Below are 72,089 nucleotides of genomic sequence, written 5' to 3' on the forward strand. Positions count from 1 at the left end.
ATTGTTTGCACCAGCCATTTCTTGTGTGCAAACAGGAGGAACTTGTTCAGGCAGCAGCCACTCTGAATGGTATGCAAGGATTTAGCGAAATACATGCCTGGGACGGCTTGCTTAATCCTTGCAAGTCTGCCTGACAGAGGGAATTCCAGGGTGACAAGGAAGGAAGACCCCAAGTCGTTCTTGGCATACGCTTAAGTCCAGGAAAGAAAGTTTGTGGAGCTTTGTTATACATTCAGTTTCTGTTCACGCAACAAGCACCACACTGTTAGGAGCAAAAGTTAACTGAGCGGTGGTAGTAAGCAGGCCAGTCCTACCCACTGATTAAGGTGTCTCGATGCCTCCTTGGAAATTAAAGGAGTTATTCTGCTAATTGAACTAAATTAGACTGAACTGGCATTCGTGCTAATAACCCTTAGAGAGCGAGCTGTGTGAGGTGTGATGACGATGATGTGAAAGCTGAATATAATCATATTTCTCAGGTGCCTATCTTTGAGTTGAAAGCAGATTCGACAAGTACCCATGAGGCCCGATTTTGCAGACTGGAGGGAATTTTTTAGGGTATGGATGGTAGATTAGGTCCTAGGTGAGCAATGAAAAGAGGGCTGAAAAACAAAATTCCTTATTAAACCCAGAAGTGTTAACCTGACAAACACACTCATTCAAACTCTTTAATACTGTATATGAAATACATATGGTACTCATTTTCCCTTAAAATGAGCCATGATAAAAAACGATTTTATATTCTCAAGGCTAGAGCCAGAGAAGATATGCATTGGTGATAATATTGATTTTTTTTTCTTTAATTCTACTGAAAGGCCATTACTAGACATAGGTTATAGTTACAGTGAAAACCGAGAGCTGCTTTTAATCCGCTGGGGGGAAAAGTTATGTTGGCTCCTTTTTGTCACTGTCAAGGTGTAGAAAGAATGAAAAATACTTTGGTGGATTTCATTATTAGTACACATGAACAGTTTGAACTCTCCATTATTGGGTTGTCTTTTTTCATAGTCAGTGCCTTTTGCAGGCTCCTTTTAAAAAACTATTTGACAAGGAAAAAATGGCTTTCTGGGTTTGATATGTGAGTACGTACAAGTTTTCACAAGTTTTCACAAGAAAGTAAACGAAGAGCATGCCCTGCAAGCTTAATCATATTAACTCAGAACACAATCAAAGCTTCGCATCTCAACCATATCTTAGTGCTTACTACGAGTGGTAAACAAAGACTGTATGCAGATATTTCCTGGTATTGGGCAAAATAAATAAATAAATAAATAAATAAATAAATAAATAAATAAAATAGATCCCCATCCTTCAAAGTAAACATTCTATTAAATCTAAAATAACAAAAAAAAATAAAAATAAATCTAAAATAACATGAAATGTCTCAGGTAGCTGCAGCCAGATACAACTGTCACTCGGCCAGGTTCACTGTGGAATAGAATCTTTCCAAAATAAACCATCATTGGCAATCAAAATGCTACCGGTACCTTGAGAGATGTCACCTACTAAGGGCACAACGAAAGAAGTCCACAGATTTGTCAATACACAGACGACTGAGGGGCACGTGGGTGGCTCAGTTGGTTAAGCATCTGCCTTCAGCTCAGGTCATGGTCCTGGGGTTTTGGGATTGAGCCCCCTGCTCAGGGGGGAGTCTGCTTCTCCCTTTGCCTCTGCCCCTCGCTCCTGTTCATGCTCTTGTTGTCTCTCTCTCTCTCTCTCTTTCTCTCAAATGACTATTTTTAAAAAATAACCAATGACTAGGCACTTAATCTTTCAGTCTTCTAAAAGCATTGCTGTTAATAAGTATAGGCAACCTGCCCCTTTGCTTTGCTTTGTGTAGCAGAAAGAGATTTTTTTTTTAAATTAGTAATCTCGCTTTTTTCATCAAAGTTTAATTGTTCAGTATGATTATACTTTCTGCGTGTTTCTTCTGTGCTGTTTTAAGACGGGCAAGGTGAGGTAAAAAAGAAAAACCTATTCCATGTGACACCTTAACTCTGACACTATTTGGGCCAAATTATAGAGAAAACAATGTTCTGGAAATGATTACTTTTTGTTAAACTTACAAAGTGTCAGGATAGGCCTTAGTGAATCAAGCCAGCACATTTTTCAAATTATTTTCAATAAAGGATGGAGAGTTGTAAAAATAACTTTTTAAATCTCAACATTTTGGAATAGCTTCTTCCAGTCTTTTCGTAGAGGAATGCTCTCTCTTTAACATGTAGATGTTTGTCCATGACGTACGTCTGTCTGAACTTAGTATGGATTTTACCTCCTCGTGCTAAATGAGCAGACCGAGTGATTTTAAACACGGGAGCCTCCTACGTTTTAATATGTGAGTCTCCAGCCTGCTGTGGGTAGTCTCCAACAGTTTGTAGTGTGATGTTTCACATCAATTTAAAAAAGATGAGAGAATGGGTTACTTGAAGAGTTTGTTTCCTTGTAATCAACTGTAAAGAGACCAAGGTCATGTAACAGATTTCTTCTTCTTTCTGTCTTAGCCAGGAAGACTATGTGAATGCAAATTGCTTTATTGGTGAAGGGAATTAAGATTATAAAAAGCCACGCGTAAAGAAGTGCAAAATCAGGGCTGTGTCGGAGCAGGGACAACATAATTGTGGTATGGATTCCCATATGGGACTAAATTATCTAGATTTTAGTAATGTCAGCAGTTCTGTGTAGTTGCTGGAATGCGGCCAATGTGCCATATTTGCTTCATTTTTTTAGGATGGTTCTGATTCTACACAATTTTAAATATGCACAAAGCTAAAATTGTTTGGGTATTTTGGTGGCACTTCTCAGATACATGTCTATGCATGTCAGGAATTTTCTTTGACTATCGAACAGAAAGTGACGCTGACGTGGCTTTATTTTTCTAAGCAAAATGCCATTTATGATCATTTCTATCTCGCCTATAAAATCTTCCCAATAGGGGAAAAAAAATACCCACTTCTGTGAGTACACATCAAGGTTGTCTGCCTTTACAATGTACCATTCAGTGATACTGTTTTGTAGCGACTCAATAAAGCTGATAGTTTTTCTGGGTAATTACCCACAGCCCCCTGCAGGACAAACTAGCATTCATGACCTGAATAATGCTTACTAGAAAGAGTTCAATGGAATTTACTTAATCAGAATCATTGCTTTCTCTTGGCTAATTTTTTTTTTACCTAGTCCCCAATGCCTGGTAACAGCAAATATCTCTCAAGCCAGTGTTTGATACCTGATAGGAGAGGAAAAAAACAACTCATGAATCTTAAAATTTGAAATGTAATTATGGTCTTGGAAAAAAAAATGCATATTTTTAAGTGAAAAATTAAAATATCTCCCATCCTTAAGATTTTTCTATTGTTTTCTCTTTTTAATGCTTTCTGGTTTTAAAGAGAGAGAGGAGAGAGAGGTATTTCATTTTCTAATTATTCCTCAACAGTTTTTCAATTTGTTAAGGGCAAACATATACAACTGGTCATGATCCTGGAGTGTGGATGCTTGTAAGATCTCTGTGTTCCTGGGAAGCAAAAACCAGACAACTTTGTAACAGACAATAGGTGTTGTTTTTGATAATTTATTTGATGATTTGAACCAAAATACTGGGCAATATGGTTACCAGAATATTCAAAGAAATGAGAAGAAAGAAGTAATGCTATTTGAGCTTCTACTATGTGCAAAACACTGCCAGGTAAACTATGTGTTCTATTTCTTATTCTTGAAACAGTGCCATGAGGGAGGCACTGGTATGCCCATATTTACAAAGGAGGAAAATGAGCTTCAGAATTTAAGGTACTTCTTCCAGTTTCTACAGATAGTTACCAAAACGTGATCCAAAAACTTCCTGAATCAAAAGCTTAGATGTTTTTGTTTTTGTGTTTGTGTTTATGTAACGATTTTACGTTTTTAGCAAGGCAAGCCAAAGGAAGTCTTAAACCAATTCCATTTACTGAATCTCTAATTTGGAGATGATTTCTAACCTGAAAAGGGAGATTTCTTTTTTGTTTGTTTTTGTTTTTTTGTTTGTTTGTTTTTATTCATGAGGGACACAGAGAGAGAGGGGAAGAGACATAGGCAGAGGGAGAGGCAGGCTCCCCATGGGGAGCTCCACGTGGGACTCGATCCCAGGACTCTGGGATCACGGCCTGAGTCAAAGGCAGACGCTCAACCACTGAGCCACCCGAGGGCCCCCAAAAAAGGAGATTTCTAAAATGCAACTGCAAATCAGTGTATTTGAAGGACAACCACAGTCTGATAAGGGTGGAGTGGTCCATAGCAGTACTACCATCCTGTAAAGCTCATGTCAGCCCACTTCTCGTTGTGATCTTTTGTGCGCCGACCCAGTAGAATGGTGTGAACTACTGCGACATAGGTTCCTCGATGGAACTTTACTGAGGGTTGGAAAGCAACGCAGTTAAATCAAGTGAAAGGCTTCAGGTCTGAGATAAGATCCAAAATAACAAAGCAAAATCAGGGTGGTCGTCAGTGTTTCTCTGTACTTGGTGGAGACACAAGAATTTCTGTAGGATAGGGAAACTTGTCTGGCAGTTTAGTTTGTGTAACAACCTTGAAGTTTTTACTTACGTGGTAGGGTTGTTTGGGTTTGCATATTTTGCTTGTTTATTGTTTATTTATTGTATGTTTATTGGAGGTGACTTGAAGGGAAGCTGATGGAGATTGTATGAGGTAGTTAGAGCCCCAGAAAGAAACCGCTTGGCTCCTCCACTGATTAGATTCCGTACTTCAAATGTACTAAAACCATTTGCTATAACTGCAAAAGGGGGTTCACTCATTCAGGCCCCTGTGCCATGCAGTGCTAAACTGAATTTGGTACCTAATTAAGTTTCCTGGGGTGCAAAATGCTTATCCCATTTCTAAGTCTAAATAAATCAAAATGTTTTTTCAACTTTGGGGGTTTCAGAAAACCCACAACACATTTTTGCACAGATTTTCCTTCCAAACACTAGAATATTGCAAGGAAAATTCAATCCATATGTTTCAGATTTACTTAGAGTTGTATCAAAATCTTGTGTTGCAATTGACATTTGATGTTCATGAAGTTTTCTGAAAGCTTTTTATTTGCCTTTAACTCAAGAACAGAAAGTTGATTTGTCAAGCTTGTATGTACCAAAACCTCAAAATATTAAATTTGGGTGGAAGACAGCAAACTTTTAAAACTCTGCATTGGGCATAAAATTTAATATAGCTTTTGTCTTGCCATGGCTACAGCACTGGGTACTTGCAGATATGCCAATCCCTGGCCTTATGCAGTTTATAGATATACTTTCGATATTGACCCGGTGAAAGGAAAGTGGGACAAGGAAAAGAAACAAGGTCAAATATATTTTTTTTTATTCTGGTGTTCCTTTCTGATTTAAATATTAACAGTATATTATCCGTAATGGAAGGCAAACGATATGTGCAGTCACAGCCTCTACCTAATTTTCTTCCATCCTTCAAACAATCCCCCCTCAGTCTCTGATTGGCACTCGAGCTCTTCATCTCCTGCCAGTATGCAGGAGATGCTAGATTTTCTGGTCAATGGTGTCCCTCCCATCACCAGACAGAGAACAATGGGAGGAGGACAGGCAAGAGTGAAAATAAATAATTTAAACTGCAGCATTAGTGTCTTAGGGAAGGTCGAATAAAAGAATCTGCATTGGTGGATGTTGGTGCTATTTTAAGGGCTCCTAAAATGATTGCTTCCCTTGATTCATGGCTAATAATGTGGTTCTGCCTCTGCTTCCAACATGACGATGGTGCCTTCCACCCAGAATATCTTTGGAAAGAGGCATCATGTTTCTAAGGAGCGAAGCACCTCAGGAAAAAAAAAAAATGTTTTCTGTTAGCAGAAAATAAATCACCTCTCCTGGCATTTGTTTATGGCAGCGTCTACAGAGAGTGGGCCATGCGCTTTGTTCGTTGTGTGATCTGCATGGACACCATCTTTCATAGTTTTTTCATTATTTTTACTTCCAGTGTGTCCTCTCCTAGAACAAAACTGATATGGAGAAAAATAATTTTTCAGCGTAGAAAGATAAAATGTGTGCAACCAGAAGAAAATAAAAAATTCCAGAGACCTCTCTTCATTTACACTTGCCATATACATGTCCTTCTATCATATTTTCTGTACATAAACATGCATGCATCGTATTTTTTACGGAAATAATTATTGTATAGCTCGTACTACATAATTCACTGGCAGGACAGAGTAATAGAAGATTGTGCTCTATTTTAAATGTCTCTGTGATATTCCACTGTTGGTATGAATCATTTAATTGTCCAACTATTCAAACATAATCATCCAAATTTCATGATTCAAAATATTAGTTTTCAGGCTGTTCCAATATATTAGTTACTGGTCACATAAATAGCACGACAAATACCATCTTTGCTTGAAATCTTTGCCCATGTCAATAATTATTTCCTTAGGATAAATGTCCAGAACTGAAATGATTATTCAAAATGTTAAGGCTCATGAAGCATGTTTACAAAAGTAGCATGCGCTTTACATATTTTTTTTCTTTCAAAATGACAGTGGATGTAGGGATCCATCTCCATGACTTCATCTGATCCTTGTCAGGACCAATCACCCACCTTTGCAAGATGGCCAGAGGTTGGGAAGGTAGCATGTGGTGGGTGGCCATGAACGTCTAAAGTGGCTAACATGGTGTTATCCCAACACTCATTTCTTCCTTCATCTTCCTGTATTATTACTTTCCTTTATCTTTCTCAAGACCATTATCATTCCTTCAAAGTATCGCCTGACCTTTAGGGTCTATTTTAAGCCTACACATGAGCCCCATGTTTTTTCCATGATTACAGACCATTTTGTAGTGAACCCTGATAGTATAAAATAATAGTTAATTGTAAGGAATGTTTTTAGTGTTCATAAAAATTCTTAAAAAAAAAATTTAAGATGTTATTTATTTGAGAGAGAGAGACAGAGCACCAGGTGGGAAGGGGCAGACGGAGAGGCAGAGGGAGAAGCAGACACCCCGCTCAGTGGGAAACCCAATGAGGGGCTCAATCCCTGGGCCCTGAATCATGACCTGAGTGTGACCTGAGCCAAAGTCAGACGCTTAACCGATTGAGCCACCCAGGCGCCCCCATAAAAATTCCTGTAAGTCCAGCATTGACCAGCTTCCATGCGGGGCCATAATCCTCTGTGACATGACTGTGGAGTGAATAGGAAGGAAGTGATCAAGGAATGCAATCGCTCTATCCCTGCCTAGGAGAGAGGACAGGAGAGCTAAGTGGAAATATATATATACCTTTCAGAAAAAGACCCAGTGTTTACACAGTGTGACTTTAAGCAAATGGTTCAAGCTGTCTGAGCTTCAGCAGCCTCTGTCAGAAGCTAATAATACCATCGTCGTGCCATCACGCGAGGAGTCAGTGGTGCTAGCGAAACACCTTGTGTGCAGTGAGTGCTTAATCAATAGTAGATCCTTTAGATATATTTAGACAGGGAAGGTGCAAGGTAGTCATCGAAGGCCATTTTAAATGCCTTTAGCCCATTTCAGCCAGAGGTCATATTGATTAAGAATTGTGTTCTGCTACAAGTAATAGAAAAAGAGTAACTTAAATAAATAAGGGACTTATTCTTTCCCACATAATCCCACACTCGGAGGTAGGCCTTGTTGGTGTTGATTAGTGGCTTAAGGATGTCAGAACCAAGCTGTTTGGGATTAATTTAGCCTTTTCCCTCAGCCATCAACATATGGCTGCTGCTGCTTTAATCCCATGTCCTCGTTTCTGAAAAGAAGAAGAAAGAAGTGACCAGGAGGGAGGTGAAGCACCCACATGAGAAATCCAGAGCAGACTGTGAATATTTCATCGGCCATTGCCGCTCCTCACTGCCAGGGAGGCTGGGAGAGCTGGCATTTGCTTTCCTAAAGAAAACCGAAGTAATCCTCGGACTGCCAGAAATGTCTCTTCCCCTCCCACGGCCCTCTCCTTTTTTTCTTTTATTTCTTTTTCTTTTTCTTTTTCTTTTTTTTTTTTTTACCATCTCTCTCTCTTTTACTTGCTTCCTGTCTGAGCTAGAGTAGGCTCAGTTGCATGAGTTGAAGGGTATTGCAAATCCCACCCAATATTCCTCCCTCACCCACCAGTTTCTGTTAGTGCTCTAAATTTTAACATCTGCAAATTAAACCATCACTCCTCTATGTTCAAATGCATTTACCCCTGGAAAGACACAATTAGCACAATGCTTCATTTCTGTTATTAATACCTGAGGTAGTCCATAAGTTCATTGATTAGACCCCTTTATTTTTTTAATAAATTAATTTTTATTGGTGTTCAATTTACCAACATACAGAATAACACCCAGTGCTCATCCCGTCAAGTGTACCCCTCAGTGCCCGTCACCCATTCACCCCCACCCCCCGCCCTCCTCCCCCTCCACCACCCCTAGTTCATTTCCCAGAGTTAGGAGTCTTTATGTTCTGTCTCCCTTTCTGATATCTCCCACACATTTCTTCTCCCTTCCGTTATACCCCTTTAAAGAGGAAACTAGTTGAAACTGGCTTTTTAGCTAGAAGGATAGAAAGCTTAATTCTAAGCAACAGGCACAAGCCAGGCAGACGTGGAACAGGTAAGAGAAAATGAAGAGCAGGAGGGAGATGTGAAGACCCAGAGGGAGAAGGCAAATGCCACCTTCTCCACAACTGGTCCTAGGGATAGATGGATGGCTCTTTTTTCGTCAGTCCTCAGCACTTGTGAATATGTGTGATCACACACACACACACACACACACACACACACACACAGAAAAGGAAAGGAAAGGAGCCCAACCTGCAGTCAGGTGCCCTCTCAGCTCCTGCTTCACGTTCATGTGGCTGCACTCAGACCCCTCTAGCCAGGGGGAGGGGAAGTGTGGGCTACTCAGGCTGCTACTTGGGTCAAAGTCCCCCGATTTGATGTGCAGGCATTAGGAAAGAGGCATTCATCTTAGCATTTTTTTAAAAACACCAGAAACAGTGTAGCATTGTGACTCAGCCTCGGCTTTCTGTAATCAAGCTGCTTGGGTTCAAATCTATAGCAACTGTGGGAAAAGGGTATTTAACATCTTTGCACCTCAATTTCTTCATTGAAATGATCATAATAATGGTATATTTATCTTCTCAAGGTACTGTGAGGATTAAATGAGGTAATAGAATTGAAGTCCTGAGAACTATGTCTGGAATGCAGAAGTATTTGCTTTATTGAGTTGAAGGCATTCTTTTTTTTTTTTAAATCTCTGCCCTTTCCCATAGATACTAATAATCATCTCCATATCTAGATTCCTTTACAATTTCCAAAGTGTTGCCTTATGTGTTTATTCACTGCAGTGGAGCTAGGCTATTTCTATTATCCCCATTTTACAAGGAATGAATGGAATCACAGAGATCTTGCTCATGCCCAAGCTCACAGAGAGTGACAAGGCAAAAATTTTAACTCAGAAATTTGAAGACAAGTTTAATGAACTTTCCGTTATGCCACACTGATTTCTCTTTGGAAAAAAAGGGGGGGCTGCAGTTGGAACCATGATAAAATGAGCATGTCTCAAGTTTACTTTTGTTTAAATGTATTAATGGTTCCCCAAAGCTGAGTCTCCCTTTATGTGTAGCCCAGTGTACTTGCCAAGGAAGGTATAAGGAGTGTTTCGACTTCCTGATTTCTATATTACTTTTGTGGTATCCCAGAAGTGCCAAAATTTATTCCACTAATATTTAATGACCTAGTAATTATACTTCTAGGAGTATACTGAAGAAAAGAATCCTAAACAGGGAGAAGAGGGGAAAAAAGCTGTATAAAGGATGCCAATTTTAGAGTTATATAGAATAGATGGACACTGAGGAGGGCACTTGATGGGATGAGCACTGGGTGTTATATGCGGCAAATCGAACTTCAATTTAAAAAACAAGAAAAAAGAATCCTAAGAAAAAAAAATAGCCAAAAAGGCAAAAGCTAACCCTAAATATCCTTGGCATCGGATCAGATAGATCAACTCAAGGAAATAATAATAATCCTGATAACTACCATATATTAAGCATCCAGTATGAGCAATGTACTCTACTAGCTCCTTTCAAGTAGCATCTTTTTTGATTTTCCTAAGAGTTGGGCATCATCGTCACCCCATTGCACAGATAATACCACAAAGTTACGGTCATATGACAAGTGTGACAGCTGAAGCTAATGACTTAGCCTTCAGTTATTCTGCTTCTTTATTGCTAATGGAGCTCTGACTTCGTTTGAGAAGAAAGGCAAACAGCCCCAAGAGATGAATCTAGACTAGTCTAAACTCATTAGAGTAGTTCCACCCTCCTTTGCAAGTAGTAAGCCTGGGGATGGGCATATGATATAATTCTGGTAATGAGATTTAAGAACAATCTTGCTGGGGATTTCTTGAAAATAGCTTCCTAGTTCTTGCTTTATACATTTTTTATGTACGTAGATGATGCTAGAGCCTGAAACAGTCATTTGGGGATCATGAAGGGATTAGAGAAAAAAGAAGAGAATGACAAAGTAAACAAGAAAAATAATCTAGGTTCCTGCCAATCTCAGTGAGCTGCCAAACCATGCTGGTATTTCCTGCCTTTGAGAACTTTTTTGTTGGTTTAATTTTCTTTTGTTTTTATGGAAACAATACCCATCCTTTTGGTATAAACTACTGTTCTCCTATGATTTGGCACTGAAAGAATTGTATAAGTTAAAATCAATAAACCTGTGAGTGACTTAGAACTTGTCCAACTTAACTGTGACTTAAACATGTATAAAAATCTTTATTAGAAAAGCTCAGGATGGCAGGCAGTCTGGGGTAAATATGACATTTCACAAAATCCTCAGAGACCCAAACTTTTAGCTTTGCTCCATCCCAGGAGTGTGCTTTTGCCACTGGGATCAGGATGGTTGCTTGAGCTCCGGCCTTCATACATGTGTTCCAGGCAGCAGAAAGGAGGAAGGGGCAAGGAAGAGCATGTTCCCTCATTTTTAAAATAAAGCTACGAAGTTTCATAAACCATTTCACTCATGTAATATTGGATAGAACTGCTCCCTGTAAGAAGGCAAGAGCGTGTCATCTTCATCCAGGGAGGTCATATACTCAGCTAAAAATCAGCAATTCAATCAGTAGGGATAAAGCAAAGAACATATAGAGGAAGACGCATATGGCTGATGAACCCACATCTGTCTGACTCCCAAACCATGCACATACTGCTATATCCTACTGTCTCTTGTAGCTAATTAGACTATATAATGATGGGAGAAGTCTGTTATTTTATATACTTTATTTTTAAACGATTTTACCATTCAAATGTACTATAAAAAGGAAAATGCCTTTAATATGCTATGCAGGATAAAGTTTTATATAGACTATATATGGGTAAAATTATGCTTTCAAAATATTGGAGAGATTGTGTTTGAATTTAGGAACATGAATGAATCAGGGATTTGTTCCTATACTTCTCTATTTTTAAGGCTTCTTTCATAAGCAAGTAATAATTTTATAATAAAAAGATCTTACACTTACGTATATACACCATATTAAAATCCTATGAACCACCCAGAGAACATTTTTATATATAGCCACTAAGCAGAGTGTATAAGTGGTGAATTTTATGAAGAAGAAAAATGATAAATAGCATGTCATTTGATGCTTCATAATTTTTGGTTTGTAACTTTCTGGGTCACCGATTTCTCAAAGAGTTTTCATTCTTTCCGCACATTAGTTAGGTGATTGAGGAAGGTGTCAGGCTACCGAGACACAGGAAAAGATGATGTGAGGAATTAAATTCTTCTTTTCTTTTGGCTGAGTATACAAAATACACAGTGTGATTTAGTAGTCCTTCCCCTGTGTGTGTTCACCTCTGTCTGCGGTGTTGAGAAGACATTGTCATCGGCATCTAAATGAGATACATCCTTTTTTTATATAGACTATGTGCTGATTTACTAAAATCAACGCTAAGAATTGGTGGAATGGTAAGGACTAAGAAACTTGGGAAAAGGTTAGAAAAAAATTGCTGGTTCATTGTGACTAAGAAGTATGCCGGAATAGGAGAAGAAAGGAATTTAATTGGAGGAGCACAATGAATATAACAGGCCAGCTCAAGAGATCGTCCTCTCCATTCAGTTAGTGCACACGCAAGGTTACATAAGTGGAAGGAAGGCACAAAAACTTAACATTGAAAATGATTAAACCAAGGAGGTAACATGTAATTATGATAAGATAGAATTTTACCTTGTAAATTGTAAGAATGATACAGCTAATTCGGGTGTGCTTTGCATCCATTTTCCAATCTGATAAACTGAGTATAGAAATCTCTTCTCCAACGAGAAGTCGATGGCTCATTTCTAGTCATTTATTTACATTTGAAAGCTCAAGAGAGATTTCATCTCTGAACATGTTCTGGGGAAGATGTCCTACTTTTCGATTTACTAACTATGTTATTCAAAAACTAAAAATTGTAATACAGTAAAAGTTTGGCTTCTCAATAGCAATAGAAAAAAACCCCTAAAATATCTGGGAAAAAAATTAACCCAAAACATGAGCAAACATTGTATAATGATACTTTAAAAGCTACAGAAGAACATAAATGACTTGAATAGATAGAGAAGCATACAATGCAATGTTCTTTGATAATAAGACACACATCATGAAGATGTCCATTATCTTAGGTTTACCTATAAATATGGATCCTATATAAAATATCAATCTACGAATCTTTGAAACAAGATAAGTAGATGCCAGAGTTTATATGGAAAAAATGCACAATCAAATAGAGCCATGAAAAGTCTCTTTTTTTTTATATTTACGTATGTATGTAAGCAAGCTTTACCTCCAACATGGAGCTTGAACTCACAAACTCATGACTCTACCAACTGAGACATCCAAGCACCCCACATGTAAAGCCTTATAAAGAAAAATCATGAGGGAGGACTACATCTTCCAGTTATTAAAATGTCTTCTAATGCTTTAAAAACTGAAACAGTGTAATATTGGCATGCACATGTATACATACACAAATACATGAACATGGTTTAAAAAGTCCAGAAAGATAGAAAAGCATAGAAGAATTTAATATGTAAAAAATGGCATATCAGACCAGTGGAGAAAAGAGTGATTAGTTAACAAAGGCTATTGAAAAAGTGGCATTGTCATATAAAAAATATAATTTGGGTACATAACTCATCCCCACCATATATCAAGGTTTAAGGGGCGCACGGGTCACTCAGTTGGTTAGGTGTCCAACTCTTGACTTCAGCTCAGGTCATGACCTCAGGGTCGTGAGATCCAGCCCCGTGTCAGGCTCCACACCCAGTTTAGGATTCTCTCTCTTCCTCTCTCTCTGCCGCTTCCCCCTACCTCTCAGTGTTCTCTCTATATACATAAAAAAAAAAAAAATGGGGGAGAGGGGAAAGATTTAAAAATAGTCCTGTAATGCAAGATAAAGGAAATGTACAGAAACTTCACAGAAAAGTGAGCACTTTTAAATAAAAAGAAAGATGGTCAATATTACTCATAATCTGGGAAATAAAAATCACAGTCATCTTGAGATTTTTTTTCTATTATAACATCAACAAAGATCCAAAATTTGGTAATACTGAAACTGAAATCACAGTTCTAGGAATTAATTTGAGAACATATTTAAGACTATATATATATATATATATATATATATATATATATATATGTGCAAAACCACACATATAAAATGCCATAATAGGAATTTCATGCCTTTGTAAAAGCAAAAAATAGGAAATAACCTAAATAGATCCACGTCAACAGGAGACAGTTCAGAAATATAATGGGACAACCATGCAATTTAATATTTATGCTGTGTTAAAAAGAATAAGGAAGCTCTTCGTATATAAATGTAAAACATTTGTCAATATGTATTAACAATAACAACAAAAGGTGAAAAAACGGTATGTATAGCGTGTTACCATTTATGTTTTTAAAAAATGAGGGGAGGGGCTATATACGTTTGCATAAAATATTTTTGTGTAGATACACAACACAGATTTAAAACTGACAACATTGTTCATCTCCAGGGGAAAAAACTTCGTGGCTAGGATACAGGGGTGATAGACTCCTTACAACTTTTGTATCTCTTGAATTGGAATCTTTTGAGGGTATTAATATTCAAAAAATAAATGGAAATAGGATAAACCTTAAACATCTTAGCTTGTGACTAACAGTTGTACCCCGTATCCCAGTGTGACTGGTTTCAAGCACATATTTTCTAATTAGCGGGAGATGGCTCAGTGGTGTGTGGGAGCCAGCTCCCTTCAAATAGGTAGGCTTGAAATCTACATACCAATTAGAAAGCAGGGTTTAAAAAGCACCCAGAAAGAACCTAATATTCCACTCATGGCAAAATGTCCAAATGGACATCCTAAGTATGCTTTCTGACATAATTTATGAAAGGTCTTCTCAACTCTGTGTCAATGGCATTGTGTTGGTAGCTTGCAATTGGTGCTGAGGGAAGCATTTACCCCAAGGAAGTCAGCAAACACTAAAAATCAAGGTATTAATAACACCAGGGATGGGCAGAGCCAGGGGTTAGACACTTCCCAGCACAGCTTGGATTCAAATGTTCTAACTCTCGCCATGATTTTATTTGAGGCTTTCAAATTACTTGACATTCTTTCCTAATAATGAGGTTGATAGTTACTTGATAATGAAGCTGATAAGGAAAGACAAGCATGGAGTGCTAATAATTAAAGACATATCCTCACCTCGATGCACAACCAGTGGCAGTCATTGAGAAGAAGGAGAGAGTGGACATACCATTCGTTGTACTTTCCCAGTTAAAATGTACAGAGAATTTTCTATGGTTCATTTTTAAACAAGTCTATAAAAGCTAAAGAGAGAAAATTAAGCAGATTTGCAAGCTTATTTTGTTTCCTTGTATCATATAGTGCATCTCATTTAATATTTGCTTGTTTTATTAATAATTGAAAGCAACTTTGCAACACATAGGCATGCAGAATAACTTTTGACCCTGTGGGAATTAATGTCTAGTGACAGTGGTCCAGAAATGATACAAGTTATGATAATAAAAGCCCTGGTCAGCTATTTTGCACTTTATGTTCTGTAGATATTTTCCTTACAAGAGTGCCCCTCTTCACATGGAATTTGTACAACAAATTTATCTAGATGTAACAGCTTGATTAGTAGCAAACTACTGGTAGATAGATATATGGCCCTAAAATAAAATTAACCTTTTTAAAATAAATGTGATGAAAGAGAAAGCAAAATGTCATATACATCTTCAAAGGAAAATCACTTTAAATGTGTAAAAAAAAAAAAGAAATGTAATGTTTAACATCATTCTGTGTTAAACTTTTATAAGCCCCAATTAGAACTCCCTTCTACTGAGGTTTTTCTCTGAAGTGAATATATGTTCAAGAGGGAGAAGATTTTGTTTTGGGGGGTGTTTATGTTTTTCCTGCTTCAAAAAGAGCTCCTGCTGATGGAAATATGCCTGCCTTGCCATTACCTGCATCAACACTGCCCAAAGGGAAGTCTATTTCAAATGTACGAACTCCCCATATTTGGGAAATAAAAACTAAATCACACTTTCTTTCCTATATGTTTGTTATTAAAATTCTGGAATAAGTTTGCCTGAAGGCAAAGCTAATACAAATCCACCTATTTTTGCGGCTTAATGCGCAATTTTACCTTTATTTGAAAGAGTTGTATTGACTGTTTTTGAGACACCTTTGACTGCGACATTTCTCTGGCTATCGGGTTAAAGGATATGTTTTGAGGGTATGAAAAATCAAAAGCCAATGATCTCTCAATCACTTCTAGCTGCAAACGTTGCCAAAGCAAAACCAAAAATCCATATATAAAAATCAAAATGTTTTTATTCAAGAAATTCAAATTGAGCATTTAACCTGTCAGCTACTGTTAGCATCACCAAAAACTATGCTAACGGGGATCTGCCCTTTAGGAACATTCAAAGACAAAGGAGATCATTTATCAGTAGGACCCTGAGTCATAAGGCCTCCCTAAACCTCACTTTCCTCATCTCAAAGTGGTGCTAGTGGGATACGATAGGCAATGTGCGTTTTGTATCAAGACTAGTGACGCAGTGAGCACCACAGCCTTAGAAAGGGGACAACTGAGATTCACTAGCGTAGAAACAGAACCTTGTTGTATTGGCCGCCCAAGCCCTGGGCACAGTGCCTGGCATGTAGTGAGCACTCAAACCACTGTCTCAGGATCCGAGCCATCAGCCCTCATTGTTGGTTGATGTAGAAAGAAAATCTATGGATGAAATAGAATTTTTACCCCATCTTGAAGGATGGGCAAGATCTGTATTGATGAAGAGACTAGGACTGGATGTTATAAATGGAAGCAGCTTTGGAGAAAAGTGAGGAGAGCATGTTATGAGGACAATGAGTAAGATTTCCAGACTAGGGGCACCTGGGTGGCTCAGCGCTTGAGCATCTGCCTTTCGCTCAAGTCATGATCCCAGGGTCCTGGGATTGGGCTCCCCGCAGGGAGCGCTTCTCCCTCTGCCTGTGTCTCTGCATCTCTGTGTGTGTGTCTCTCAAGAATAAATAAAATCTTAAAAAAAAAAGTCTCTGGACTAAGAGTACATAGAGCTAAATGTAAACGTTGCTAGGAAAGGTGAAAAGAGATTTATGAAGAACGTTAAAAACCAAGTGGAGGAGTGTGGGCTTTACGGGGTAAGTTAATGAGCAGTGGGGGAAAGACAGGATGAAAAATGCTGTTTTAGGGAGTTAACCTGGCAGCTGTGGGGGCCCGGGCTGGGGGGGGGTATGGAATCCAGGAAGGAAGTTGGAGCCGCCGGCCCACAAGGGGAGGTGGGAGCTGCAAAACAGCTGGTGTGGAGGTGAAGGGCAGTGGGAAAGACAAGGGAGGAAGAGATTTGGGAGAGATGCTAAAGTAAGAATCCAGAACATTTAGTGACTTGTAACATGAAGCATGAGGATGAGGGGCCAGGAAGACAGATGAAGTTGGTGCTAATAATGGACCATAGCAAGAATAGTCAGCACGTTCCAGACGGGCCCGGTGGTGCTCTTCTGAGGAGGGAGAACTGCATTATTTGTTACGATGAACCATCCAACATACATTGGGCACAATGGAATATTTATTGGAAGCTTACTCGGTGTCCAGCCTGCAGGAGGTGCTATGGGAAATATAAAGGAAGTAAAAGGCCATGACATGGATGTCCTCAAGGTACTGATAAAGATGAATATTAAAAGCAGTGTGCATTGAGCACGTAGTATGGACTTGCTACATTAGACTGTCTTAGTTAATCCTCACGACAACTTTATGTCCTACGTTTTATCCTTAAAATGCTTAAACAGGGGACACCTGGGGGGCTCAGTTGGTAGAGCGTAAGACTCTTGATCTCAGGGTTGTGAGTTTGAGCCCCATGTTGGGTATAGAGATTACCTAAGGAGAAAAAAAAAAAAAATATATATATATATATATATATATATATATATATATATATATATAACTTAGAGTGGTCTTAGAGTGGTAGGTTAACTTGCCCAATATAACAAAGCCAGAAGATAATAAGAATCAGGAATAAAATCCCATCAGTGTGATCCCAAAGCTCTCAATCCTACCATGTATAGATGTGGCTAATAGATGACAAAAGACTGGCTGTGATTGAGGAACACCTGAATCACGAATTTTGTTCCAGGGCAGGAAGGAGAGAGACAGGGTTTGCAAGAGAAGTTGCATATGCAACTAAACTACACAGAAGAGTAAGAATGGGAAGACTGGCCTGACTATTGCGCGAGGGTGAGTAATGAAGGGGAGACAGCGGAAGGTGTGAATTGGGGCCACCCGATGGCTGCAGAGTTGTTCTCAACAGAGCTGTGGCTCAGTACACACTGGAATCAGTCAACTAATAAATGCTCAGTGATCACCAGTCATCTTTCCAGCAGAGGCAGGCCTAGGAGTTCAGGGTGAACGCCCTTCCTCTCCCATTTCCTGGGCTTCAGCTTTTCCTTCACATGAATGTGGCCCGGGACGCAGTCCATCCAGGCACGCACCTTATTTCAGATCAGTTCAAGCTGCTCCTTTCTCTGGATGGCACCAACTCAAGAACACCCCTGTGATCTTCTTCATCACACAGCCTCATTGCGTCTAGTCTGGTTACACTGGGACAAAACCTCTAGAGGCTCTGCATGACCAGGGGAGAGTGTATTTTCAGTCTCCGGAATGGATCGGAGAGGAAAAGGAACAGAGTGTAGAAGCCTAAGTACCTCCCGCTCTATCTGATGCTTACCTGGTATGTAGTAAATATTTGCTGAAATAAGAAGGACACTGAAAGAAGTCTGATCATCAGAGCTTGGAGAGATATGGACTTGTGCTGCAGAAAAGGAGAATTAGTATTAAATCGGAAGACATTTCACAGGGAAAAATCAACACAATGGGCGAGATACGTGGAGAAGGAGAGAAAAACTCATGGGTGGCACTAAGGTTTTAAGCCTGTGTATTTGAGAGGAGGTGATGTAACCAACAGAAATCTCAAGAATTAGAAGTTTCTTTAGGGTAAGTTTATCTCTGGGGTTCTGTGTTGTAATCTAGAACCAACAGCATGCTTAATACGTAGTGGACAGGCAATAAATCATTCGGGTGTTGAATACATAATACATGGTACTAGTTTTAAGAAAAAAAAAACATAAAAAAAAAGAAAGAAAAAGAAAAAAAACATTCTCATACCCTGATGCTGTGAGTCTCACTTCAGAGCAACGACATTTACTGCCAGGAATCCGTGTCTCGGTGGACCAGTGTTATGGAAGAGACTTTGTTATACATATCTTCTTATAAGTTAAAGCAGAAAAAAGCAAAATAATAATGATGATGATTAATGATCATTAATGATATTAATGATTATTATCATTATTATTATTTGAGGACCACCGCCCTAAGGCCCAGCACAAATGCTTAATGGTATTGTTGATTTAAGGTTAGAATGAGAATCCTAACTAGAATGAAGGGCCTGGGTTAGGTGTTGGGTGAATTCCTGAAACCAACTAATTCCATGATGGATTTATCAGGAAAGTCAAGGCCCCTTCACTTGCATGAGCCCCTATATCTAATTTTTTGTTGTTGCTTAAAATTTTATAGGCTTCAGATCCCACAATACCTGGACCCATTTTTAAACCACAGCCACATATTGGGTTCAGCTGTCGTAAGAAACTATTTGAACATCTCTGTAGCCATTTCATCATCCCAGATAACGGAAGGTAACGCTCTCGAGTTGAGTTAGAACTGAGTTTGAATTCCAGTTATGCCGTTTATGAGCTTCATGACTTCTGTCCACTATTTCTGATTTCCTCATCTGCAAATAGGAATACTGACAACTACCCTTCAGGATTATTACAAAGCTTAAATGTGCATAAGAGCGCAATAAATTGCAGGTCTATTATTATTACTAATTAGTCCAGTGATTCTTATCCTCATTTTTCCCATTTCCCATTTAAAATTTTATACATAATTGACATTTTGTTATAAATCCTTCGAAGCCCATTAAATAAGATTACCATAACTTTTCCTTTACATTTCAAGTGCTGCTAGGAGAATTTCTGGATATGTTGATTTGCACGAGTTGTGTACCAAATTCAGAATGCGCATTTCCTTCTCTTAAATTTTTGCAATCTCAACATCCATTGAGTTTAAGACTAAGCTTAAGCACTAGACTTTTATGAATCATACTTTGGCCTGCAGGTTTTCCCCTCTCACCAAGTTATTCCAAGGAATTTTTCAGACTGAACAAAAACTAAAATTCACAAAATAACTTAGTGGTCATTCTTACCTCCTGGAAACCCCCCCCCAAAAAGGCAAGTGAAATCAATGAATAAAAGAGTATAATTTGTACCACAATAATGACCAACTGAAGAGTGGTCAGAATTATTTGCATAATTATGTTTTAAAGAAATGTGGGCGACTCATACGCTTTTTTAATAGATTTATTTATTTGAAAGAGAGAGAGAAAGAAGGAGCATGAGCACGCATGAGGGGGAGAGGTGCAGAGAGAGAGAGAATCTTCAAACAGACACCCCACCTAGCACAGAGCCTGGCGTGGGGCTCCATCTCAGGACCCATGACATCGTGACCTGAGCTTAAACCCAGAGTTGGATGCTTAACCGACTGAGCCACCCAGGTGCCCCATCACATGCATTTTTTTTTGTTGTTTTTTTTTTGATGAAAGGTACTCCCACATACTTTTGCCCTTAAATATGTTCCCCTGAATTTGTTTCCCAACAAATATCTAGTCATTATATCATTCCAACATAGGAAGAAATGGATTGGACCAAAATTTCCCAATTTTTTAGAAGTCTGAGTTGTCCTTTTTTCCAGTAGTTGCATGTACTTTAATCTAAATTTTTTTTTAAATACAAAATACCAAAAGCCACTCTGAATTCCACAATGCCTTCAGATGAATTTTATCTGAGTAATCTTAATAGCAGCTACACACATCGGAAGCATAGCAATACTAATGTGTGTAAGCCATATAACATGTTCTATTACCAAAATTGGTGTACTTTCTTACAGAAATAACTCCAAATCTGATCCCTCCTCCCACCTGACTTCCTCCTCGACATCTAAAGAAGATCAATTGGGAATCATTGTTTTAGGCACTTCAGAGTCAGGAAGCAGAATGTCTTTATTCAGTCTGTAGGGCTTGACTCCTTCCTAGTGTAAGAGGTCGACTCATGAATTTCAAAAAGAAGAGGAACACATGGGACACGTTCATATCGTGGGCTTTTCAGGCAAAGCCTCACCATGAAAATTTGAGAAATATCTCCTTTTACAGACTTTGGTAAACCCAAAGTTCTAATTCCGGTCCCATCATGCATTAAACTGTGGGGGTCACGTAAGCACAGAGGACTTCGTTTACCTTATCTGCTGATGAGAACTGTGTTAGGAGCTATTAGGTTTTATCTGCAGATCTTCAGCAGCACCATAGCATGTTCACGTATATGACCTCATTTGATCCACATGACAACTTTGAGCTCAAACGAGACAAATAATACAATTCCCATTTTTCAGAGAAGAGAAATGAGGTTTGGGGGCACCTGGGTGGCTCAGTTGGTCAAGCCTCTGCCTTCGGCTCAGGTCATGATCCCAGGGTCCTGGGATGGAGCCCCGTGTCAGGCTCCCTGCTCAGTGGGGAGTCTCCTTCTCCCTTTCCCTCTGCCCTTCTTCCCTCTCCTTTTTTTTTTTTAAATTTTTATTTATTTATGATAGTCACAGAGAGAGAGAGAGAGAGAGAGGCAGAGACACAGACAGAGGGAGAAGCAGGCTCCATGCACCGGGAGCCCGACGTGGGATTCGATCCCGGGTTTCCAGGATCGCGCCCTGGGCCAAAGGCAGACACCAAACCGCTGCGCCACCCAGGGATCCCCTTCTTCCCTCTCCTGCTTGTGCTCGATCTTTTGATAAAAAATAAATTTAAATAAATAAATAAATAAATAAATAAATAAATAAATAAATACTCTTTAAACACTTTGAGCTTAAATAGCTTGTTCAAGTTAGACTGAATTAGTGTTTGAGGCAGATACCTAGCAAGGTTTCCTGATTCTCTAACTCATGAGTTTCTGGCTACACCCCACTGACCCTACTTCTATAAATCTAGGATTCTAACAGTCATGTCCTATCTTAGGGGTACTTTACATAGTTTATGCCTGAGAATATTCAATGTCTGGTAAGGACAGAAAAAGGCTGCCAGTCTTAAAAGCTTTTTCAAAGGTTAGAGGATCAAATGAGAGTTATTCTTAAAGATTCTTCATTATTTCAGATATTGGGTGAAAGCTGTGATTTTTTTCTTAAAATTTTAATAACAAGAGCATACATTTGAGAAGCTTTCTCTCTCTTTCTCCTTTTTCTCTCTTAACCCACAATCAGGGCTTGCTGGTTCTAAGCTTTTGGGCATCTCTGGATGAATTTTAGTGATTCGAAATCGCCGTTACCAACCTGCTGCTTAGTACTTGCATTCAGGTCTGCTCTAAGTGTATCCAGTGTAGAAAGAGTTTTTCTTTTTCTTTTTTTTTTTTTTTTTTTTTCTGAGGACTGGGACTCTCAGCTTCGACAATTGTTGAAGGGTTTTGTTTTCCCAGAGCTGTCAAGTTTCTTTGAAAGAAGTGAAAAGAAGCAACAAAGGAAGATGTGAGAGTGATTTTAAAACATTTAAAAAATCGCTTTGGTTTTCCAATCTTTTTCAAATTAAAGATCTGTTATTAACCATTCCTTGGCTAAATGCCTCTACCTTTGGCATGTTGCTCTGTAATGATACACCCTTCTTCAGTGCACATGTGTGTGAGTGTAAGAGTGTGCGGGTCCCATCCTGTCCTGTCCTTTCATTTCCTTTTTTTTTTTTCCTTTCAGCCTTGTCTCCGAATGCTAAAGTTTTATCAGAGACCAAAAACTTATCTTTTCAAAGAACTGAACTTGTCGTAAAAAAATGGCCTGATCTAGACATAAAGTTGGAGATGCTGTGCAAATATACGTAACATTGGGAGAAGGAAAAGTAGAAACAGACCGCAGACCGAAAATGGGACAGCAGGCCATGTTTAAGTGATTTACTCCGGGTTATGTGTTTTTAAAAGCAACATATAAATGCATAGCAGGGTTTTGGCAGCTGAAATTGTGCTGTGTTTACTTTAAGGCACTCCACGATGATAAACAGTTATTTAGTGCAAGTAGTATGCCGCTGGTGCAAAGCACACTGAATTAGATACAGTTCCTGCAACGTAGGTTGGAAATCTAAGGACAAATTGGAGAGGCAGGGTGTAAAATACCCAGAAAAAGCCTAACATTCTACACATATAACAACATCATCAGCCGCATTCTAAGTGTACTTTCAGAGATAATTTGTTAAATTCCTTAACTGTACATACAGACATTGTAAGTAGAGTCATAACTTGCACAGATTTGACGTGTGCGCAGATGCAAGCCCAGGGGTCTCAGATGTGCAATCTAAGGGTGGTACGTTCGGCTGCTAACTACAGGCTTCCTCCTGATAGTTGCTGTCGTCACTGCTCATGTACCTTACGTCACTGCTCATCTACCTTACGTTTTTCATTCCTTCCAAACTCTTTCTTTTGCAGTACGAGTCTGCGTGAACATGCAAACACTTGTCGTTTCCGCATAATATACGTCAAGCAGATATTTGAGTGAAATTTCCCCTAAGTAATGTTTCAGTTGTGTAGTTCATCTCTGGGGCTGCTGTTTGCTCACTTTATGAAAATGTTTTACTTTGGTTTTAATTGGGGAAGTGGGAAATTGAAAGGGCTGTTGAGAAAAACAAGCCAAATCCTTCATGTGAACAATTGTTTCACATTGATGTCTTGAAACAAGAAAGATTTCTGCTATTTATTTACTAGAGATGAGTACAGATAATTTCATTGTGCATCGATTTTCTCCACGGAGGGAGGAAGTGTGGTCAGCTAAAACAAAGCACTGAAATGGGGAATCAGCAACCACGACTTCTCTTCTCATCTCTATCTTCGGAATTTGCTTTCTTCGAAACTCACTTGATGATCAAGATTCCAGTTGTTGTTTTTTTTTTTTTCCTTTCTTTCTTGGTTTCCTTTGGCTGTTGTGTGTGTGCATTTTTGGGGGGTTGCTTTTTAATTTTTTTAAAAAATTTTATTTATTTTATTCATGAGAGACACAGAGAGAGAGGCAGAGACACAGGCAGAGGGAGAAGCAGGCTCCATGCAGGGGGCCGGAGGTGGGACTTGATCCTGGGACTCAGGGATCATGCCCTGAGCCAAAGACTGAAGCCCAACAATCGAGCCACCCAAGTGTCCTTTTTTTTTTTTTTTTTTAATGGGCAAGATCAGACTTAAAAATAGAATTATTTGGGTTCTTTTGTTGGGATATTTTAATTGGTCTCTTCTATATTCAGTATAATGATAAAAGGGGAGCCAGTACAACTATACATCATTCAGGAATATAATCATTAAACATTCTTGGGGCCAAACATTTAGTGAGTGCCCACTGAATGCAAGTCACTGAGCTAGGCACTGCAAAAATATATTTGGTCCTTAAATCACAACATAATTATGAAACTGGCATTATGTGAAAAGATAAAGCTTCCCAGTAGGCCCAATACTATGAGAATTAAGGATGATTATCTAAAAAAAAGTCACCGTTCACTTTAAATACAAAATATTTGTAAAAAAAATACTTGGTAAATACATAAAAAAATTTCCAAGTCCCTTAACCTCCTTTTAGTCTGTTTTCAAATTACTGTGTTTAAATTTGTAATAAATAAAAAATAAAAAAAATTGTGAGATTTATCTATTGTATACATTTGGAAACTCAGCATGGTATTGTATATATCTGGGGATTCTGGATGCTTATTTACATATTTACATATGTACAAAATAGAATAAAAGCATCATGCTTATGCCGAAACACACATGTCTGCACCTTTCCAAATTATGAATTATAACTCATAGGAACACTGTCCCTAATTAAAATTATTTTATCCTTATAAGAATGAACCTGTTATTTTACCTATTCTCAAAATTTGTATGCCAGTTCTGTGTTCTTGGTTACACTGAAAGAAAAAGATGAATTCATTAATTAAACATCTTTTTCAAGTTGTTGGTATTATACTTACGCTGGCTTTTAAATTTACCATCGAAAATGTTTCTGGGATTGGATACTTAACAGGAAATTCTGTGACCTGTGCTACATTTCACTTCTATTTTGCTCTTCCTGTCTATATTAGATAAAAATCTACTTAAGCTGTTACAACAACCAAAAGACCAAAACATAGAAGCTCAAACAATATAAAAGTTTGTTCTCTCTCACAGAACGGTTTAGATGGGCAGCAGATAGCAGCTGTGCGGCCTCAGTGACACAGACTCTCTCTAAATGCTCTGTCATCCCCAACTGTGACTTCTGTCTCCTGACCCAATGGTTGCTCCAGCTCCAGCTATCATGTTTGCCTTCAGCCAGCGGGAAAAGAGAAAAGGGCAGAGGAATGCATGCTTTCTTTGGAGGGCATAATCTGAAGTGTTCACACATAACTTCTGAGATGATTCATAGCAGATGTTCAGGCACAACCACCCCACACGACATTATGAAGTAGTGAGATGCCTGCACCTAACACAGGATCTCTGTGTTATACAATAACCACAAATGCAGCCTCACGCCAGGATGTTGAGTTGTGTTGAGGCAGCACTACAGTGAGTGGTTTCCTGAAATGGTGTACCATTCTTAGTAAAGTTTGGAGTAAGATAACACAAAAGCCTCCCTCAATTTACAGCGTCTTTGCATTCCTGAAAAAAATCATGATGTCATGAGGGATGTAGGCCAGTTCTTATCGTGTGTGACTTTTCTCTACATTGCAGGTCATTTGCCATCCCTGGTCCTGACCACAGAATTCCCTCCTCTATTTATTGTAACAACCAAAAAAGCTCCACGAACTTCAAAATGTCTCCAAGGGACAGCCCAACTCATAAACACAGCTCTAAAACTACAAGCTCTGTGGGCACCTGGTCTAACTTCCAACATATCACAGATAACAATTTTACCAAATATTTTGCAATGGTCTAGTGAAGGGTCATCAGATTTCTAACCATTATTATCATTGCCCCCCATCACCCAATGCTGCACAATCAAGACTCTTTTTTTAGGACAGCATGCCACTTATGGGTACCAAATCATGTAACTGTGAAATCTCTTATATAAAGGAACCCTAAACTGGACAGATGTTTATTTCCCTCTCATGTAAAAATGTCCCCAGGCATTCCAGGACTGATAAGGTGGACTGATAATTTAGGGAGCCAGGATTGCTCTGCCATTCTCAACTTACGTGATTTTCATTTCATGGATCCAACATGGCTGCTCTAGCTCTAGCCATTACGTCCATATTCCAACAGTGAAAAGGGAGAAGATAAAGGAAAAAGGCATAATCCTTCCCTTCAGAGGCAAATCCCCAAAGCCACACAGAGTTTTGCTTTTTCCAAAATTTAGTATCTTTATTTTTGAGATTCTAAAATTGTGGATTGTTGATGACTCTAAGCACCCAGCAGACATTCCTCTACCAGACAGGCGACATGGTGAAATGACCTCCAAAGCAGACGATTCTAATTCTGGCTGCGCTGCTAATCAGCTTTAGAGACCCCAGGCAGATCATTTCACTTGTGTGATTCTGTTTCTCTATCTGCAAAATGAGAAAAGGGGAATTGAGTAGATTATTTCAAATGCTTCAAAATCCAGAGTATACTATAATGCTTAGGACATCTTATGACTAAGACACAGTTTTAAAACTTTTTTTTTCCCTAAAAATTTTCCAGCCCATTCATTGTAGGTTATTATTTTTGTATTTTTCAAAAGTCATGCCAGTTTTACAAAGTAAGTTAGGAAACTCGAAGTTTTGGGGTTTTTTAATGGCTGCTGCCCAAGTCCGTTTTGATTGGTCAGGGTTGTGCAGGAGCAGGTGCTAAATATACTTTAATGTCATCACAGCTTTGTACCATATTGTTGCCATTTACCTCCAATAGGAGGCTGTTTTTGTTTTTTAAAACCTGTTCCCAAACTCAATCACTTCTCAACTATGATCCTAGTTTAGAATGGCCACTGTCCCTTCTCTGTATTACTGCATTAATCTCCTGTTCGATTTCCTGCTCCTACTCTTGGATCTTCTTAATTCACACTGCACAAAGTGAGCAAACAATCTTTTTTTTTTTTTTTACCTCCTTTACCTATTTTCCCCACCTCTCACCTTGCCTCTGACAGCTATGAATCCATTCTAACTATCTATTGGCTTGTTTTGTTGTTGTTTTATTGAAGTATACCTGGCACACAGTGTTCCATTAGTTTCGTGTGTACAACACAGTGATTCCACAAGCTCATACTTTACGCTGTGCTCACCACACTGTAGCTACCATCTGTCGCCATACATGCTATTATCGTATTATTGACTGTGTTCCCCGTGCTGTAATTTTCATCTCAGTAACTTATTCATTTTGTAACCAGAAGCCTGTATCTCCCACTTCCTGTCACCCATTTTGCCCATTCCCCCACAGGTATTCTTTTTTTTTTTTTTTTAGAATCTACATATAAGAGAGAGCATATACAGCATTTGTCTTTCTCTGACTTACTTCACTTAGCATAATACCCTTGAGGCCCATCCACATTGCCACAAATGGCAAGACTGCATTCTTTTTTATGGCCGAGTAATATTCCATCGCGTGTGTATATCATATCTTCTTTATCCATTCATCCACCAGTAGACATTTAGGTTGTTTCTATATCTTGACTATTGTATGAATAATGCTCCAAAGAACATGGGGGTGCATGTATCTTTTGGCATTAGTGTTTTCATTTTCTTTGGATAAATACCCAGAAGTGGAATTGCTAGATTATACGTAGCTCAATTTTTAATTTTTTTGAGGAAACTCCATACTGTTTTCTCTAGTGGCTGCACCAATTTACATTTCCACCAACAGTGCAAGAGGGTTCTCTTTTCTCCACATCCTCATCAACACTCGTATTTCTCATCTTTTTTGATAATGACCATTCTAACAGGTATGAGGTGATATATCACTGTGGGTTTGTTTTAAAGATTTTATTTATTTACTCATGAGAGACACAGAGAGAGAGAGAGGCAGAGACACAGGCAGAGGGAGAAGCAGGCTCCATGCAGGGAGCCCGACGTGGGACTCAATCCCAGGTCTCCAGGATCAGGCCCTGGGCTGCAGGCAGCGCTAAACCGCTGAGCCACCCAGGCCACCCATCACTGTGGTTTTGATTTGCATTTCCCTGATGATTAATGATATTAAATATATTTTTATGTACCTGTTAGCCATCTGTAAGTCTTGTTTGGGAAAACATCTATTCAGATCTGTCCATTTGTATATCGGATTGCACTTTTTTTTTTTTTTTTGCTTTTGAGTTTATTAGTTCTTTATATATTTCAGGTGTTAACCTTTATTAGATTCATGTTTAGCAAAGATTTTCTCCCATTCAATAGGCTGGTTTTTCATTGTGTGGATAGTTTCCTTATCTGTGCAGAAGCTTGTCAGTTGAAGGCAGTCCCACTTATTTATTTCTGCTTTCGTTGTTTTTGCTTTTGGTATCAAATTCAAAAATCATTGCAGAGACCTATGTCAAGGAGCTTATCACCTATGTTTTCTCCTAGGAGTTTCATGGTTTCAGAACCTACACTCAAGTCCTTAATCTGTACTGAGAGTCCATTTTTCTTTAGGGTATAAGATAAGGCCTAGTCTCATTCTTTTGCATGTTGCTGTCCAGTTTTCTCAGCACCATTTATTGAAGAGACTATACTTCCCCTATTGTGTATTCTATCTCCCTTGTTGTAAATTCATTGACCATATATGTGTGGGCTTATTTCTGGGAGTAACCAGAATTTAATGAAAAATATTTACTTTGTCATATTTCCTTTAAACGAGTATGTATTGAACACTTATGATATGCCAGACTCATGCCTGAATTACACACTGGAGATATAATGAGCAAGATTGGCATAATCTCTTCCCTTATACAGATAAATAGACGGAAAATAATTGTAGTTTATAGTAAGTGCAATGTAAGGTTTAAATGTTTAAACAAGAGACTAACAGAGGTGACCAGCTTTACTTAGGACAATCACAAAAGACCAAACAGAGACCTTTCGATGGGAATGAGCTGGGCATGCATATTGTGGGGGTAAGGAGAGCATTCCAGACAGAGAAAACAACCTGTGCTAAGGTCATAAGACCCGGGAGGAGCCAGCAGGGCTGTGGAAAGAAAGACCAGCGAGCTGGAGACTAACAAGGGAGAAGGAGAGGGAAAGGGACCCCGAAATGGAAAAATAAGTAGGGGCCAGGTCATTACTGATAGGCCCCAGTAAGAAATGTGGATATATTCCAGTTTACTTTCAAGGAAAAGTTAAGGCATTGAAGGGGTTCAAAGAAGGGAATTATGTGAATCATCACTTTTCAGTCCTGAGAACTTAAAATTTATTAGGGGGGAAATTAACGTATACAAATACTATAATAATAATAATACCATAGAGTTTCCCCTTGATACTTTGTTTTAAAGATTTTATTATTTATTTATTCATGAAAGACACACACAGAGAGGCAGAGTCATAGGCAGAGGCAGAAGCAGGCTCCCTGCAGGGAACCCGCTGTGGGACTCAATCCCAGGACCCCGGGATCACGACCTGAGCCAAAGGCAGACGTTCAACCACTGAGTCACCCAGGGGCCCTCCCCCTGATACTTTATAAAGGGTTCTTTCTCTTTTTTTTTTTTCCAAGATTTTATTTATTTATTCATGAGAGGCAGAGAGACAGAGGCAGAGACACAGGCAGAGGGAGAAGCAGGCTCCCTGCAAGGAGCCCGATGCAGGACTCGACCCCAGGACCCTGGGATCAGGCCCTGGGCCAAAGGCAGACATTCAACCACTAAGCCACCCAGGTGCCCTAAAAGGTTATTTCTTAAGGTTAGCGGGGAAAATATGTAGAAATCTGAAGACAACGTTTTTGTGTTAAATCATTGCTATTGCTTGTAACATTTATAGCCTGACTTCCCTGTGCCAGTAACCAGAATGTGAGCAAGGTCCAAGTAGGCTATTTTGCTCCATAACATCTCTTCCCTCATTTAGGCCAAGTCTTGGACATGGAGTAGGCCCCAGCTTCCAACGGGTGGTGGAAAGATTAAAAGAACATTCAATTTAGACTTCACCGGTATATTCCAGGCTCTCACTCACACCTGCCTACACAGATCCTGAATTCTGGCTTCTTCGCAAGATCCACTTTTTGCAAACACTTCTGCCTAAATAGGAGACTGATGGCTAACTTAAGCTATTTGCTTTCTAGAAATTATTTTTTTAAAAAAACTGATTAAATTGAAATAAGCAAAGATGATCAAATGTAGCAAATGATCTCATTTAAAATCGTCGGTGAGCCAGATGAGGAATATCTTTCAAAGCAATATCCTGAAATACGCTGTGTAACTTGCCTCCGACTCAAAGGTCCTAGATGGAAAAGGACTACGCTTTTGCTGCTTCAATTGATCTGTGAGGCCGATTTTCCAAAACTTACCAACATTGGAGAAGTTCCCATGATAGCCTCACGCCCACGGCCTGGGAAACTACCAGACTTTTGCATTCCTCACGGTAATCCTAGTTCTTGTGGATGGCCCTCTGAGTCTGTCAGGAATAACTGGAATAAGAGACATAAAAAGAAGCCAGAGGTCTCACACTTGTGACCATTACCATTCCCGAGTGCCTTTTGCAGGAGTAGGGAATGGTAATTCTGATATCCTGGAAACATTTGAAACTGAGTAATAACACTTTGCCTACTTAAATGCCCCCTGTAGTTTCAATTAGCCGGGCATGCTTCCGAACATTCTTTTGCTGTTAGGCGAGGCATGGTTACAGCCAGCATGTATTGCTTCAGCAGTGAATAAGAAGGTGTTCTCATCTAGAACCAACTTTTCAAACCTGTGCAAGGGCAAGGATATAATTTAAACATTTAGGTCCTAATTTGCAAGACATTTTCAGAATAGTAGGGTCAATAACACTTGTAAAACATTTCCACTCCTGGAAGAGGTGTAAAATCCAAGAATATAGTGGCCCTATTATTTTGATTATCAATTCAGTAAGTGGAATCACGGCATTATTGCTATTGAATGCCTACTTAATAACCACATGGTAATACTCCAAAGCTCAAAAAGAAATATGAAAGATATTCATATCAACGGATTATTCGGGTGTTATCGTAGGTATTTCTCAGAAAATGATACCAGTTATAGAAATCCTATTTTTCTCACTCAACATTTCTGTCACAGAAAACTGGTGTCCTTGGAGATCTTGGTAAATGTCTATCACAACAGTTTACATTACCTAACAAGTTTGAGATATGTAGTGGGTTAAATCAAGTTAAAAAAAATTTTTGATTTTGTTTCACTATGCCTGAATAATGTGCTAATGCTTATTTTGACCTCCAAGAAAGGCAATATACTAGGTAGGACTATCTTTCTATAATTCATGTGACTATAGAACCCTGGAACATATATGTTACCATATATGATATGTATTTGTGCTGGTTATCCTCTCTGCTTAGAAGGGTCTCTCCTTAAAAAAAGGAGGGGGGGGGTCTCTCCTTGAGGACCCCTGGGTTTACTCTCTCACTTCCTTCCAGTCATTTGCTGAAATGCTACCCTCTCCGTGGGACCAATTCTCACTCATCTGTTTAAAATACCAATGTCTGTCCTTACACACTTAGGAATCCCGATTCCTCTTATCCTTGCTTTACCTTTTACCTATTATAGTTATCATCATGCCTAAGTAAGTAATGTATTATGTTTATCTTTTGGCTCCTTCCATTAGACAGGAATTTTTACTTTTATTTTACTTTTAGTTACTAGAATAGGGATTAGCAAATATTAGGTTCTCAGTAAATATTTGTTGAATGGAGGGAAAAAAAGAATATTTTCATATGTTTTTAAAATCAAGATGTGTCGTATAAGTGATGTTTTTTTCCCTCTTATAGAATTTATGATGTATGTTACAGTCAGTTATGTCTTAGAATCTAGGAAATATAAATCAAGGGACGTTCGCATTGTTCTGAGTTCATGCCTGCCAGAGTTAATTTAATACCTGGTAAGAAAAAACAGCTTAATGTCATTCATGACTTTTTTTTCTCTCTAATTTTATCACTCCCCTTCCTCTACCTGAAATTAATTTTTGCCAAATCGCAAAGCCTTTCCAACTCCATTTCAATAATAACTTCCTCGTTAATTTCCTTCCCTCCTTCCCTACTAGGAAAGGCACATGGAGGGGGGCAGCTGGCAATAATCCTGAAGAGGAGGCTGGAACCTTAGCCTAGATGGTCTTTGAGGCAATTAGACTTTCTGTGGGAAGCAATTGAGAGCCACTAGCTGGAGAATTTTTAGAAACATCAGAATTTTTAGAAAGATATGTCTGACAGTGATGTATCAAATGGCCTGGAGGTCGTCAGCATGATTCTCATTTCTAATTCTGCGCTAACTCTTGGTTTCCCTTCTTGTGATGCTCTTCCCATCACTTTCACATCTGCCACCTACTCCCATCCCAGGCCTGCTAGTTCTCCAAGAGAGTCTAGATATGCAGCAAAGACACGAGCTCAAAGTCATCCCTTGGCATCTCTTCTGAGGTCTTCTGGATTTCTTATCCATGCTGACTGGAAGATGTGGGTCAAGGAAAGAAGGGAGAAAAGTGATGAGCTTGACATGTATTTCTTATCATCATCTCTAAATACACTTATATAACGTGAGTTAGTCCCACTTTACAAATGAGGGGAATCTTGTTCAAAAAACTTAAGTATGTTATGGAATTTCGTGTGGGTAGTCAGGTAGGTTCGAGCCTAAAGCTGCCCCAAAGGCTAAATAGGTAACACTGGCTGATGAACCCATTCTCAGTTCCAGATGGTGAGATGTATGCTTTACGTGAATTGTCACCTTTAAATTCCAGTAGCTTCATGAGAAGCTCCAGTTGTTTTCCCCATTTTATAGGAGACTGAAGTTAGGAAGGTTCCACAATTTGTCGAAGTTCAGACAGCTGGGAGACGGTGATATTAAGCACTACAGCCCCTTTTATATAACGGGAGTGAGAGGTCCCACCCGCACATTATCAATAATCTCCATTTTTTTCCACTATATCATCTTGCCTCCTACATTATGAAAGGCAAGGACACATGCTGACCTGGCGCTGACCTGCATGATGGTCTGTCGGCCTTGGGTGTCAGCGATCCCTCTGCTCTCCCTGCTTGTCAACACTCCTGGACAGCCATTGATCCTACCAGTTGTAGGGAGGAGGAATAACTCTGGACAGATCAGTGCCCTGAACACAGAAGGTCCTTTTTACTGTCTCTTCCTGTTTCATTTTAACAATTTATATCCCCTCCACCTCCACCACCATCCTTCCCTTACAGCTGTGGGGAAAAGACTAAATTCAAAAGGTTAAGACACAAAAATTATAGTTGAGTTTCAATGGACTATCAAAGCAGAAAAGTCCTCTGTAAACTTAAATTTGTTTTCCCATTAGTTTCCTGTCCAGCACTGTGGATTACACTGGGACCGGGCAGCATTTTACATGGAAACCCAGAGACTGGCTTCCCTCTTCTTTCCTTACTTAATATATGTTAAGAATTTGTTCTATACTTGCAGTTTTGGGTAGAGACATCTAAATCAGTTGTTAATTTGTAGCAAAATAGCTCTTACTCAAAATACTCCATGACACAGAGACTGGAGCAAATAAAGACTTAGAAAAAGTCATTTCTCATAGCTATAATGATATAACACAATAATAATGATAAATCAGAAATGTATTTTCATTGTGCTCAAATGTGCAAAGAAACCAGGATTCTTTACTTCTTTCTAAATGACTGGGTTTTCCTCACAATCCTACACCCATCAGGTAGTTTAGAAAAGTTATTTTAGTTAAATTTTCAATTCAGTCTCACTTGGTAATTCAACCCATCTTTACGTAACCCAGTTTCTGCTTGGATGAGTCAGGGAAACACTTGTCAGAGTTTTGCCCTTTCTACCTAGATATCTGTAAGGTGACTGACATACAGGTAATCTTAGGCGAGGAGGAGTCCGGGAGTTGCATGAGGAATCCTCTCAGTTCTCCTGGTTTGGCCTACTCCCACAGCTGGTAATACTGCAGGAGTGACTTGTCCATGCCCTGTGCATTCTGATGCACCCACTGCTAAAAACCGCTCTTTGCAATAATTGGTCATATTTTGTTCACTTAAACTCTGACAGTCCTTTGGGGCACCATTTTCTCTTGGAGACTGAGCCCCATCTCCACTTTCACTGACAATATGAATCCCTGACACAGAACTGTGACTCTCAGTTGGACGCTGGTGTGTGGTGGATGGCTTCATTCCCCTTGGGCAACCTCCTTTGGCAAAGTTGCCAGGCAAGTCCTTCAACTGCTTTACAGCCAGATCCTTCTAGTTCATTCCACAGAATGCTCAGGAACTTCTGGATAGCTTCACACCATCCAGGAGCTGAAGGAGACTCTAAGTGGCTTAACTTAGACCTTTCTGTACAAAACCATGTTAAGCCACTGAATTTAATTTGATGTAATAACTCTCATGTTGAAGCAGAAGCCCGTAGGGCAATAGCTTCCAGTTGCCCCTTGGAGGACAACATCCACTTTCAACTCATCATTCCCCTCAACCTCTCTAGAACATCTCTATACTTCTCCTCTCCCACTGAACCCTCCCTCCAAGAATTTTTGAAAAGAGAAGCCAAAGCCATGCTTTCCTACCTCTCTGCCGCCTTCTACCTAGAATCCCGTGGTACCTAAGAAGCCGGCCACGTCCCCATCTTCTTCCTAACTTAGCCGTCCCCCTCTGGGTTAGGACTCTCTACTACTGTTTGTCTGGCCAGCTTCTCAATATGTTAAAGACGAGACAAAGCAATTTAGAAAATCCTTTTCTTTCTTATAACCCAAAGTTCATGACTGTTGTTTCAGAAGAGTCATTTCATGAGATCTAAAACCAATCAATGGCTTCTTTGTTCTAACTTGGGAGAGCCCAGCTTCTTTCCTGGGGCTATGTGCTTGGTAGGTAGAAGTTTGCAAGGGATCTTGATATAAGAGAAGTCTAAGTACTTTATTATTACAAATGATTCAAATATGATTTCAAATATAAACCCTACTAAAATAGCAACAATATTTGTTTTTCACTATGTCAGATACTGTGCACCAACATTATTTTATTTTCTAGTTAATTCTTATAACAACCCTGATCTGTCAGTCTTATTACATGTATTTTCAGAGAAGAAAACCAAGGCACAGAATGACACACACAGCTGGTAAGGAGCGCTTGCCCTTATCCAGCGAGGTCTGGAAATACTGCTTCTCAATTTGACTACGACTCAAGAAACACAATTTATGTCACAGTCCAAACAAGCACCTAACCAAAGCAGAATTTCACATAATAACATGTAACCTCCACTTTAATACTCTATTCCATGCAATTCTATTTCTCTGGCTCTTTTTCTTTCTTTCTCACTTTCTTTCCTTCTCTTCTTTTTAATGCTGCGTACAAGCAACTAAATCGATTTTACAACCTACTAAGGAGTTAGAATTGACAGTTGAAAAATGCTGCTCCAGCACCTGCAGTATCAATATTACCGAATTCTAATAGAAATTACATCAAGCTAGCTAGCCATTTAGAAACAGGATAAGGTAAATTTTTTTGTGTGTACATGTTGTAATTGGGAAAGCTTGAGTATGAAAGACTTAACACAAGTAAAATAGTGAGTAAAATGTCAATTAAATGTCGTTAAGTAGCTTTAAAACTACTTAGTAAGAGGAAATCCAGGAGCTGAACAAACATAGATTTGTGGTTTAAACATTTACCAGTTTCACAAAGTCTTCCTTAATTTGGCCCTCAGAACTTATATCTAGATATTTTCATTTTGATCCACAGGACTTAATTTTCTATCCCAGAATTTTAATTTTTCTTCCAAGGATTTAGATCAAAACTCAAAATGTAGCATTCATTCCTTCGATATTGTATTCAAAAATCTCAAAATAGTTTCAAAAGAGAAAGGCTTTCCTGAGCTCCGTATTCTTAGATGACAAATAATTCAAATCGACGGCCATTCTGCACTAAGAATAAGCAAAATAAACACACAGGATTGAGGATGCCAATGAGTAATTGGAGGGTGAATGAGTGATATTTCAGGAAGCAGAAGGTTCAGAAAATATTCAAGATTTTCAAGATCATAAAACCTAAAAAAAGTCCATAGATTTCTGCTTTTCAGCAGAAGGATCATTACGAGGTTGTGTGCTGGAGTACTTTGCTTTAGGCTACTTTCAAGTAAATCAAGAAATAAGCCTTCCCCCATGTTTATTGCAGTTTTCTAGTTCTCACTAAATTATACCTTTGACCTCGGAGACATTTGCAATAGCACCAGGATGTGGTTACAAATTGGATTAGTATTAACCAAGCAGATCCTTTCGGCATGCTGAAAGCCCTAATCCATCGGTTATCTACTGAAGCCAGTGGATGACATTATAGCTCTTAGGGTTCTGTTTTTGAGATATACAACTGGAGGACAACACAGATACTTTTGAAAACAGGGAAAAGAAACTATTCAAAACACAATAAAGAAAAGCGTACTTGAATAAACCCTGGAAGACCTGAGTTCTAGCCCTGAAACCATTGCCAAGCTAGTTTTGGAAGCCCTGCAGAGTTAGTTGGCCTTTTAGTCTTCAGATTCCCACCTGTGAATGTCGCCCATAGTCGACAGTCTCATGGCAACCCATGTTAGGCCAAGTAGGATCCGTTATGAGCCTCAAATTGCACATGAGATCGAAATCACCCCACTGCTGATTCATTTTTCTGAGTACTTGAGAGCATACTGTAAATAACAACCCTCGCAGATTCTAGCACCATTGAGAAAAACCTAGCACTAGTCTGTTTCAGGAGAGGGTTAAAAAAGGAAAAAAAAAAGAAAGAAAGAAAGAAAGAAAGAAAGAAAGAAAGAAAGAAAGAAAGAAAGAAAACAAAAAACCGAAGTATAAACAAGATTGTGGGAGGAGAAACTCATATAACCTGCAGGGGGCACTAAGGTACTTTTAGAAAAAGAATCATGAATGGGCATGAGAGGTACCTGTTACCCCAAATGTAAGGAGGCAAATGAGAAGAAAGGAACAGAGAGAGATCTTCATTTATCATTACTCATATGGGTCTATTACTCCCTGCCTCCTATCTCAAGTAGACTGCCTAGACAGCAATCCGTGATTATAAAAGATAAACTGCTAAGTGAGAGGAGATGGAAAAAAATTCCAAGAAGAGAAGTTTCTTTCTAAGGATTTGATAAATGAGCCTTTGCTACCTAATAACTTCAGGATTTACCATTTAATCAGGATTAGGAAATCCAAGGAGAAAATGTTCAGCGCTCATGACATATGATTATTGGCAGAGCTGCGGTAAATTACAGAGAGAATTCTAGGAGTCTTGGTTCTTCCCTTAAAGGGTAGGGTCAAAAGGATATCACAGATGGAAGACTCAAGTCAAGGCCTTTCTATTGCCAGATTGCTTCTCAGGAAGGAATGAATCAGATTAAGACTGATGCCCAGAAAGGCCCTTAACGTTTGTATAATACTTAACAATTTGTAAAGCCCTTTTATGTAGAAATTATCTCGCTTGATCCTCATAATGACCATTTTATATTTGAAGGTGTAGGGAGGTTAAGTGGCTTGCCCAAAGTCACCCAGTAAATTTCACAAAGGAGTCTTTAATGGCAATATTGATTCCTGGTGATTTTTCACAGATCATTGGGCTGCTCTGCCAACCAAGTGTGTTTTGGGGGACTTATTCACAATGGGAGAATTCTGTTACAGACCCGAGAGATGTCAGTTTATGTTTTAGAGTGAAAATCAAATGGCAGATAGTCACAAAGCAAAATAAGGAAGATTTCTCATCACATGTTTTGTAGTTCCAAGAAGCTAACAGGAGTTTTCACAACATCATCGAGCCAACACAAATGGCTAATCTTAACAGTACGCTGAATTGGCAGTCATGTTGTCTGCGTGATCAACAATATGCTATGCTGCTTTAAATTTATCCTGTAACAAGTCCTCTGGGTAAAGGTATCGTTTCCAAAGGTCCCCGTCAGAAACTAAATAGAATTCTAGTAATAAGTTGATAGAAGTAGAACCATGTATGCCTTCCATTTCTCAATCTCCCTTCTCCCACTTCCCACCCCCTCCCCCCTTCTGTTTCCCACTCCCCCACCAAAAAAAAAAAAAAAAAAAAAAAAAAACCTGTCTATATTCCAAAGCCCCAAAGTCCCAAAGCCAAAGAGAATCAGGAGCCAAAACAAGAAGAACAAGTTTGGGCGTGAACTCCGCCTGGAAGTCTCAGGTCTCAGGATGAGACATAATGATGTCATGAGCTTAAGGAAGGGCTTTGAAGTCAGACGTGGGGTTGAAATCCAGCTCTGCCCCTTGGAAATAGTTGGACTTAATGGGCCTCATTTTCGTATCTGTGAAATGGAAATAAAATACTGATCCTGCAAGCTGATGTAAGGCCCAGTAACAACCAGTGTAAATGTATGGCACATAACAAATCCTCCATGATTGGTCATTAGAATCTTGGGATCCCTGACCCTGGCTGGGAAATGTGGCAGAGAGCAACGCTGAAAGGCCTGGAGACAAGTTTGACCGCCTCCCACGCCTCTATAAAGCTAGCCGGGACATCAGGTCTTGCTTGGGTGGGTCTGCGTATCCTACAGGCCAAGGACTCTGACGGTGTCATTTTATGTTCCTAAGTATAAGGATTTATTGTACTTTGATTAGTGTGAGTCCTCCAAGATCAAAGATGGATTCTGAATGTTAGTTGTCAAGTGAACGAACAATTGTGGAAATATAAAAGCAAAGCAATTCTTGTTGCCTTAGGAATAGCTCATTTGCAAAATCTAATATGCTATTACATTGACATAGTTCCTCATTTCATCTATTAAATCTTCCATTTTAGTAAAACTAGTTTGTCACAACCAAATGCTACAATTATGTACACTTATGGACACGTTGTATGTCTATAGTCTGCCTAGAGTGTCTAACAAACACTGGGATTTGGGGGTAAAAAAAGAGGAAATTAAGATCCAAAGATGAATAACAACTTCTGCATTTCAAGTGTCTTTGAGTGCGGCTACATTTTTAAGAATTGCTTCCAAAATTTATACCTTTCTAAAATTTTATTTCTTCTAGCGCATCCATCCGCTAAACTAGAAATTGTTCTTAAAAAAAAAAAAGTCCACTTGGAAAAAGCTATGAACGTAGACACCGTGAACTGCAACACCTTATGTTAAATGCAGTTTGTACATGGGCGCTGCTGGTGGGACCTGGTCCTGAGGCGAGGGTCTCCCTTTCCTGGTTCCTGAGCCTTTGTTCTAACCCTCCATCCGGGACTTGGTTGATTTTATTTGAGTTTACTTGCCTGAGGCCTGGGAAAAATGTTTATGTAAAGACTGACCTCTCTCTGGGTCTCTAGGGAGCTTGTTTGTGGTATGGATGAGGGTGCTCATCCCAGCTCCTCTGTTCATGTTGACTAAGACCTTGAAGTGTTCTTCAGGCTCCACTAGGGCCCGAGAAGAGCCTATTGAGATGTTCAGCCTTTTTCTTCCTGCCAAGTTACTTTTTTATTAGGCTGATAAACTCCTGAATTGTTGAAAAGCAGCTGTTTCCAAAAAAAAAGGATTCAGTTTATTCTCATGGGGCTTCTGGCTGGGGGGGAAGATAGATCTGTGACTGGGATCCACTGGTCCCCAGCACAGTCAGACCTGCGAGACCTCTCTTTCTGACTCTGACAAGGTTTCTGGAATGTGATGGAAATCCTTTTCAGAGAAAACCAGAGCCACTCTGTCAATTTTCTTTCTGTGGTCCCATCCCAATGCGGATATTTGTGTATCAATGTTAGTCTTCAACATTAGGATTTCAGTTATTCCATGTTCTCGAGGTGACTGCTAACCAGATAGGGTAAATGCAGCTTTGCTAAGAGAAAGAAAGGAAAAGAGAAGGCCAGGGGAAAGGAGGGGAGAGAAGGGCAGGAGAGGGGAGGGAAAAAAAAAAAAAAAAACAAGACAGAAAGCTCAGCCACAGTAGTGTGAGTTCTGACTAAGGCTAAGTCTGGTCAGATACCTGAAAGGGTTTAAACTGTTAATTTTCCCATATTGCTCAAGTAAGCAAAACTAAAAGCATTTAATTTTTCTAATAATCTCAGACATGGTTTCCTCCTAATGTACTACACAATCTGTATTGATTACTCTGTCGGTGAGATACGCATTTAATAAACATGTATTCCAAAGTGAAGCGTAAAATCAAAGTTTAAATTACTCTTTTTGAAAGCCACTTTTCCCCCAGTGTGTCAAAACAAAATGCAGACTGGAGGAGAAGAAGACTTACATTTCAATTGTTTCTTGAGAAACTAATTCATAACAGGCATTAAGATGAGCAGGGCACAAACAGGCAGCGGAGGACCACAGGAACAAATCTGATACTTTTTCAAAACAAGTTGGAGGTAGGGGAGTGTCATCCATGAGCTCTTTCGAGCACAAGGAAGAGCTTAGCTGGAAGTTATAAAGGAAAATCCACTTTTATGCTTCTGAAAAACAGATAACATCTTCCGGTATTATTTTAAAATCGTTGAATTGATACAGGTATCTAAATATTGATCCACTAAATATTCCATTTATAGGCAAGCAATAAAGATTAGAGTATAAGCTTTTAGCATTATTTACAAAGGGCAGTATTTACATGGAAGAGCAATTACTTTGCCAAATTTAAGCAACCATGTTTCTGAACTTTTAGTATCCCCCAAAGCAACGTGGGCAACTATGCAAAAATTCTACACATTCTTAACGCTCTTCGGAAGAGTTGTGTAAGAAAGGAAATTGCAAATGTGCAAAGTGGTACACAGAAGGGGTGATTAAAAGGAAAAGCAAATTTATATTTGTAGGAGTGGAGGGTACTGTTGTTTTTGATTTGTTATATGCTTTAATCTGGCATGCTATTTCACCCTTCATGACACACATCAATACCTTCTTTATGTCTGGCTATTACCACTCATTTAAAAATCTATTTTACATGATTCTTTCAGCCAAAAATGGACCATAATGACACAGAATACAGCATGTGCTTCATAAATTCTGTAAGAATCAATACTTTGGCTGGAAATTTGTCAGTCTCTCAAAGTTATGCATCATTAAACTTTACTGTTATTACAGTGGACTCTTCTTCAAAGTTCAGTACCTAGCTCAGATGGGAGAAACGCTTTCGGAGCCAGGAAAGGTTGAGAGGAGCAAAAGCTCCCCGCGATGGGATAGATGCCCTCGGATGATGCTTCATTTGCAGAAATGCAAATAGAACAAAAGCGATTTTGCTCATGTATGGGTGGGTAGTTTCTGAGATTCAGGATCCGGTTTCTCTAAAGGTCACAGAGATGATGTAGCCAAACAAGGCTGGAGAATCTGAAAATATCCACCTACCTGAGCAGATTCCACCTTTCTCCTAATACGCCAACAGTGATAGCATCCGGTTAAGAAAGAGAACATCTGGGTTCTTCACCCGTTTTGCCCCGCGCTCTGACTCAACTGGTAATGAGAACACCTTTTGTTTTGTCCTCGGTGAGAGGCACTTGGTGTTTGTCATGATGACTGGCCTGTGTAGACACCTGCTTTTTAGGCACACCTATACGGATTCCAGCTGTAATCATGTCACCTACCAACAGCCCCAGGAGCATCAGAAACAAACATTGGTGGAGTTCCTTTTGTGAGCTGTCTCCTGCTGGCCACCCCACTCTCCTCAGGTGAGATCTCACCATCTAACCATGATGAGATACTGTGAGTTCCAGCAAGAACCCTTGCTGGTGGGTTCAAGGCCTTGGCTCCTCTGGTAAACTTCACCTGTCCTGCCCCTTCCCCTCTTAACTATCACTCTCTTTATGACCTCAGAATATTTGTCACCTTCTCTGGAAAGTTCTTCCTGGCCAGCTTAGATTGAGTTCAGTATCCCCCTATTCCGGTGAGCACCCCTATATCGCCCTAAACTGTATTTGTACCTCATGAAATTGCCTATTTATTATCTGGCTTCTCTCCAACAGTGACAATTTTGTAAGAACTACACCCAGTTTGCCATCGTACTCCCTCACCCAAGTCCACTGCCTGACATACAGTAGGTGCTCGAAAAATCATCAGTTAGTTAGTAAATGAATGAAGTCTCTTCCGTGAGCCAAGTGGAAGGGTAAACACTAAAAATCTCAAAGAAGTAGAAAAACCTAGCTCCCGTTCTTGAGGGGCTTACGATAGGGTAGGGGAAACAGCATAGACACAGATTTTTTTTTTTTAAAGAAAAGAAACTAATAAAAAAAATTGTAAAAATGATTTTTATCAGCTTCGAGAAAGTCTTACTTTCTTTGTGATGATATCCCCAAGAGTTTCTTTCTCAAACTAGTCATTTAGAGACTACATGGGTAAGTAAAAATAATAAATAAATAAATGGTCATTTGAATGAAGAAGGAATTATATGAAGCTATAACAACTTTCCTAAGTGGCTGAAATGTCTCATCCGCTGGGTTGTTGACAATGCCGTCAGGGCCACGTTGCTACATGGGAGGCTTTGAGGTAGAAAAATTCATTTATACTCATTCCTTTACCTAAACTTTCAGCCCCAGATATATTTCCAAGTTGAGTCTAAGCTCTTAATATTTGTTCTCAGGAAAAAAAACAAAAAAACAAAACAAAACAAAAATCCTGATTCTCACTTCTTAAATGAGACTAGAACAAAGCTCTCACGGTAGTATCTGGCACCCGGTTAACTTTCAATAGGTGCTTGTTGTTCTTATTTCATACCCCCTGATATCTTCAAATTACCCTTTCAGAAGAACAGTATCTAAGATTAGAAGCAGTATACATGGAGAAGGAACGGGATCTAATGACCCCTGAAGCAAATTCTGGAACCATTTTGCATATATCTGAAATTATAGTTCAGAGTTTAGTCATTCGAATTGGCTGCTAAACAATGGGAGCTGTGCCTGGTCTGGGTAGACGTAAGCAGGCTGGAATCTGGCACAGGTAGGGTCACGAGTCCATCATTCTGGCTGCGTGTTCTCTTCCGTAACCATCGCCTCTGATTTTTCTATCAACCTTCAAGGGGCTCGGGAGTAGGTCATCCTCCCACCATGTGCTGGGAGGCAGCCTGGCATGGTGGGCTTTGGAGTCAGAAACTCCTGACTGAACCCGGCCCTACTATTAGCCTCCCCAAACCTCCTTTTCTATTATTTGTGAAGATGCAATTAATAACCAGTCATACCTTAAAATCTTTTGAGGATAAGTGCTAATTAATATAAAAGTAATGGCACAGGCATGCTCTGATCCTGATGAGAGAAAATCCTCTTCTAAGTAGGTAACTGACTAATGTCAGTTGTGATGGATATAAATACTATAAAAAGTTCGCCTCGTGTACAGTTCAATAGTGCTCTAGCGCCTCACAGTACATGGTCTATGCCCAACAGGCTACGGTCCATATTTTTAGAAATATGCCTGCCGTGCAATTTTGTATTTGGTCAGAATTCAGCACATGTTTGTTTGTTTGTTTGTTTTTTAACTGAATAGAATCGATAAAAATAAGAGATGATCCTAAAAGAATGGCAAGAATATGCTCCCTAAAACTTTGGTGTCTTATTACCGTTCAAATACTAATTTTCAACATTGCTGAGTTATTTACGTTCATTTGGAAGTTTTTGAAAGAGTCTATCAAGGAAGCCCCAGAAGGTCTCACAGAAAATAAATGAGTTTTCTGACCTACTATGAGTGTTGTATTTTTCATGTCCAGGGAGCAATGTTTTCTTTTATGTGGCTCGTATCGCGGAGTCATGTACAGCACTTCATGTTGTGCACTTCACAAGGGCATCCCCACATCTAAGGGATGCTATTGACATCATAAATACCTTTACTATTTTGGCTTTCATATATATTCTACTTTTGCACCTGCAAACAAATTTGTGCATTTATTATGACCATTTTCCAACAATGGCAGTCAGATGTCTTGCTCTTCAAAGATCAGAATATTACAGGAACTTTCCACCAGAAGAAAGTAAAGGCTATTCCTGCCTTCAGAAACAGACACATTTTTCTAATTCACACGAAGATATCATAGAGGCCTGCGGCGGCCCTGTCTCCACGGTGCCGCACAGCACTGAGAAGACAGGAGAATGGTCATAAATACTTGGTGAATGAACAAGTGGATAAAGAAAACATCTCAAAGAGTCTGAGTATTGTGAAGGATCATGACAATAGAAGGCTGCACTGTGAACAGTCAAGAACCCAAACTGTGGAGTCAAAAAACACCCGAGTTCAAGTTTTAGTTCTGTAGCTCGCTGTCTACATATCTTGGATAAGTTATTTAATCGTCCCATGCTTCATTTTTCTCACCTTTAAAAGGGAAAAAATAGGGACACCTGGGTGGCTCAGTGGTTGAGCATCTGCCTTTGGCTCAAGGCATGATCCTGGAGACCTGGGATCAAGTCCCACATCGGGCTCCTTGCATGGAGCCTGCTTATCCTCTCTGCCTGTGTCTCTGCCTTTCTCTCCGTGTCTCTCATGAATAAATAAATAAAATCTTTAAAAAAAAAAAAAGGGAAAAAATAACAGCATCCGTTTTATAGGTTGCTGGGAGGCCTGAGTGAGTTAACACATCTAAAACGCTGAGTAGGGATTCACGGGTGGCTCGGCGGTTTAGTGCCTGCCTTCAGCCCAGGGCATGATCCTGGAGTCCTGGGATCGAGTCCCACGTCGGGCTCCCTGCATGGAGCCTGCTTCTCCCTCTGCGCCTCTCTCTCTCTCTCTCTATCTCTCATGAATAAATAAATAAATAATCCTTTAAAAATTAATAAATAAAACGCTGAGTATTGTGTCGTGCTTGATACTGGTCTGCAGGACCAGATTCTGTCAAGAGGCTGTAGACGACAGCTTCTATTTTGCAAATGTGCCTGACACATACTTTTGCACACATTAGGAACCCAATACATATTTTTGGATTGAAGAGAAATGATGAGAAGAAGAAAATTGTGGAAACACATTCCTGAAACTTTAGAATCCTATTATTGTTCAAATCAAGACAAGCATTCGGTAAATAAATGCTGGGCAGGGGACGGCTGGGTGGCTCAGTGGTTAAGCTTCTGCCTTTGGCTCAGGTCGTGATCCCAGGGTCCTGGGATCGAGTCCCGCATCGGGTTCCCTTCAGGGACGCTGTGGGGAGGCTGCTTCTCCCTCTGCCTATGTCTCTGCCTTTCTCTGTGTGTCTCTCATGAATAAATAAATAAAATCTTTAAAAAGAAAAAATGCCAGGCACCAAAGTTGACCTTGGTGAAGGAGGAAAAGGCAGAGGAAAAAGAGGCAAGCACAAGAAATTTGATCAATCGGGAGTCAGTCAGTCTTCACAATGGCCCACAGGTCTCTTGATGCGCTGTACCACCACCCCGTCCCCTAGACACATTACTCACCAACCCATTTCCCTTCTCCCCATCTTTCCTGCCTCTGTTGCAGCCACATTCATCTTCTTGCTGTCCCTTGAGTGTATCACACACAATCTTGCCTTAGGGCTTTCACTGAAGTGATTCTCTCTGCTTTAGATTCATTTTCTTCAAAGATTTGTTGGGATCATTTCCTTCTTCCTTCAAGTCTTTGCTCAAATGTCACCTTTTCAGCTTCCCAGATAACCCTGCCTCCATACACATTTTCCCTTCCCTGGCTCTACTTTTCTTTTATCTTTAGCACATATCACTTTTTAACATATTATATAGCTTATTTGTTATGTTTGTTATTTACTGTCTCTCTCCCTTCACCCAAGTGCCCGTCCCCCCATGAGAATGTAAGCCTAAGGAGGGTGGAGATTTTTGCTGATTTTATTCACTGATATAATCCAGGGAGCTGGCATAGTACCTGACCCATAAGAAGTGCTAAACAAACATGAATTGCAAAATTTCTCATTTTTTAAAAAAATCCTTTCCCTTCTTGCCATTTTTTCTTTCTGTTTAAATCCAATAAGAATTTTCACTTTGCACCAATATTACTTTGGTCTGAGGATTTCCACGAAACAGTTAACATTCTGTATCCTGGCCTAGTTTTAATATGGTCAAAGACCATACAGAGCTTAGCAAAGCAAGATTTTGCTTTGTTTTGTTATGTTCAGCCAAACTTCATGCTTTTCTGGGAAAATCACAAAATACAAAAGTTTGCATCACTCATATAAAAACACTCCTGATTCAAATCTTTTTTGAAGAAGCTAAAATAGCTGTTAAAATATACAGTCTTTGGGACACCTGGGTGGCTCAGCGGTTGAGCGTCTGCCTTCAGCTCAGGTCGTGATCCTGGGGTCCTGGGATTGAGTCCCACATCGGGCTCTCTGCGGGGAGCCTGCTTCTCCCTCTGCCTATATCTCTGCTTCTCTCATTCTGTGTCTCTCATGAATAAATAAAAATAAAATATTAAAATATATATATATATATATATTTGTTGTTTACCAGGTACAAGAATAAGTACATAAATGGCTTTCCAAGGAAGGTAATCAACATTCACAATTATCAGTATGTAATTCTGGTTGTGAAAAAAGGTACAATTTGGGATCCCTGGGTGGCGCAGCGGTTTGGCGCCTGCCTTTGGCCCAGGGCGCGATCCTGGAGGCCCAGGATTGAATCCCACATCGGGCTCCCGGTGCATGGAGCCTGCTTCTCCCTCTGCCTATGTCTCTGCCTCTCTCTCTCTCTCTCTCTCTGTGACTATCATAAATAAATAAAAATTTAAAAAAAAGGTACAATTTAATAAATAATGAATACATAGGACAAATGTGAGGAGATTGGGGAACCTTTCGGAGGGGGTATTTAGATAAAATATATAGTAATTTAAAATTCATGAGGCACTTAGGGAGGTAAGAAAAGTAATTCAATTAGAAATACCAATAACTTTTTTCTGCATATACATTCTCAAGTATGCATATATATATCCACTCCACCCACACATATTTTCATTAAAAGACTAGGTAACAATTACACCCAGACTGTGTATGTTTAGTGCACTAAATAACTAACATACGAAGATTGAGAAGTTAATTCTTTTTTCCTAATGCAAACATTTCTCTATATATACACTTAATTTTTTCTCATGCTCAATAAATGTAAGTACATTTTATTTGCTTCCACTTAACCCCAAATATTAAATTACACACTGTCAGGTAGGAAATATAATTTATATAGAGACTTTGTTAATTTGCTCTATTTCCTAGTAGACATTTCTATCTAAGAGTTTAGCAAATTTCATTTTTAATTTTATGTGAACTATATGAGTTGTTCAGTTTTTGTTTGTTTTTTTTTTAAGATTTATTTATCTATTTTAGAGAGAGAGAGCATGAGAGGGAGGAGCAGAGGGTAGAGGGAAAGAGAATCCTAATCAGACTTCTAAGTACAGAACTCAAGTTGGAGCTTGATCTCACAGCCCTGAGATCACAACCTGAGCAGAAACCAAGAGCCAGATGCTTAACGGACTGTGCCACCCAGGCGCCCCCTTTTTTTGTTTGTTTGATTTTATTTTTATTTTTATTTTTTTATTTTTTTAAAGATTTTATTTATTCATGAGAGACACACACACACACAGAGAGAGAGAGAGAGAGAGAGAGAGAGAGAAGCAGAGACACAGGCAGAGGGAGAAGCAGGCTCCATGCAGGGAGCCTGACGTGGGACTCGACCCTGGGTCTCCAGGATCACACCGGGGGCTGAAGGCAGCACTAAACCGCTGAGCCACCGGGGCGGCCTTGATTTTACTTTTAATATCTACACCCAATGTGGGGCTCAAACTCACAATCCCAAAATCGAGAGCTGCACATCACATCCATGGAACTAGCTGGGTGCCCCAAGTTTTGCAGTTTTTTAAAAAATATTTGATACAGTAATTCTGTGAATCTTAGGAGATTTTTTTTTATATTTACTGTCTGTCTAGTAGATTGTTGAAAGAATTGTTTTTCTTGTCCTGAGTTAATTATTGTTTAATTTCTAAATCCAAGTGGTTAATGCCTTAAAATTTAATATTATGAAAGAAAAATAAATTTTTTCATTAATATTATTTCTATCATTTCTATAATATTTCAAACAAACCTATAATTCTAGGAAGCATTTCATTCATTATTCATTCATTCATTCATTCATTCATCCATTCAACAAATATTTCTATATCTCTTTTTACCAAAGCAAAGCTTGACTTTTTGACTTTGATTTGTGGAAGTTCATTGTTAGGTAAATGCCACATTGTGCAGGACGCTGTGATATGTTGTATTTAGCTGTCAATATCTATAAACATTTCTCAATATGACCTGTGAATGTTAAGCTGTTTACAGTATTTCCTGCAATTATCTCTTCAGAAATGTGACAGAGGAAATGGGTTCATGTCACCCATAGGATTTGAGAAGCATCTAATGAAAATCATTGTAGCTTGGCTTCTATTTTAAGACATTACATGCCAGTTATTATCATGCACTTACATTATTTTGGGTCTTGCAAAATATTTTAGAATGTTTTTATTGTACTTCCTTGGCATCCTCCTGGTGTTTAGTACACTATTATTTACATTTTTAGTGGGAGTTTTTTTATTACATAGGTTCCTCCTATCCAAAGGAATGGCTTATAGTTTGTTCATTGGTATTTACAAAATGCTATTGATTGATCCTTGCAACAGGAATAAGAATGCTAGGAATGTAAAACCAAATGGGTAGATGTAGCTAATATATTTAAATTCAAATTAAGGAATAATTGTTATAAAATAGCTAATACTTTCTGGGTTCCTACTAGATGCTAAACATTTTTGTTTTGTTTTCATGATCTTGCTTTAAAAAGTACCTATGAAGTAGATAGTATAGACAGTTTTACAAATGAGGAGAGGGAGGATCAGAGATATTAGACAACTTCTCCGGTGTCTTAGGGTAGTAAATGGCAAATCCAGACACAGCCCAGATGTTTCTAATCCCAAAGCAATGATTTTATCCACTGTGTGGTTTTCACAGTTACTGACATCAAATCCGTTTCCAAAATTAATTCTGGACAGTGGAATGGGCATTGTGTCCACAGTGGGAAATGAATTCTATTAGTCAATATATCTGTTACATATTTCTATGTAACCAACCAATTACTTCCAAAACCTAGAAGTTTGAGGCAACAAATACTTTATCTCATAGTCTCTGTGGGTCAGAAATTGGGGCACAGCTTACCTGGATCCTCTGGATCAGATCCTCAACAAGACAACAATCAGAGTGATCACCAGGGCTGCAGTCACCTCAAGGATAGATTAGAGGCTCACTCAGATGGTTGGTGACAAGATTCAGTTCCTCATGTGTTGTTGAACTAGTGGCCTCAGTGTCTCAGTAGCCATTGGCTGGAGCTTCCTCCAGTTCCTTGCCACATAAGCCTCCCATAGGGCAGCCTGGAGAATGGCAACTGGCTTCCATCAGGATGAGCAAGCAGAAAAGCAACAGAGGGCCAGTAAAACAGAAGTCAGTCTTTTTGTAAACTCACCCCAGAAGTGACACACCATCCCATTTCCCATATTTTATTCATAAGAAGCAAGTCACTAAGTCCCTCCTCATACTCCAGGGGAGGGGATTTTGCATAAACACTAGGAGGAGGGTATCACTTGGGGCCATCTTAGAAGTGGCCAATCATAGTCAAGAAAGTGTTCTTGGAGGATACGGAAAACTAAAGTTTCAGTTGACCCTGGTCTACATCTAACTGTAGCAAAACTCCTGAAGTGAATGTCCTTCGGTAGCTTCCATCCTAAATCACACAGAGTTTAACATTATGCCGATTGCAGCATACCAGCCTCCAGCATAGTCTGAGAAACAGTGTAGGGCTGCCTAGGAGTCACATAGACCAAAATTCTTTTATTTCCCCCAGAACTAAATATTCATTTAAAATATCAGAAAAATAAAATGGTAAATATAAGTCACCATTTCTTCATATATTACAATGAGAAGAGGGCAGCTTCTGGAACCTTCTGTCCGTGTTTAAAGATACATCTCTAATATGCCAGCTGTTTGAACACAGGCAACTCCTTTACCTATCAGAGCCTCAGTTTCCAGACTGTGGTCAAGGATATACTAACTCCCACAGTGCTCCTACGAAGATTAAGTAAGATGATCTATATGAGATGATTTTCTTAACTGGAAAGTACAACATATAAATACAAATTTTGTCGGTACTCCCCTTGGCTACAGAACAGGACAGATCGTTAAGAACAGCTGTTTAGCATACTATTTAACTGTCTTATTAGAGCAATAAATATCTGTGGAATATGGATAATAAATGGACTGTGTTTTTACTGTATTCAAAGTACCATTAGTAGCCACATTTGCTGTTGATATACTAAAGAGAAAAAAAAAAAAAAAAAAAGATTTCCAGGCATTTTTTGCTTCAGAGGCACTTGTGTTTTTAGAACTTGCTTGCCGGACCACACTGCAGAGATTTCAAGGCAACGTATAAACTTTCTACAGTGTCGAAACAATCTGGCAGCGTGCACTTCCTTCAGCCATTTTCTTTAGTTCTACACTGGTCCCCGTTAAAATGTTCCCATTGTGTGTGTGTCTTTGACTTGAGAGAAAACATTTTCCCATTTCATGTAAGAACTACATGGAGCTTAGGCCCCTGATGGACCAGAAGAGTACATTAGCCTTTCTTCTTTAGTGGCCCAGATTGAAATCTCATCTAATGTTTTCCCATTAGAAATGAGATGGCGAGATATTTTCTGGGAAGTGATTTAGGTATACTAAAACAATCTATAAGGATCTATTGATTAGAAGTAGACTTGACTCAAACTTGATTTGTGTGCAGTGAAGTACCTTGGGAGGTGATGTGATTGACAGTGTAGAATAGATTTGGGGCTGGAATAGGCAAGATACCGCAGCTCTTTATGGGGTACATGGAGGGCTTATCTGCAGAGAACAAAAATTGAGAAAGAAAAATAAGGAATTTAGAGTACTGAAATACTGCATACTCTGTGGATTTGGTTGCATATAAAAATTCAAAAAAACAAACAAAAAAGATTTTGCATACAGAGAATTATATGAGGAAGGAAATTTCAGGGTATTTCAACAAACTTAAAAAGTATTCCTATTCCCACAAGCATGTTATTCCTAACTGGCTTTGGTCAATCACATAGTTTTAAAATAACTTACCAGCAGATAATAATGGCATTACCCATTTAACTGGAATCAAACAAAAGACCTTAAATTAAGTGACTCGCTCACAATCTTGTAAAGATTATTACATATCTTGTAAAGACATTGCAGAAACCAAAAACAAAAGATAAAACGATGATTTAGTAATTTTACAACTAGAGTAAAAGGATAAAGTGTATATTAACATAAGGAGTCAAACGCCAGCCAATTATAAAAATGCAGGAGTCTGTTGCAAATTTTGTATTTGTTCTTTTCTTTCATTCCACAAATTTACTTGAACTCAAGTCATCATGTAAGCATATTTAAATCATATGATATTAGGTATTTCCAGGCATATTTTGGCTGAGACAAAGCTGAAATGTTTTACTTTTTAATATCTAATAGCATTTTATTTATTCTGAAGATAATTCTTGTGACTTGTTTGAAGAAATTTTAAACTAATCATGGTATTGAACAAGACAGAAATCCAGTTATATTGATAAATGATAAATTTGAAACAATTAAATTTATTTTATCTGAACAGCTCAACTTTTTGTAGAAAGCAGTTAAATAAATCTGTAGATGCTAAATACTGCAAAGAACAGATATTCTCTAGCAAATTTAAATCTATAGTATTTAAAAACAACCCCCCAAAAGTTAAAATAGAAAAAAAATTAAAATAACACAAAGGTTGATCCTTTTAGACATTATTTATGTAGGAATAAGAGTGGCCAGAGCTATGAATTAAGATAAACAATTGTTGTGGAAATGGCTGTTCTTTTTGAAGAGCTGGTCATAAATGATCTAGCCCTGTACTGTTCCACGTGGTAGCCACTAGCAACGTGTGGTTATTTAAATGTAAACAAATTAGTATAAGTAAAATTAAAAATCTAGTACCTCCCTTGTACCAACCACACTTAAAGTATGCAATAGCCACACGTAGTAGCTGCAGTTTGGGACAGCACAGGTATAGCACATCTCCACCATTGCACCAAGTCCAGTTGGACAGCCCTGAATTCTACTTCTCATTTGCCATGTCCCTAGGTATGGTCTATGTCATGGGTAGAATCAGAAAAATATGAAGTGCACTTGATATTCTGGCCCAAATGCTGATAATTAGATAGCATCTCTCTCCCTTTTTAAAAGTTAATGAACACAAAATACTTCATGGCCCAAGGTGTTCCATTAAACTATGAAAGTTATAACAAAATGAGACTTGGAAATACATACCGGGTTCAATGAAGCATTAAAATATGCTTATCAAGTCTCCATTTGTCCTCTGTGTTTGGAAAGCAGTTAATGGGAAAGAGCATATTTGTTAAAATGCATTTTTACACTAATGAAACAATATTACCAAAGAAAGTTCTTAATGTGTATAAAGATTAGAATGTCACTGAAACAAAATGCCCAAGAGAGTGGAATGGGCTTTACTCTACTGGAGATGGGGGGGTGGATTTTTCCTCCTCATATTCCAATATTTTGTTCTTGTAGACCTTAAACTGAATGTTTCTAAATGTTCAAAGTCATCAATAATAGGATAAGTCAGATTTTTTTTTTGTATCTGAGCAGTTGCTATCTGAGGATCTCAAAGTAATACATTGCCTTGCTATAAAACATTAAAAAAAATAAATAAAAAGTTAGTGTGCCCAATTTTTCCCTAGTCTTCACTGCTGATTGTGGTGTTAAGTGAAATATAATGGTTTCACAAAGAAAATCAAGAATTCTGAAACCTCAAATTTAACCATTAATATGATGACTTAAATAGAAGGCAAATTTTATCTAAGAAAACTATAGCGGTGTTTTTCACTGCTAAAAAAAGAACAGCTGAAGCAATGGCTTTTCTTCGTGTAATGTATTTCTAGAAACAGGGTTCATTGTCTCTGAACTTTCTTGACCTTAGCCTGTTCTTTTTTACTAAAGTCATTAAGATGATTAGAACCTCAAGGAGGGTTACAGTGTTCTATTCTTTTTCTCTTTTTAACTTACTCTGAACTGAATCAACCAGCTTTAAATCCTGAATACACCCTATTAATCCCACCTAGCTCTTCTGTCTGTCTGGATGAGTTTCTTCAACAGATTCCTTGAATATGCGTTAAAAAACATAAATCACTGGATTAAACTTGTAGGGAATGATGAAAGCTAAATTCGTGTATATACATGTGGTGGGACAAATGGACCCTTTTATTATTTAACCTGAATGAAAGCAATAAATTTGAAACAGGTTTAACTGATGATATTGGTAATCCACAACAGATTTCATAAGTGTTTTTGAATGAACATCGGTTTTGTTCAATAATCCCTTGGATTAAAGAGGGGTTAGATAACTCAAACAACCTGCAAAGCACCGTATTATTTTGCTATTTATCTTTTATTTTCACCAAAAAAACACGATGTGTGGTTTAGGCTTTAGCAAATTAGACCCAAAATTACATTTGTCGGTGTGTTTTTTTAAAATTTGTGGCTGGGGTCAGGCTCTATAATTTTACCTGTTTTCTCAGGTACCAAACTGTTCTTCATCCTCTATTGCTTTTATACGTAATATAAAACTAATATATATCATGCAAAATTAATATATATCTTGTCTTCCAATATAATGACAATAGTCTTTTTTTTAATATACTTGCTTTACTGACCTCCCATATCTAGTTGATGTGTTCTAAGTTGTATAAACTCTAGGATGGAGGATAAAAGTCCACTAAAATTCCACTATGAATTCATTTCGTTGTCAAAAAACAAAAAGAAGTTTGAAAGAATTCTTAGGTGGATACTTGGAGTCCATTCTAATGCTAATTAAAAGCAAATAATTGCTAACATTTATGCAACAATTACTACCTCCTAGGAAGTCTTTTCACTCATTACCTCATTGAATTCTTCACAACAATTCTATGACATAGAGGTAATTATACCCCTATTTTTCTAGATGAGAAAGCTAAGTAATAGAATTAATAATCTGCCCAAGGTCATGCATCTAGCAATGCATCTAGCAAGTTGATCCAGGGTTCAAACACAAGTTGTGTGACTTCAGAGTCCACATTTGCATACACCATGTTAGTCATCTTTATTTATTTATTTTTTTAAAGGATCTTTTCTTTCTTTTTTTTTTTAATTTTTATTTATTTATGATAGTCACACACACACACACAGAGAGAGAGAGAGAGAGAGAGAGAGAGAGAGACAGACAGACATAGGCAGAGGGAGAGGGAGAAGCAGGCTCCATGCACCGGGAGCCCGACGTGGGATTCGAGCCCGGGTCTCCAGGATCGCGCCCTGGGCCAAAGGCAGGCGCTAAACCGCTGCGCCACCCAGGGATCCCTGTTAGTCATCTTTAAAAAAAAAAAAAAAAAAAGATTTATTTATTTTAGAGAGAGGGACAGAGTGCACACTTGAGTATGCACACGTGCACAAGCAAGAGTGAGGGGCCAAGAGAGAGGGAGAGAATGAGAGAATCTCAAGCAGACTCCCTGCTGAGTACAGAGCCCAAGTGGGGCTTGAAATCATGACCTTGAGATCATGACCTGAGCCAAAATCAAGAGTGGAACGCTTATCCAAGTGAGCGACCCAGGCACCCCCACCACGTTAGTCATCTGTTGCTGCATAACGAATTACCCCAAAATTAGTGGCTTCAAAAGAGTAAACATTTATTATCTCATAGTTCTGGGGGTCAGGAATTCAGGAGTGACTTAAATGGTTCTAGCTCCAGGTCTCTTAGGAGGTTGTGGTGGAGATGTCAGAAGAAGCTGCCATCATCAAAGGCTCAACTCGGACTTGAGGGTATGCTTTTAAGATGGCTCACTCCCTGGATGTTCATGGAGTGCCTCAGTTTCCCCATCAGCTGTTGGCAGGTGGTTCACTTCCTTGTCACATGGACATTTCCAGGGATCTGCTTGAGTGTCCTCTAGGCATAATAGCTGGTTCTTTCAGAACAAGACAGAAATCACAATGCCTTTTATGACCTAGACACAGAAGTCACACTCCATAATTTCCACAATGTCCTATTGATTACACAAGTCAGCCCTATTCTGTGTAAGATCGGACTACACAGGAAAGTGGATATCAGGAAATAGATCACCTTGGAGCCTGCCTACAAAATGTACTAAAGTATACTACCCCCAGAGACAAGCCCTATATTCCCAGCATAGAATAGAAACACTTAGACATAAAATTTAGACATTCCAGTTTTTCACATCTATACATAACGCTGAACAAAACAACAGCAGTGAAATGGAATTCCAAATGCTACTGATTTAGATCTTTAATGAGGAGGATATTATTTTTATTGGATAAAAATTTCCAGAATAGTATCCTCATCACATTCAAATATAGGAACAAAATTATATTCAAAGGGAGATGTTAAATGTATTTTTTTAGTGAGCCATCATTTTGCTCTTACTCAGACTACCAAGGGTTATCTATGCTATTCTATAAAGGACCAGGTAGTAAATATTTTCAGCTTTGCAGGCCACACAGTCCCTGTTGCAACTACTCAACTTTGCTGCTAGAGCATGAAAGCAGTCATCATAGACAAAATGTAAGTGAATAAGTGTAGCTGTGTCCCAATAAAACTTTACTTACAAAAATATGTGATAGGACCGATTTGGCCCACAGGCTATAGTTTACCAACCATTGGTCAAACCCATCCTTTAAATGGACTTTTGAACAGTTACTACTTTGATTTAAGGTAACTAAATTTACCTTAAATTTTATGTGACAGACTCATATCAAGTGGTTTTTGTCCTGGCCCATAAAATATTGTACGATTTCAGGAAGGTTGGCAGCATTGTCAAGATAGAAAAGGTGAACTGCTGTAAAAACAGAGCAAAATGGATAAGACAAACAATTTACACATGAAATCATCACTCTCAAAATATCAAATCATTCTAGAGTATAAACTGACTGGGATGGGGGATGAAATTTTAAAAATTCTTAATTCTGTTGATACCTGTCTGATGAATATTTCATATTTTTGTCTGACCTTGAATTGTCTAGACTCTACACTGTGCCCCGCATAGAACAGGCACTCAGTAAATATTTGTTGAATGAATTAAACATCTTCCCTCTTTTACCCCTCCTATACTGCACACTCCTCACCCCCAGGCCTTCACTGCCTTTTCTTGTCTCTTCAGTAAATTTCTCAGAGCATGTTATGATATATGAAGTTCACTATTATTTTGCTTTTAAGAAGTCATTCAACAAAAAGTAAAGGGCAGGTAAGAAATGACTATTGAAAGATAATTGAAGATATAAAGACTTAAAAACAAATTGGAAAATTACAGAATAGAATGAACATTGACTTCAAACAGACCAGCTAACAGGAGCAATGAAGCATCAGACAATAGAGTAATTGGTGAGGAATTTACTGGCCTCTGACAAAGCTATTAAGGACTAGTTCAATTTAGTCATTCTCACTTTTACTTCTGTTATTTTTACTTTGAGGGCAAAATTACACTCTAATGTGGTTATATCTATAACTTAAAAAGATGTCTACCACAGCGTTCATTTATTCATTCAAACAAATGCTCATTGAGTGCTTTCTCCGTACCAAGCACCATACAAGTTCTCAGAGATTCAACGGAAAACAATGCATGGATCTTGGCCTAATGCACTTAGAGGCTGAATACAGAAAGCAAACAGGCGTGGTAAACACAAACAATGACAAAAGGCATAAGGGTCATATCCATCTTCATGAATTGCACATTAAACAGATGTATTAAACTTTAATATTCTGGTCCCAAAGCCAATACCAACTATGTAGTCCAGCTATTTTTACTCTTCAAAACAGAAGCAACAACAAGGAAATAATAAATACCAATATTGGAATACAGTGCTTTAGAACCGTGTTCCAGAAAATGCAAATTATTAACAGTGATTTAAGGAGAAAACAGTTTCCTAGCTTTTTTTTTTTTTTTTCAAAATGCTGGATTTAACATAAACAGGTTGTGCGGGACTTCTCAGTGCCTATCAAACGATAAAGCCTTGTGAATGACTCAGAGGGCAAATATGGGTTTAGTCTCTTAGAATGTATTCAATGGGAGCATGCTTTTTTAAGGAAGCATTAAATGTCTAGCAGGATGTTAATATTTCTTAGAATATAGCCTGAGAAACACTACCACATACAATTTCACATGCTTTAATCAAATCATATTTATTCTATTGTAGGAAAGCTAATTCTTTCAGTGAAATATGAAACAAATCCTTTTGTTAGGTAACAGCCTTTATGCAAAGTTCTCTGATTTGGCATCTTTCAAATCCAGAATTTGGTTGCTTTACTCTCTTTAAAAGAAACATTTGCCACGGTCCTGTTAAAGACTATCAATTTTGCCAATCCTCAGCTAATTATGAAATAGTTTTCAGTGGAGTCCAGCTAGGTAACAGAGGCATTTGTGACCTCAGCCTGCAGAGGATGAGCCAAAGGAGGAGCAGATTAAGCCAATTGACGGTAGCACTCAGTTGTGTCCCAACTTAAGCACCCCTTTTCTTTACCTTCCTCCAACTTCTTCTCACTTCTTCTTAACCTTTTCTTTTCTTTCTTTTCCTACTCTGTTGTTTTGGATTATTTGTCTATTTTGTTTTGTTTCGCTTTGCTTCTTCCTTTTACTCATTTCTCTTAGGAATGACAGGTCCCTCTATGGCCACCAAAGGTTTAAATTCAACCCTACAATGGCCATCACAGCAAAAATATTTCAACAGTATTTTATATTTCATATGTGGGAATGGAAAAAGCGAAGTAGGCAGCTCGTTCATAGCAATGGAAGGGATAAAGACGCTGTCGTTATCGGCACAAACTGACATCTGGTTTCCCAGTCTCCTCTCTATGGCTCTCTTGGTACTGGCTCAATCCTGCATAAAGTACTTCTGGAAGATAAGACTGTGCTGTTTCAGTGTATGTGTGGAAGGGATCTTCTTTTTTAATTTTTTTTTTCTTTTTCAGTTCTATTTATTTTGTGAGTGTGTAATATTTTTAAATTTTTTTGAAATTCGATTCGCCAACATATAACACTCAGTGCTCATTCCAACAAGTGCCCTCCTTAGTGCCCGTCACCCAGGTATGCCATCCCTTCACCCTCTCTCCTTCTGCAGCCCTTTGTTTCCCAGAGTTAGGAGTCTCTCATGGTTTGTCTTTCTCTCTAATTTTTCCCACTCAGTTTCCCTCCTTTCCCTTATAGTTCCTTTCACTATTTCTTATATTCCACATGAGTGAAATCCTATGATAATTGACTTTCTCCAAATGACTTAATTCACTCAGCATAACACCCTCCAGTTCCATCCATGTCAATGTAAATGGTGGGTATTCATCCTTTCTGATGGCTGAGTAATATTCCATTGTGTCTATATATCACATCTTCTTTATCCATTCGGGAACTTCTTTTTAGATAGGATTTGACTTGTACAACATTTGCCTCCAAATCTGGCACCAGGTATTTGAGTTGTTCGTATTTTAAGGCGCTCTGGCAAACATTTATTTTGAACAATAAAGCACTGTTTGGAGAAGACACAGAGTTGTGAAGATAACTCAAATAAAAATCATTTTTGAATTGTTAGAGAAGTCTTTAATTGAATTGGTAAGAAGAGGAAACAAGAAAGCTAACGCAGACAATATTTCTGGGGAGTCTTGCTTCATAACTGCAAGTGTTAGATAATGTAAACAAACTTTTATTCAGATTACTTTCAAAAGCAATATAATAAGTTATTGTAAAATGGAGATCAAATGGATACCTACAAAATGAATTTTTGAAGAAGTTATAAGCACTTTTAAAAGATGCCTATGGGAATCCCTACAGGCTTAAGCAGGAAAATCATCTAACATGCAGCGAATACTTATAGAAGGGGGTAGGGGGGTATGAAAATGAAAATGGTTTAAGCTAAAGAATGAAGGAAAATCAGAGATTGGTAACTGACCAAAGGAAGCACCTGCTTTCCGGAAATTAAAATCATGTATTAGGCAGCCCTGACTTAATTGCCAAATGGGGTGCAGCCCAGCCTGTAATGTAAAAGGGTCCCAAATTATAATTGGGCATCATGGATTAAAATTCAATACCTGAAAATTTCCTCAGAAATGAATAGGCTACTGGGACAGACTGCAGAGCCCAGTACAATATGCTTCCCGCAGCTGACACTGGCAGGTCACTTTATTTGGCACCAAATAAAGTTCCCAAGTGGTCTTTAAGGGCATTCAGCTGCTGAGTGCTTATTTCATTCATCCCTTATTGTGCTGCCAGTAGCAGATCCAAAGAAGTAGCATGAATCAGCTCAGTGGATGAAATTTTCTCAGGCTGAGTGATGGAGATGCAACTGGACTGGCTTCCTTGCGTTAGTGGGACTTCTGCTAGCAGCAATACAGCATTGTGTGAAATGTCTTTCACACGATGCCGTCCGTTCCACAGGGAATCCGGGAAAAGGCAGGATGGATGAACACTAGGTTACTTCCAAACAGATACTGCTTAGGGAGGGAAAAACATTTTTAATGAGAAACATCATATATTTTCGCGATGATCCTATAACTCAGAAAATTGTGACAGGAGGCTGCGGTCCCCCTCTTATGTGTACCTCCAGACACGCAGTGGAGGCTGACCCCTTACATTTCCCACATTAAGACTAAAACTCTGGCATTATATTTAGCTCTTCTTAGCTGCTTCTTTCTCGGGTACCTAGAGGACTAAAAGTCAATCCACTCAATATCTTCATTTTATGTGTGCTAATTCCAGAGCATATACTCAATATCGGAGTGTGTTTCCTTGTTCCTGTCAATTCTGGTAGAATTTTCTAATCATAAAATAATATTTCGTGTCTTCTCCCATGCCGGTTTAAGAATTGCAGGAGCTAGAGCAATTCCATTGAGGTCGTGAACCTGTCTGATGAACTACAGATGAATGTAAAATAGTCTTCCAAGCTTAACAGGCCCTATTAATGTGCAATTCCAGTACACATTTTTTTTATTTTAATTCATGGAAAGGTTAAAAGGCAGTAGTTTTTATTATTGTTTTGCCTTTGGTTTAGGACAAATTCTGCATGTATCTACAACAGAAACAGTCGGCTAATTATTTCATATAAATCACTGTTAGCCGCAGTATCCAATGGTGCTACTATTACTGAATATTAAGAGTCTTACATTTCCATTAGAATTAGGACCAAGGGCTAATTATTTTAGTTAAAGCTAAATTTGATCTAAACGGGAAGCAAATTTGGCATTCAGTCTAGAAACCTAGTGCTGTTATAAAAAAGACTGGTTGTGAATGCAGAGAGCAGAAAAATATATACAGATTTTTTGGTTTTCCATTTTTAGGAGAATAGTATAGTTACAGTGGGATCATTAACGTAAGTATAGTAATATAATATAATTAATATAAGATGTTCTGTTCTCCTGTTTGTAGTCAAATTTTGCAGTATACACTGAATTAATTTTCCCAAATATATGTGCACAAGTATCTAAATGCCTCTCCAAATTGAATATCTCTTAAATTTTTATTATGGAAAATTCCAAATTTACACTACAATAAATAAAATAGTATAACAAACCCTCATGTACCCACTATCCAAATTCTATGATCATCAACACATCTTGTTTCATCTATAGACCAACCCTTTCCACATTTTTCCACCACATTTTTCCTCTTGAGCAGACTAAAGGTACAAGACAAATAGTAGGGGATCCAGCAATTGGAAGAACTTATTTTTAAAACTGATGCACGCTCAATTTCGACCATTTTACTTTAAAATAAACTTTTTTTCCCTAGTTTACCCAGGGAAGGAGTAGTGTACTATGCCCACAAAATGAAAGGATGGATGAGGGGATATTTAATAAAATCATACCTCAAACACAAGAAATTCAATGATTTAGATTTTCGTTTCCTATGAATTTTTTAGGTAGTTGATATGATGCTTTTTTTTTTTTGATATGATGCTTTTTTTTACCAGTGGAATTTCTAGTCTTTAAATTCTATCGCTCCTCTAAACCCCTCAGCCTTTCCTTTTTTCTCTCCTTATTTATTTTTGCCTCTCTATAAATCATAGATAATAATAGTTCCCACATCATAGCTTGTTAGATTTTAATGACAGCCTCCAAGGACAGGTGTCAGTTAAATGAAACATATAATTAAAATTTGTGCTATTCTAAAATTGGGTTACTTGGCAATACTCCAATCAGAGACTAACCCCATTCAGATGACAGGCATGCAGTATTCATCCGGGTTACAGAATGTGCGGCAGATTCCATCGAGGCCGATCTTTGCTAGGTGCCAAAAATATGATGGAATGCTTAGTGCCGCACACTCACATTTCAAGTGTTTCTACCTGGTGCCTGAAAAGCGTTCTGTGCCCTGGGACTTTGGTAACCAGTGTTCTTCTTGATCAACTCAAAGTTGAGGTGAAGCCTATATATGTTTTAACAAGCAATTAATTTAGGTATAGGGCTGTATGTCTCTGTGTGCAATCACCATACTTATGCAATAAGTATGATATGATAAAGTTCTTCAACCTCCACTTCTTCCTCACTAGGAAATAGGGAGGCGTGGTCTCAGTATCAGTCCCACACATACACATCAGTTCCACACTTGTGGGATCCCGTACTTGCCATGGTTATCATTTTCCCACATGGGTATCTTTGGAAATGTCCCAGCTTATAGAAGCTCCTGAGACTCTTCTAGCATTTACTCAAAAGTAAGCTCTTTGACTTTGTTACTCTCCCCTGTTAATTTTGCTCAGGTAGCTCTTCAGCCTTTCATGGATTTCTCCATCTTTGCGTTTGCCATTTTTGCCCTGTTCCACTCTTCCAAGGGAGAAACACATATCCTCTATGGAGTTGGAAAAGTCACCATCTTGTCATCTATAGCCCTCAACTATTGACGCCCTGCGTGAATCTGTTGCCGATTCTTACTGTCTCGGCCCCACTAACCACGGAGATTCATTCCCTTCTACTTTTGGATTCCTGGGTCTTCAATCTATCTGCTGCACATGAACCTCCAACAAGGGTCTCCTCTGCCCATACAGAATCTCAGACGTTAGGACTTTACTGACAGGTCTTCTCTACATTCACCATGCCCCTTGGTGATACACTGGCTGGCAGACACATCAACCAGACTCAACTCTATTTTGAAGCTGACTCTCGAGTCTCAATGTCTCTGGTCGGCCTTAACTCTTAAGCCTAATTTGGCCTCTCCAAATTAGCAGTCAGACCAGGATAAGTTCTTTTCTTGGTGTCACCAAGACACACTGGGTGTCACCTGCAGGATTATCCTGTTAGGAAATGAGCCCCTTCTCTGTGTTCATGTATGTAGTCTCCCATTTCAAACCTTTCCCTTCTCCCACCCATAGCTCCAGGCAAAAAATTTTCCAGGGGAAAAAATCCAAGTTGCCACTGTTCAACCAGAAACACTTTTATTTTTAAATTATTTTAAATGTTCAATCTTTCCTGCCTCACTGTGTGTGGGTTTCACTCTAACAAACTCACTATAGAAAAATCTAGATGTATAGCCTATTTGATTTTCTTTTGAATACATCTGGATTTTTTAAAGAACCAGCAAGAAAAGGCACAAACCATTAGGAAAGCATTCAGGGTAGATTAATTGCTTATCAAGTTTTCATTCTCTCTTCAAACTATTTTGAACCACTTGTTTTACATGAATTCCAAAGGCTGGCACTAGCTTTCACTTCAGGAAATAAATGACACAGGGTATTATATTTTAAGGACCATTAAAACCTTGAAATTGCACAGTGACTTAAAAAACAACAAGTTATTTAGCCTGGATAGCTTTGTAATGGTTATACAATGGGGAAATTCATTGTTAAATGACCCTCCCACTCTAACTTCACATACAGTGCTTGGCAGGAAGAGGAAGGACAAAGGAGACCAGCATCCGGGTACTCAGGGTGCAATGTAAATGGTGCAGGAACATTCTGGGTCTGCGTACTAAGTGGTTTGGGGAGAATGCGCCAAGTCTTCCTCAGAATCTTGTGCTCATTGACCCATGGGTGGTGATCAGGAACTATTTTTGCCCGGATTAATGAGGCTAGTTCATTGCTGCTGTCATAAATCCAAAGCTCTATATCCTGTTACTGAAGTTGTTCTTATCTATATGTTAATATGGTGGAGATAAACAACAGAGGGGAGCTGTAATATTGTTCCTGAAACCATTCTAATACGTGATTTTTGTAATCCCAGTAAGTGGCATTTGAATCCGATGCTACTTTTGTCTAATTTATCACCTTTCTAACCTTTTCTTTTACACCTTCATTAGAACATCTAGGAAGGTAATGAAACCTAGCTACCAGATTAAAGGCAGAACTGCCACGTTCTAAAATGACAGGAATGATAGCATAAAGGATTCTTTCAAGCAAAATTACAAACCACCACCAACAAATAAACACAAGCAAACCCCACCTGTTTTTATGATGAAACCCAAACTGCATTTGGGTCTATAAAGAAGCAATAATTGCTTAACTAACCAAAGTGATACAGTTCATTATTTTTCTATTGCACATTTATGTCACTTCCCCCCCCCAACCCCCAGCACACACACAACTTGGGTGGTTTTGTGTGTGTATGTGTGTGTGTGTGTGTGTGTGTGTGTGTGTGTTTTAATATGATTTACATATGGCACTTGAGGAGAGATGCTTTAGAGAACCGTAAAGTGTTCTTCCTTGTAAAAGCAATGTCCTTTCTTGTTAATGCCAAGGATGCTTTTCCCCAAGCTCTCATTCCCTGCTCAAGACAGTGTAGCCACTAATGAGGAAAACACGGCAAGTACCTCAGTTGAATGTTTTCCTTTGTTTATCTACAGGGAGTTCATTCTGCAATGGGAAGAATCCCTTAGTATCAATGAGTCTGAAAGTGCTCAAATTCTGCCAAAAGGAAAGTTATAAAGCTTTGTGTACCCGCGGTTTGAATTCATCTAAAGCAATGGAAAAGGAACTCTAACAGCCCAAAGAACATCAACCGCATTGTGTCTACCGTCTCCGTTTATAAAATACATTCCTTCTTATCTACTTACATAGGTCCCCTTTTCAGTTACAGGGTCACTGGCTGGCGATAGCAGATGATGTGCGTCAAAAGTGACAAACTCTGTTACTGGCACTTGCCACTTATTAAAGGGATAAGATGTTTTTCAGCCTCTTTGGGGTTTCCAGAGTAGTTCCAGTTACTGGCAATCAGTCCTTGAAAAACGACTCTGTGCCCAATAATAATGAGCACCTTCAGATGGATTTCTTAAAAAGATGGCATTAATTCAGAATATAAATTAAGAGAATACGTTTGATGGCGAAAAAGTACAAACCTACCCACACATTTTGGTTTCATGTATAAAATATAAATAGCATATGAACTCTCCCTTGTGTCCTCAGAGAGAGCTGCAGTTTTTTTTTCCTCTGAAGGGTGTTCAAAATATGCTATTTTAAACATAATAATCCATAAATAAAATACAGTGCTTGCCAAAATTATTTTTTCACCCATATATATAGAGCCTTTAGACACTGTTCTGAACCCTGATTTTCTCCTGAGATACAATTTAAGAGCTTAAAAAATGTCTTTAAAAGACTTCCTATGAAATATGCAGGGGTTTTTTAAATTTGTGTTTCTATATGGCCAAATTGCTCTGTTGTTATAAATACTGTATGTAAAATTACCAGATTTCCTGGCATTCCATTTTTACAGGGGATACTGCATCATTAAGCATTGAAAGAATATAATATAACTATTGAAACTGCTTAACATATTTTGTAACCATAAATTATTATCCAAAAATATTTTTCAAGTAGATAAAAAGAGTTGTCAATTCTGCATAGTGAATGCCTCATAAGGGGCTCGTTTGTGGTTGAAAACTGAATAAAAGCAGTAAATTAAGACCAGACTTAACCATAGAGAAGCTGTAATCCACTGCAGATTTCCTTGGTGAATGAAGTATTGTTATGTGGATTTATCCTCCTTGCTTGTACAGTTAACCAGTCACATCTGGGGCCAAGTGCTGTCTGTGCTCACAGACAACGTGGGTTCACTCACCCCAAGGAGGTAAGCCCACTCTGGTTTGCATTGTACTGATGGGTGCAAAATAAACTTCACCACCGTTTCACACGGGGGGCTGCTGGGGAACAGGCCGAGAGGATCTTGAACCCTGCTATTGTTGCAGATGGGGGGGGTATCACAAAATGAGCAGACACTGCAAAAACAGCAAGTGACTCTGGGTGTCCAGGGGTCTCGGGGAATGGCGCTGGCAGAGGGGACCCGAATGAACCCAAGTGAAAGGTGGGTGTGAAAGAAGGACGGGTGCACCGGGGCTTTCTGAACGCAGTCAGAGCTGAGAACCGATGGCAATATGGTATACATTAAAGAAGCATCACTCATCATAAATATTCAATTTCAAGAATTTAAATAGTTTACAGACATAGAAGCCCTTGATGATTATTTTATCCAGCATTGTTGATTTTCCTCTGTTGTTTGTTGGCAGCCACCATAATTAATGAATAAAACCCTGGAAGTCTTGACAATGAGTCGGTTTAGTCTTAAGTCTGTGTATTTTTCTTTGTGATTACATGCCAATAACATAACTGATTTGCCTTTCTGTAAATTAAACTAGGGGGAGCCAAATAAGTCATATTTCTGCTATTTTTTTTTTTCTTTTCAGAGCCCAATGTTTCCAAAGGACATTAAGTTTGATTTCTCTGATGAAGGCTCGTGGCTGCCCCTCATGCTGTACAAAATACTACCAAGTCAGAGTCGAAAAGCAAACCGTAAGTGCATGTTACTTCAAGAACAGTTATTTTTCATTATTTAGGGAAAATGTCTCAGATTTCTTTCATTCATGCCAATACGCTTACTTTGTAAGAAATGTGGGAAAAGAGGAGGGAGAAAGAATACTCAGATGAAAATGCCTTTTTATGCTGTGGAGGATTGAGATATAAAGGTCATAAGACCCCAACATCTTTTTAAAACAGTATTTTATAAACAAGGTCAGCTTTGCAAGAAAAAAAAAAAAAAGCTTATTTGGAACATAAGCAAGTCCCTACACCTCACTGTTCAGGTAAAATGTACGTAAAGTATGAACAGACTAGCCTATTCCAGGGTTTGAATCCTTCAGATCAAGACACTTTTTCTCAGAATTTTTCAAAATTGAAATATTGCTTTTCTTTAAAATATTTAGGCTAATGAAACCTTTAACAGATTCAGTAGTTCTACTAAAATATAAATAGGTTACCTGCTCAAGGAAAAACCATTGGGACTTGGGAGTTACATGGATTTCCTTACATTATTAAAGAGATCCCAGAAAACAGTAACTCTTCCAAATATGTGCTAGATTTGATCTGATTCCTCAAGAATAAAGTTTATAATTACCATCACTATTTGGTTAAAGAGAACCATGACTTGATTACATTACATTACATCTTTACAAAGGTGCCTGTTTCTCAGGAAGCCATAATCTTAAAATCTCTTAACACTACAGGATAAACACACACACACACACACACACAGACACACACACACACGTATATATATCCCTCCATAATACTTCTGAAATTTCAAGGCTCTTCCTTCTAGTTAGTGAAAGGGGTGCTGTGCTAGTTGTCTGTAAGCTTAGTCCAAATTGCTTGCAAATATTGTATGTATAAGTGCCAAAACCTAAAGACAATGTTTTTTAGTCAAATACAACTGTTTAAATCACCTATCCCCTCCCCACCCACCCACACCCATCCCTTGGAAGCCAAAGGAAGAAAACTTCAGTAAAAACTGTTATTCACAGAAAATTACTCTTGGGTGATTTGGAATTATATTTTCCAAAATGGATGCAGATTGACCCAAAAATAATGATTTATTGTTATACTTTCCCATGGCTTCTGTGTACTGCAACAATTTAATAAAGTAATAGGACTTTCTCCTTAAAAGAAAAGGTGCTCATTAGCGTTTGTAATTCCATGTTGTGTGGCACGGTAAGTGTTGTGAAAAGGTTATGGATCTACTCACTGTAGCATCAAAAGTGTAAAGGTGATAGGTGAGATTCTCTTTGTTGCAAGTGCTGAGAAATAATCATTTAAAGGTCAGTTGCACTCAAAAAAAAAGAACATTTGTTTAATAAGTAACTCATTTTAGGATATGCTGCACTTTTAAAGGTTACAGAGTAGACCAATTTGCCAGTGATGTCAGCAAGAAGTACTATTAAAGTCATTGGTCCTATTAAAACAATCCTTCGTAAAATTCAGATTGCATGCCTTCCCACATGGCCCAGCACACATCAAAAAAGTACCTAACCTGTTTATCATGTGGTTTCAAGGGGACGTTGCCTTGCCTCCTGTACTTTACCTTAAGTCCTCATCTCTCCTCTTAAAAGCAACAAAGGAGTAGTGGGTGGAAAAATATGTTAGAAAAAAATATATATATATATGTTAGTACACACACACATACACACACATACACTCCCCACTCCACGTCAGATTCATTCTATTTTGCTTCATTCTTTCAGTTTTATTAATTTCTAAGAACATGCCTATAAGTCTTGAATTATAAGATTTCTCACTGTACCATATACCAATAACTATCTTGCTAGAAACTCTTATATAAATGAAATAACTAAAAAAAAAATAAAAATAAATAAATGAAACAACTATTGTGTCAGCTATATAAATGAAAAACTATTTCTATCCTTTCCTATTCCAAGAGCAACTTCCCTCCCCTACTCTTCCTCAGAAAAGACAAAGAGAATTTGGTTTGGCAATAAAATGGAATATTAATCTCACATGTGGACAAAAGAGAAGTAACAGTAATTATAATATGGATAAAATTTGTTTAATACCAGAAGGGTTTGTGTTTTGTTTTTTCCAAGAGCTGAACAAAGGTGGTGGTTTATTTAATATAGCTTTTGTACTATTAAAATCTTTGCCTTCAGGGAACCGGTGCACAAGAAATAAAAGTTATTTTGTTGTTTTTATATTTAGCATTTTCGAAGCAATGTTTTAAACTGGCAATAATTTTCTCTAGAAGATAAGCTCTTGCCTTGAGACGAGTGTATGAATAAAAAAAAACTTCAAGAAAAACCTCTCCAGAAAGCAATCCCTCTGAACACTTGATTGCTTAAGATTTACATTTACTTTTTCACTCTTTCCATAGGTTGCAAAGCTTCCTAGTTGTGACATTTTGTCGGTGGTAGACAGTGAGTTCTTAGATTTTTACAAGAAGTTGATTTTTAACATATGCTAAATAAGAAATTTAATGACAATTTAAAACAATACATTTTCATGCAAACTTCTAAGGTTCGTTATTTAGTTCTAAAGGAACTAGAAAGTTTATACCTCTAACCCTGTTGTAGAGTAGGAACTGTCTTTATGTACAGAAGACATTTGCAATTAGAAGAAAATACGACACTCTTGTTTCAAGCAACTTAGCTAAGAATCAAGTTATTCTCTTAATTTGCCTCGCTTTTCATTTGAAAGAGAGCAAAATCTATTTCCTGAGCAATTTTGCAGAGCAAAGATATTAATACTTTGGGGTTTAATTGTATCCTGTGTTTAAATACACTGTGGGTGAAACCCCAGACCTCTGCTTAATTGCTGTGAGAAAATAGCCTGATTTCTATGAGATTAGGCACACGCTTATGTATACTTTGACCCAAGAGTGCCTCCTTCAGAATTAATCTTCTAAGGTAGAGAGATTTGCTTTTATATGTGCAGCAGGGCCATTCGTGACAAACGGGGCCTAATAAACTACCCTCACCCCCCCAGACCTTGCTTTTGCTGTCAACGTTTTTCTTCATCTATTCATTTCACACATCTCTTGTCCAGTGGCTTATTAGCAAAAGGCTAAACTGGGCAGCAGGAATAATGTTAATGGTGTTTTTAATTAGAGGACTTTCAAATTTAAATAAAATACTTCAGAACTAAAAGTGTAAAAAAAAAAGTTTCATTTTTACTAATAAAACATAAAGTGTTCTAAAATAACTCCACTTAGGTAAACACCAAAGTCCTGTGAAAAGACAAACAATTCATATTTACTTAAAATTTTGTTCTGCAGCTGTATTTTGTTGGATTCGTCTAAAGCATGAAAGCACTTTTTCATTCCCATCAGCTATATCAGAATTGCTTTCGCAAGATGTAACAGAATGTTCTGGATTTTAAATATTTATATTAATCAAAGTTCAGGCTGTTTATATTTTTTGGCAATAGGGCTTTTCTTTAAAAGTGATGCACTTCCATTTAACTAAACAAAAGTGTTGAAATGGCCTGTCATATAAACTTCAACATAGTGCAGTTGGTAATAGAAATTCTGAAGACAGGAAGAAAGGGGCACTAGTTCTAGGCTTCAGGTTAAACACAGATTAATAAAATGTGCAACACTGGTAATTTCCAAGATTTTCCTGAGGAAATGTCATTCATTGCCACTTATAAACTACAGACCTACCTGGCTGAAGGCTTGCATTCAAATTTCTTGCTCTGTTTTTTGGGGGCATTGGTAAATCAAGCCTAAAAACTGCCTTAAAAATGACAAACCGTTAAAGCTTGGGACTTACTAAATCAAGCAGTTCATTAAAAAATCTCTTATGTATTTCTAAACTGTTTTAGTAATGGAAATTACTTCACGGTACTTACCTGCAATCTTCTCTATTCGTGAACAGAAATAGCTCAAACTGAAGCGTTTTCAGATCAAATCTCCTAACCGTTGCTATTGCTATGAGGTTTGATTGGTTGATGCAGAACCGTGTGGTCTATCTTGACTTTTATAAGGAAATGGAGTCTTTATTAAAGACATCTAAACAGTAAACCAACCTTGAAGAAATTCATCCATAATTTGTAGTTTGGACGATCTCAAATATTTTGGAAGCCTAATAAGACGCAGCTTTAGGTTGATTGGTCCAGTAGGGGATTTTGTTGTTGTTGTTGTTGTTTTTACTTAGTAGTTAGAATTATATTGATTCTCTTCTGTGGAGAGTCATGCTAAACAGGAAGAATGGGACCAGAGTACTTAGTTCCTAACATGAAAGTTATAAATGCTTTTGTTTTCAGGGAATGGTGAGCACCCATCAAACAAACAGGAAGTATTATTATGCACTGCAGGCAGAAAGGCTAAAGGTCTTCTGTTCGAACTTTTGGCCCTTCCAGAATCCTGATCCTTCATTATTTTGTTTAACTTGATGTAAGTCTTGACCAGTAGCTGACTCTGAGAAAACATTTCCTGACATCATTTTCACAGGTGATAAGGGATTATTATGCTTGCCTTTTCATTTTGGGTTGAGAATGAAAAGTCCTTCAGTGGTTTCTGGTTAATACTTCATACATGGTCTTTTAATTACCAGGTCAGGCTAATTCCCTCATTTGACCTTTAGCACTACAACTTCATTTTCAAACGTTGGTTAAAATAATCAATGTACACACACACATTCACAAACACACAAACACATTTAAAGGGGCAAAAATGTGCCATAATGGAACAAAAGAGATGTAGACTCTTTAATTACCTCATTCATAATATAAAGTGGTGAGAGAAGAGCAAAAAAGGTCAGGGTACAACAAATATAAAATTTAAATCTCTAAACTAATTTACTTTTTTTATTATACCAGCTAAAGCCAATGAAAGTAAACATGTACTCCATTATGTCACACTATTACGGATTATTATTAATATCTTGTTTCCAATTTCATGCAATTTTGGTATAATCCAAATCTGTGCATTAGCCTGGATAGGGGGTTTTGCTTGAGGTAATTGACATTACATAGTCCAAAGCACAGAAAGAAGAAAACATATCTATAATCTTTACCCATTTCCAAACAGAAGGGGATAATCAGGCCAATTCTTCTATTGTGTGCCCTCCCTCTTCATTCAGAGCTTCTTTTGAAGTCAGAGGGAGCTGGAGGAGCCAAGGCTGAGAAATGTGGCTGCAGAAAAAGAATGAATATTATCAGGTCAGATTCTTATAACCAGGTTTTATGCCACATTAACCATTGAGTTTCCTATAATGCAGAGTCTTTTATTATCACATTTACCTTCTGGTTTATTTCAAGATCACTAATGCAATTTCTAATAATAAACTGGGGATTTTCTTAAGCCTATTTATTTAAACTTCCTAGGGCTAGATCCACAACCCAGCCCCTCAAAAATATAAAGAAATAATGGTTCTTTTAAGAAAAATCGGAAAACTTAAAAAGGACCATTTTCTGCTTAAATGGAAATCTAGATGAATCAGAAACCTAGCCAAACCAACTGGCCTCCACAGTGACTACAATGTAAAGAAGTTATGAGGTAGGTGGGGGGTTACACGGGTAAAGCAGTTTTCTCTCAATTCTTTGCTTGCTACCACCTTCAAGGAGAGATCAAATATAGGATTGCCTTTATGTCACCGAGCTAAATTTCAGGCTTGCTCTAGCCCCTTGGAAGTGTATTTCTTAGCCCTGTCTGTTACAAATCATAGGGAACAATGGTTTGAATGAACAGACAGTTGTCCAAAGACTCTCCAGTTTCCAAATCTCCAACAAGAGGAAAATAATCGAAGGCAAAAACTAGAATAGAACTGACCAGCCTATCAGTTTGAGGGGCTAAGAACTAGCCAATTTCTTCATAAATATGTATATATCTATATATATATATATATATAGAGAGAGTACTATGCTAAGCAATGTGATCATTATTACAGATACTGAAACAAATCAAATGATCCTTAAAGAATTTTAATTTATATAGGGGAGAACGACATGTTAATAAACAATCACGAAAATAGGACAAGCATTATAACACAGGTGAGTACTTAGTGCTATAAGAGCATTAACCAGAGCTGGTCAGTAACAACTTCACAGAAAAGTTGATAAATAATCTGCATCTTAAAGTAGAGGCAGGTATTCACAAGCAGAATAGGAAAGAGGAGTCATCCCAGGCAGAAGGAAGAGCACAGATTCAAACCAGAGCATTCTCTATTCAGGGAATAAGTCATTCAGCCTGACTGTAGCACATGGCCCTATTGTAGGAGAGAGAGTCTACTTACAATTTAGTTCAAAATTTCAACCCAATAAAACAAAGCCTTGTATGTCCTGCTAAAGAGTCAAGACTTCATCCAGGAAATAGTGCAAAGTCACTAAATGTTTAAAATGTTTAATCGGGGAGTGACAGGATCAGAATTGTATTTTAAAAGACAGTTGACATCAGTATTTGAGAAGTCTCTGAGAGTAACAAGAACAGAATAATGGTCATCAGTTATAGTAAACTCAAGAATTGAAAATGAGTGAGAGCCTTCGGTATGTTAATAAATTAAGGAGAGATTTTCGGAGGTAATTTTTTTTCGTTGGCAATCTCAATCAATACAACTTTTCATGTGTGTACTATCAAGCCGGGGTCAGAACAATATGGATAAAGAAAAGATCGTTCCAGCATAGTTCATAGCAGAAGATGGTATCTCAAGTCAGAATTCCTAGAAATAGGGCTGGAGATAGAAATGC

General features: G+C 38.4%; 1 long non-coding RNA gene across 1 annotated transcript; it reads right to left on the bottom strand.

Annotated features, from left to right (window-relative positions):
* Window positions 1-25,984: 25,984 nt before the first annotated feature.
* LOC129520110 (uncharacterized) lies at window positions 25,985-41,086 on the bottom strand. Its single transcript, XR_008666487.1, has 3 exons — window positions 40,994-41,086; window positions 30,043-30,162; window positions 25,985-26,156 (listed from the first exon to the last, which is right to left on the bottom strand). It is a non-coding gene; the product is annotated as an uncharacterized LOC129520110 (long non-coding RNA).
* Between the last annotated feature and the right edge of the window lie 31,003 nt (window positions 41,087-72,089).

This window comes from Nyctereutes procyonoides, unplaced genomic scaffold (assembly GCF_905146905.1).
Source record: "Nyctereutes procyonoides isolate TBG_1078 unplaced genomic scaffold, NYPRO_anot_genome, whole genome shotgun sequence".
NCBI lineage: Eukaryota > Metazoa > Chordata > Mammalia > Carnivora > Canidae > Nyctereutes > Nyctereutes procyonoides.